At 38.0% G+C, this 51,385-nt stretch overlaps 2 protein-coding genes across 5 annotated transcripts; one reads left to right on the top strand and one right to left on the bottom strand.

Annotated features, from left to right (window-relative positions):
* The first annotated feature begins 5,513 nt into the window (after positions 1-5,513).
* Positions 5,514-7,650, top strand: pierce1 (piercer of microtubule wall 1). Its single transcript, XM_056729648.1, has 3 exons — positions 5,514-6,580; positions 7,178-7,256; positions 7,358-7,650. Exons 1-3 carry the CDS (start codon positions 6,438-6,440, stop codon positions 7,538-7,540), a joined length of 405 nt encoding a protein of 134 aa, XP_056585626.1. The 5' UTR covers positions 5,514-6,437; the 3' UTR covers positions 7,541-7,650.
* A 4-nt stretch (positions 7,651-7,654) lies between these two features.
* On the bottom strand, positions 7,655-50,754 carry LOC130407018 (tight junction protein ZO-2). 4 transcript variants are annotated; one of them, XM_056729644.1, is made up of 23 exons: positions 50,512-50,754; positions 32,403-32,456; positions 30,420-30,544; positions 29,037-29,139; positions 28,202-28,781; positions 27,966-28,069; positions 27,554-27,707; positions 22,639-22,750; positions 22,279-22,403; positions 21,525-21,588; positions 20,359-20,509; positions 19,411-19,519; positions 17,923-18,142; positions 17,644-17,828; positions 15,390-15,485; positions 14,633-14,712; positions 14,219-14,429; positions 12,430-12,530; positions 11,488-11,709; positions 10,296-10,412; positions 9,103-9,447; positions 8,859-8,944; positions 7,655-8,784 (listed from the first exon to the last, which is right to left on the bottom strand). In XM_056729644.1, the coding sequence occupies exons 1-23, from the start codon at positions 50,563-50,565 to the stop codon at positions 8,616-8,618; spliced, it is 3,567 nt and encodes a 1,188-aa protein (XP_056585622.1). In that variant the 5' UTR covers positions 50,566-50,754; the 3' UTR covers positions 7,655-8,615. The 4 variants fall into 4 exon arrangements, 3 of the variants coding, with proteins under 3 accessions (XP_056585622.1, XP_056585623.1, XP_056585624.1); XM_056729645.1 differs by having other exon boundaries at positions 11,503-11,709; XM_056729646.1 differs by lacking the exon at positions 50,512-50,754 and adding an exon at positions 43,745-43,850.
* Between the last annotated feature and the right edge of the window lie 631 nt (positions 50,755-51,385).

The raw sequence follows: 51,385 nt of genomic DNA, 5'->3' as shown, positions 1-51,385 counted from the left end.
ACGGTGTATTCTTCATAAGGGTGTATTGTAAATATCAGGTTTGGACAGAGTTGACTGGATCATTTTTATTACACGCTTTTACATGTTTATCTTGTCATCTTGTTTGCATTTTTTTGTTGGCCAACATTGGTTTGAATGTATTTCTTTTTCATTCGTGCCGTGTGATTCATAACTCTTAATTTAGCTGTAATATCTTTCTGCATTGGTTGAACACATTTCTTGAAATGATGGCTCCTTTTCTCAAACTCTAAACACAAATGCATAACTTCTCACCCAATTCCCCGAAACGTCCTATTTTTGAAGCTCTCCACTTCACACCATTCAAATTTGCTGAAAAGCAAACTTTTCCCTCAAACATGACACTTACGTCCTCAGAAACAATCACACTACAAAATAGTCATAGACACTGGTGAGATCAATTCAAAACACTGTTACTAAAACCTCTTATTGGGATTCAAGAAAATAGTAATTTGACAACTTAGTCTAATACAATCTACAACATAAAAGAGAGCAGAAAGAACCAAATGAGCTTTAGGAAAAATAAATATATTACACTACTGTTACGCTAAATAATCTTGGATGAAAGTATGAAATAGATAAGACAAGAAAAGTTCAAAACCAATATAAATGCAACACAATGCAAATACAATTGCATTAATGGTCACACTTTATTTTAAGGTCCCGTTCTCGGTTTTTGTAAGATGTTAATTTCGATGTTTGCTTAGTTAACTCTTAATTTGTAGCTTATTAAAAGTTAATAAAGTAGTTGTTAGGTTGAGGTTTTAGGTAGGATTAGGGATGTAGAATATGGTCGTGCAGAATATAAGCTTTATAAGAGCATATATAGTTCACAGGGAGAATTGGTCCTTATACTAAAGTGTTACCATATTTTTCTGTACGTTTCCGTCTCTGAGTTCTGCAAAAAAAAAGCTAAAATTGACAATCACAGATTTGAGGGTGTACACGTGCTATTCAGTTAACTGGATACAGAATAGAGACATTTCTCTCATATAAAGTGTGTCCTGTAATTATACTGTATGTTTACAGTATGTAGAATAAAGCCCTGTAGATGTTTCTATTATGCACATGACCTGTGCTCCTATTGATATTATCCTGAGATTCTGATTAGTGTTTCATCAGTTTTGCTACAGAATGTTTACTGATGGATAAATGTGTGCTATTTGAGTTGACATCTTGACACTACAGTTCATTATATTGTGTGTTTGTGTTCTCTGAATGAGAGCATGGATAAACCTTTGCAAAATGAGGACGTTTTTGTGTGGGGTTTGTGCAAGTTGATGTATTGTTCTGAGAATGTGTTTATAGTTGTGAGAAAATGGTGAATTGTTTCATGAATTGTGTGTTAGCAATCTAGAAAAACTGTAATAGCAGGTTATCACTGTGACAGCTTACCCCACATACAATATTAACTTGTATATTTCTCTTTCATTATATGTTCCATTACATCAACAACAAATAATTTGGTCATTTTTATCTGTTATCTAGGTCTCTTCCATGATCTTTGCAACATACTCTACAGGTTGAGCTACACAGTCAATACCTCCTGTGACGTTATTTTGGTTTTATAAAACAGTCAGTTCTGGTCCTTGATTCTGATTGGCTGAGAGGAGTTCTAAGCCGTTATAAAATACCCCGATATAAAATGGCTGAACGCACCTCATAGCCTAAATATAATTTTATTTACTTCATTTTATGAAACCTTGCTTAGCATATGGAGTAACCGTTTAATAAAAACAATAAGCCCCACGAAGCAGTGGGTTACAGTTCATTTTATAACAGCTAAGGGCGTTGTGGCACGACGCGAAGTGGAGTGCCTAAAACCCTGTAGCTGTTATAAAATGCACTGTAACCCACTGCTTCTTGAGACTTATTGCTTTAATATAATCAATCACCATTATATATATTATACATATATCTTCTAAACCCTTTATCAGAACTCTCAAGAAAACATCATGCATTGTTAAAAAGGTCACATCCTCAATTGTCTCGTATGTGGAATGTGAACGCCACGCTGTGTTATTCCTGTGTGTTCTTAAAGGAAACCAGACCTTCAGATGAATGGCTTCCTCCTGCATATAATAAGGTACCCAGCGGTCTGCAGCTCAAAGCTGACGAGAGGAAAGGGGGTGTGATTGGTTCAGCAGGTGAGGACTGGGAATGCCAGATAAAGAAAATACTTTCTTACATCACTTCCGCCGTTTGTTCTTCTCTTTATTTTCAAGCCGTGGAATGCTTTCGCCATTCAGAAAGCCAGGAATTCAAAACAAGTTCATTAAGTTTGAATAGCGTCTTCTTTTTAAAGCCACGTTCGAGCGCCGCACCCTAATTTCACAAAGGCCTTTCCACAACACACGTCTCATAGTCTCCAAGAATTTCTTTCCCGTCCGGAGCCTTGTTCACTTGAACATATCTCTCGTCCCCTATCTAGGTTGCTCAGCGTGCCGACCGTGATACTTTCACTGCCTCTGTGAATGGGTGGGGGGTGTTTACAGGAAGTGGCACTGCCAACTGCATTTGCTAGTCATGGGCACAGATGCCGAGCCCCCTGCTGACATGGAGGAATAAGGATAATAGTTTCCTCGGGTTGGAGATGGTAACATGGCTAACTACATACAGTATTGTAGAAATTTGTTTTTTATTGACTTGGCTTTTAAGTTTTAAAAGGATTTTACACACGGTAGTGGTCACACGTAATATTAGGATTGCTATAAAAATGAGAGGTAAAGTTGGTTACACAAAGAATGTAAGTTTTGCATCATAGCTGTTGTATGGTGTTGTAGACTATCCGTAACAAATTTTTGAAAAAAATATAACAATCCCATGGAAATAAATGGAAAACATTTTTTAACCATAGGCCTAAAGAGTCACATTAGCACAGAGAAATGCAGCATTTCCACTATTGCAGGAAACAGGAAGCTGCTGGAGGATGGAGATAACCGCTCCTGCTTTATCCGAACAATAAAAATCTCACCCGTTCAGGAAAAAGGATCTGCGTCAGCAGAGAGTGACAGATTTTAGAAAGACGAAATGGTGCCAAAATCAAGTGTGATGAGAAATCACAGTTTCATTACAAAACCTCAAGCACGATGCGGTGTTCCTCAGTCGATAAATACTTATGAAACTCTTGCTTGGGTGAAACATACACCTTTTGAACTAGAACTCGTTTTTTACCCCAATTTGAGCTACAGGATAAAACTTAAACAATGTATCTGTAGAAGTTTTGAGTGGACCGCATTACATCAGAAATCAGAATATTCTTAACAAACATGTTGGGTGTTTCTGCAACCACTGCGCTTTTAAGTCCCAGCAGTAAAATCTTTGATTATGTAAAAATATGTCATTCGTCGCTTTATAAATATAGTCAAAGTGTCATTACACACCTTTCAAAAATATAATTAACGATTAATGTGATTTCATATAAATGAAGAAGCATTTATAGGTCCAAACATCATTTTTTTCATGTCCGACAACTCTGGTCACAATGTAAAAATAAATAAATTGAATGACAATTGGACCTTATTTTAAAAGGAGTTCTTTAATATACATATTCATTTACAGCAGCTTCCATTTGTATGTATTATTTATGAATCTCTTTTATGATTTGTTTTTCAAGTAAATGTGCCAGTCCCAACACTTTTGAGTCTTTTCAACAATGAAAAATATATTTTATTAAGACAAACAAATCTAGTTTCTATAGAAACAGAAATGACCACATGAGCACATTGCTGACAGATTAGGCAACCTCACTCACAACAATCCCAAAAATATAAGGTTAATATCATCTTATCAGTGTCAGTATTTATTGTGTGTCCTTACCATACAGCTAAGTAAGTCTGTACTTTGAACTACATTTGAGAAATAAATGATAATACTGTTCAACTCGCAAATATTAAGATGCAAAGAATCCAAACTCATGTAGACCTTGCTAGCTGCCAGTTAGCTACAATATTAGCAGCATGTCTTTTGCCGCAGGACATTTTAAATGTTTACTGTATATTAGATTACAAACATTGACATCTTAATGACTCCATGCAATTTTGTTGCCCGTTTTATAAGTATTAAAGACTTCAGAGTCAAAAGTGGCCGTATTTATAGAAACACCCATGAACTGTTTTATAAAAACCACAACACTATTGTAAAAAGCCTGACCGAACTGTTTTAAGAACTATTTTTTTAACAGGAAAGACACTAGGGACCATGTTATATTGTGAGTACTCACCTGAACATTGTGCCTAAAATACATTGAAACTAGTTGCTGTTGACTACAAGAATCACTGTGTGTGTTGTACATTTACATTTATGCATTTGGCAGATACTTTAATCCAAAGCCACTTAAAGTGCATTCAAGATTTTGAATCATTTTTAACCAGTATGTGTGTTCTCTTGGAGGCGATCCCACAACCTTTGCATTGCTACCTCAATCTCTCCAGTTGAGTTGTGTGTAAATAAGTTTCATAAAACTCCCAGTTTGTTAGGCTACTTATAATAAAGACAGCAATCCTACGAAACTCCAAGACCTTTGGTTTTCCTTTCTACCTGTTTCTTCCTAAATTTAACAAGTAGCTATAACTTCAAAGAAACCGTACGTCTTTAGAAACTTTCTTCTCAAAGTTGACAAACTTCAGCAGGAGGATGTAGTTTGTTCTTTACATCAGTTTTATCAGTCCAAAACACACAGAGGAATTCCGGTTTGGGGAATGACCATCCTGATTCCTCACTTGCACAGGAAGGTGCAATAAAAAGAACCGCTTTCATGACAAAGGCATTTCAATTCTTACATGTCCAGCTACAGACTACGCTGATCTGACCACATTTAAAGCAAAGTCCAGGTTCTGGAGCTCAAACGTGTTTCTATGGACCTCCTCAAGAACCAGATGTACTCTCTGGACCAGCACACATTTGGAGACTGAGGCATATTTTCAGGTAGAATTTCAAAACATTTTCCATGAATTCTGGGTTACCCTACACTGTGTAATATCTGGGAATTATCTTTTTTTAATATATATTTTGTGTTTGAATTATTATTTTGTTCATAGCATGTAATAGGTATAACATGGAGAAATCATTTGCTATTTATAGTACCACGTGATACGTATAACACAGAGACTTAAGTTTTACAGCATTTCGCATGTATAGGAAAATCTTTTAAAAGAGAATTGGTCACCAAAATAAACCTTTATTACATTCTAGGATTTTATTGAAAATAATTATCAAATACATTTATTTAAAGACGTTACATTGACATCTCCTGTTATTTACTCATATATATAATAAAAAGCTTTCCTTTAGCTCAGTGGTAAGAGCATTGCGTTAACAACGCGAGGTTGTGGGTTCGATCCCAGGGGATTGCAAATACCTATGTAAAATGTATAGGATAAATCATTGTAAGTCGCTTTGGATAAAAGCGTCTGCCTAAATGTAAATGTAAAAAGAGAAATAGCGCCCTCTGTTGACCAGTGTAATATTAATAAAGGCACTGAACTAGGATGCGTGCATTTAGTGTGTATAGTGTATTACTGTAAATGCAATTTAAATTATTATTCGTTCATTTAGATCAATGTACTTTAGAAAAGCTTTATTGTCATTATTCAGAATCTATAACGTTTGATATGTTTCTATGACACGACTGGAGCCATGGATGGATTTATTATTTCACTTGAATAATGGACTGACATCTGTGATTTGGAGCACCAGAACTTCATATGAACGGAGTTATTTTTTGTCAAATGCATTGAAGAAGAATGGAGTCCTTTGAACCTGTTTCACGGTGCATTATTACTTTTGGTACGCGCTAGGCCAGACTCAAACTCGTACCGTGAGTAATAATGCACTGTGGCAGTGTGTGTATCTGCATGAAGAAACAGCTTTGGACACAATAATGAAGATAAAATACTTGAATGTTTAGCCCCACACATAATATATTCACCTCTGTGACCGGAACTGATGATGGGAGCCACTGATAATCCTATAACTTTTTTATAATGTGTACTTTTAAAACTTTTAAAAGCACGTTAGCCACATACGATTATCAAGTTAGATATAAAACTGAACCCTGAATTATTTGCAATATTGCAGCGAATCTTGCCAATACAACTTATATTATTGTGTGTGAATCATTAAAAATGTACATTTGTAATGTGTTTTTGTTTGTTTTGTATTACACCTTGACTATCAATGTCTTATTTCGCGATCCGAAAGACATAATTCAATCGTATTGTCTACAGACAGCTATAAATAATGTTATAAACGTATAAAGCCTTTTTTGTAAATGAGTAGATTTGTGGTAGGAAAGGCGTGTGACGTAACCAAACATTTACGGAGAGGAGAACTCATGACGTCACCTAGTAACGGTGTTGTTAGCAGCGGACATTAAGAGCTGCTAAAGTTTACTGTTAGCGTTTGTCCAAAACTTAAATATGGAGCATTTAGCGAACAATGAGATCCAAACCGAGACTGAAGTGTTAGCAAACACCCAAGAAATTAAGACGAGCGATGTTTATAATGTGGATAAGAACATACCAAATCGCTTTAATAATCCGGAGTGCTTCAAAGGATACAGGTGAGTAGCTTTATCCGTGATTTAGCCCCGGTGCATGATGGGATCACACGACGCATTTTACGCATTAACAGTTTAAACTGTAAATTAAAATGTTTTATTTTTTATACACGTCATTAATTAAACATTAATATAGACGAATGGTGATTTAGCCCCGGTGCATGATGGGATCATGCAACGCATTTTACGCATTAACATTTTAAACTGTAAATTAAAATCTTTTATGTATACACGTCATTAATTAAACATTAATATAGACACATATGAAATACTATTTAAAATATATGCACACACTGTTCATTCCCTTCCGAAAACAAATATTTGTAACTGTGCCTGTGAACACTTTTTTTTGTGATTTACTGTCTTCTAAATAAATACAAAGGTAAAAAACACCCTGTGGAATATAACATTAATATCTATATTTACTAAAACCGTGTCAAAATGGGATATCAATAGTTAAAATTAAACAAAGATTATGAGGATTTCACAGGCCGGGTCACATGTGTTTTCCCTGAAAAGCTTTGAATACATTATTATTACTTATAAGCAACTCAAATTATTATTCACGACTATCCTAATAAACAGGTATTGTATTTTCAGAAAAAAGATCATTAACCCTCTTTATCAAACAACAAATCAAACATACGGAAGCAAAAAGCCTACAGTTCATGAGATGCCGGTAAGTGATACGGTGTTATTAAAAAGCAAAAACACTGACCTTGTGGATTTATAAGATTATTTTGCCGTAAATATTTTCACACATACTATGAATGATTTTAGACGAGCTTTAAAGGAAGCAGCCGGAAGTTTTCAGAGCCTCATCTCAAGAGCGGGATGTACAGGGATAACGGTTTCAACACCACACTGGACAAGAGCAGACTCACCGGACCCAACACAACCGACGTGCTTCACAACAGAATCACTTTCCATCACTTATACCACACAGATGGCGAATCTCAGTAAAATCCAGAGTTCATGATGTGTGTATAATGTTATAGTGTGTATTTTCAGTATCACCACAATTAAATGTAGGTAAAACAAGTCACTTGGATTAATAAAACACAAACAAACCAAATCAACAATGTCAATATAGTTCATTTTATTTGGTGTAGTACAGTGAAATTCCATAGCCGACCCGAGCACAAACGTCCGGGCAGGTTCTCTCAGTGTGTGACCGTCACACGAAGCGGAAGCCATCAAAATATAATCCACGAGTTTTAGAAGCACTTTGAACTGATACGTGGAGGTACAGCAGACCAATGTACAATCAAGCGTGTTAAATCATAACGCAGTGGGGTTAAAACTCGAGTTTGTTATTACTCAAACCAACCTGATTGGTGAAGTGTCCTTTTGGAAACACAATTCATCTCTCTTGCTGTTGCTACACTGAGGTTTCACGTGAGTGGCGCACGGCATTAAGGGTTTTGGTGTCGACTTCGTCCCTGTTTTTCCTTGAAGCTGTAAGCAGCAAAATATTGTCCAGAGGGCTGGATTGTAAAGTCCACAAACCTCCAACGTTATTCATGAAGTAAAAGGCACTTCAAAACATTGTAACAAAATCCAGTGTATTGTCTTACATCATATACACACATGATCATAAATGAAGGAATGCAAAGACAGTATAAACCTCAAAGAGTGACTTTTTTTAAAAGAGTCTGAGACGTTTCATCAGGCTTATAAAAAGAATGTTAAAGAGTAACAAAAAGCTGGTCTGTAGCACACGACGCATTTAAGGTTTCATGGGGCGAATAAACTCGTGGCGAGTAGTTTCTGTTTTGCGTCGCAGAAACTGAAATGTTTGCATAGGCAAGAAAACATGGATCACGCAGAAGATGCAAATAAAAAAACAAAATCATGAGGAATTCAATCAAATCCTATCCACACGGACAGAATGTTGAAACTTCTTTGAAGTGAAAAAGAAAAATGAACGCGCGGGAAACTTAAAAGCAAAAGGTCTTAAAAGTCAGCAGCAGTTTTGGTGCGGGGCGGCGCCCCGGTGGAATGGTGAAGCTGTGCGGTGAGCTGAAGCAGAGAAACTCTAAAGCTCGGTGTCCTGATACTGTTGTGTGTTGGCATAATAACCACGCTTGGTCTTCTCAGACATCTGCCGTCGGAGATCATTGGTGGGCTCCTCGCCGGGGCCGAGCGGTCCTCTCTCTGTGTATTGAAGCTTGGAAGGTGTCTGGGGCTCCGGTCGGGCGCTGGAGCTGGAATAAAACAAACAGTCTGATTTTTAAACAACACACTTTGTACCTTGAAAGAAAATAAAACAAGCTCTTACCCAATAGGTTGTGGCCTGCTGTGGTCCAGTTTCTGAGATTTCATTGGGACGGCATAGATGTCAGGATGTTTCTGAGCTATTTCTACCTGGAAAAAAAAGACAAGCATCACAACATATGAAACACCCTGTGATTTATATGCATTTATTTACAAGTGTTGACATATTTGCTATACAAACATAAGGTTGGTGCAGGACATGTCAAGGGTGGCTTAAAGAAAGCAGTAATAATAATGTAATGACTTACCCGTGCAATTTGGGCCTCTTGGAGTTCCAAAACCCTTTGTGAGCGAGCGATGTGATCCATCTGTTCGAAGGCCTTTACTTTGCCCATAAAAGATCTCCGAGATGGATCGTCGGGACTCTTTTCCACCGCCTCCTTGTTTTTCATCGGGGGGCTGTTGAGACCTTTGGATGCGCGGGATTTAAGGGAGGGTTTTAGGGGAGTGGGCGGAGGTTGGGGCTTGGTTTTTCCCGGAGACTCTTGGCTGCGGGGGTGATCGCTGCTCGCCGGACTGCTTGACCGCGAGTCGTAGTTTCGACAGGGGTCGTACTGCCCCCGCGGCGCCTCGCCTTGAGACAGCATTTTCACCTGCAGGACAGGTAAAACATCACCATTACAAAAAACATAACTACAGACCTTGTCTGACTATACTTAACCTCGTTTTTATTTTCATATAAGGGTCAGATTAAACCCACAGAGCAGGATTAGCCCAGTTTTGTGGCAAATGTGTTAACTGGAATGATGAATTCCAGCATGTTTTGGTACATTTCATAAGACTTAAGTAACTGTGTAAAAAAACACAACAGGAATTAGAAATCATAACCAGCACTGGAATAGTAGTTCCTCTTTGCACCATAAAAATAAATGCATTACCCCAAACACAAAACCAAAAGACACAACGCTACCTACTAGTGAAGCTGTCAAACATGAACTAACTGCTACATTTTTCTTCCATAAACACAAATCTGAATAAATGCAGCTAGTTTTAAGCATGAATTCAGCACAACACTGATGATACACTTGCTCTATGGTGAACTGTACCACAGTGTTTCATTGAGCCGCCGCGAGAAGATTCTGAACTGCTGGAAAAAGCATAGCGCCAAATGGAACCGTGCTTCTGCACAAAGCAGAATGAGGTCAGGGAAAGAGTTGTTGGTCATCTTTTTAAAAGTTGTGTTTTACATAAATATATTATAATATATATATTATTTAAAATATCTTTACAGCAAAAGTACTACAATCCATTCTGGTGGTCAGTCATTATACATGTGGGGCTTGCTCTTTGCGGAGTTTTACTTTGAATTGACGCTTTATCTGAATATTTGAGTTACGATTACGATCTGATTCCTTTAAGAAGATTAATAGCAATTGTAGAAAAATATCAATAATTGGTGATTCTTAGTAGGAAGACATCGACGTGGAGGATGTGAGCTCACCCTGGCGGGGTCAGGCAGGAAACTGGACAGTATGGGGGGACTGGCTTCGCTCGTCTTCTCTCTACTGCCCACCCTGCGGATACGACCTCGAATCTCTGGGCTGGACTTCCTGAGGATCTGTAAGGGAACTGCATTCAGATAAAATGGACAACGCAGCACAGGAATGTATTCTTACACACGCACACAGTACTGCAAGCTTTGAGTAAGATATGTGTTTGTCTTCAATCCGTTCAGTACTGAAACTTGGACCTCCTTTTAGTGTATTTCTGATTTAACATGGTTAGTTCTATAGAGACTTTATAACTGAATAAACACTACCTTTCAGGAGTTTTGTGACTTAAATCATCTTTTATTCTTTATATAAATTTCACAATACAAGAAAAATCATCAAAACTATGAAACAACACAATGTGATGTGACGAAAAATGCATAATAAATTAATACTTGTTCTATTTTTAGCATCTCAGTGTAGTCACTTAGAAATGTTGATGCATTTCAAAATCCTTTTTATTAAATGAAAATTTACTTTGAAAGAATGTAATATGTTGAATATGTTTACACAATTAATTCAGACATTTAAGCATAAAAGAAAATGATTAGACTTTATAATAACCATCAAAATGATCAAGATTTTTTGGTGACATTCTTAATCCGTTTAACTTAAAATGTGAAAACTCGCTGAGCTTTCCTGGCCATAGGAACCCTGATAAATATATCTGCAAAAACATTGTTTCTTTTTTTTCTGTTGGGTAAAGATTGATAATCAGGAATAATAGTAGGAATGCTGTAGTTCCAACGCTTAACAGAAGGGGGCAGAAGAGTTCGCATTTCAAATCCTCACATGCACTGAACGGTTTGCACATCATGAATTCTGCATGATTCAGCGTGTAAACTGGAGATCATTCACTTCTCACATTAACAGCATGCAACTAGATGCAGGCGAGAAAGTGCTACATGCTGTATTCCAAGTTGTCTTGACCTCTGCGGTCTCTCCTAACAGACACAGCTGACTTTGTGCTGAGAGATGCCATCGCAGCAAGCATGTTCGTGTGTGTGCATGCTGTTTACCCATCACTGTCGAAGATGCATGTGTGACGCAGTTATTAAGCATGCATGGATGTGCAAGCATGTGCATGTTTTCACGCATATGTGTGTTGACGTGTGTGTGCAGTATGTGTGTGCGTGCTCTGACCTCCTCTGGCATTACCGGCTCAGAGGAGCGGCTAATGGCCGACACCCGTTGGCGGTCCAGCGGCTCGTCCGTTTCATTATCAGTGTAAGCCCCGCCCTCATCCGCCGTGTCGTCGTAGTCGCTGGTCAGCCGGCTGTCCATGCTCAGGTAGTCGGCGCTCATCGCCGAGAGATACGACATGCGGTCGTCGTGGAGATCGAGATCCGCCTCAGTCCCGTCCAGCTAAAAGAGACACATGATGGATCTTGTGTACAGAGAGGAGCGAAAACGAAACGAACACAAAAACAAAAAAAGAACGAAAGCTGTAGAGAACCACTGAAGAATGATGAACAGTAAAAGCAGAAACACACACGAGGAATGACTTTTAGAAAAGACGACATGCATTCATTAATAAACTGAATAGGGATATAGGGAAATGTAGGAAAGATGTAAGAAAATGTGAAAGGACTCTTAAAATATAAAGATGCTGTAAATGTAACATTAAAGTCAACATGAAAGCATGACTGTCTTAAAGAATCAGTTCACCCCAAAATAAAAATTCTCTCATCATTCATTTACTGTCATGACGTTTTAAATCTTTACAAATTTCTGTGGAATACAAAAGAAGATATTTCGAGAAATGTTCAAGTGGTTTTGTACCCATACAATGGAAGTCATTGTTATTTGGTTGCCAACGTTCTTCCAAATATCTTCTTTCGTGTTCTGCAGCAGAACAAAAGTCGAACAGGCTTGTAATGACCAGAAGGTGAGTAAATGATGACACAATTTACATTTTCGTGTAAACTGTCCCATTAATGTCCTCAATTCATGTGAATCTTATTCCAAACATTAAATAAATCTTTAATAAATAATGGAAGCAACATCAGCATTTTATGTTGACTTTAAGATACAGTTTGTAGAGAAAGTGAATAGGAGGAGATTTATATTGTTGATTTGTTTTACCTTCCCTTCAGAGACCCACACGGCCTGAGTCTGCTGCTCTCTTATGGTCTCCTTCAAACTGCCGAACCAGGCATCATTAGCAGAGTTCAGATCAATAACAGCTAACAGACCAGAGAGAGAGAGAGAGAGAGAGAGAGAGAGAGAGACGAATCAAAACATTTCGATCTGGGTCAACAGCTCTCCAGGTTCATTTGATCCAGTTATCTCACTGTTTCCAACAGCCGCTTTAATCAGTTGCTGTTTTCTCCTCGATGTTGAACATGAATCTGTGTCAAAGTCAATTTTCATTGACATCTGCCCACTGCAATGTTTACAAAAAACAGCATCACCATATTAGTCCGAAGCAAGTAGATTCGCACACTTTTTGTATTCCATAATAGTGCCGACCACCAGTTTCAACAGAAAAATATGCTCTGAAGTGAAACAGCACACGTCTCCTAACATGTCAATGTATCCCTTGAGTTTCTTTCTTCCTCAAAACACAAAATGATGTTAACTTGATGTTTACCCTGCTTTACAAATATATTTATTAATTTGCCAAAGGAGCTGTCAGGCTCCAAACATGACACCAAGGCATCATAATGTCATACAACTAATCCATAACCATAACATTATGCAATCAGGGTTTTTCCTGCATAGAAAAATTGCCTCCGTCAAATGTCGTGGCGCCCAGACTCTCGCCAAAATCATGTCGGTCGTCTTCACAAGAAATGCCGCGTGCATTTATCAGACTGTCATTTGTAATTGCAGTTGCGGCATTACACCACACCGGAGGCGCTGTTTCAGCACACTGAGGCAGTAAAAAGAGTTGCAAAACAAGAGCTAGCTGTGGTTCAGAGCACGTTTAATTATTTGAAATTTCGTTAATGAACATGGCGTACATCATTTTAATGTCTTTAGATGTGCAGTTGGATCGTTGAATCCGCGTATACTGTAAACAGCCAGTTCGCCCGTATGAACGAACATTGCGTTTCAAAATGACTCGCACACGAATGACTCATTTGAATCGATTCATTTGAACTATTTAACTTTTCAGTCACTAGCGAATATAAGAGATCATGGAATCATTTAAAGTGAAACACAGAGAATGCAAGTAAGCATTTAGTAAGACTGGTTAATTCAGTTTGGTATTTAGGGCTGAAAAGCTAGTTAAACTGATATAAAAACTTTATTTTATTAAAAAAAATTGTTTGGTTGAATGAAAGTAATGTTTTATATAACTTAATCATTGTAATTTTCATCAAATTTTATTAGATCTTTGAATGTCAAAGTCACTTTGGTTAATTCACTTAAAGATACGGTAGGCCTGAGTGTGTGTGTGTACAAGATCAGGATGGCGCCAATTCCGCCTCATATTGAGCCAGGAAAAAGCCTGCCACTGTATTCCAAATCTACAAGTCTTTGACTTCCCCATCCATCATGTCATGATTATACATTTTCCACATCATAGATTTGCCATGACGCAACAACCTACAGTCCGAAATATTCGTATGCGTTTCTCGTACTTGGTTCTCATTTGTACGGTTTCTAAATTGTTATAAAAAGCTACTCCAAATGCTTGCTACAGATGCGAAAACACCGGTCCAAAGTTTTTTATGACAGACAGAAATATCGGAGGCAGTGTAAATGTGATGCCGTATTTGAGGTCGTTACAACATGAGGTCGTATTTATTTTTTAATGTGGAAATTTCGGACGCAAATTTCGTACTCAATGGGAAATGGGCTTAATGTTCGTAGCTTTTGTGCTGGAATAACATGAGTGGGAGTGGTCTGGAGCCCCAGGACTGACCTGTAAACAGGTGCGAGCAGGTTTTCCTGAGCTTCAGAGCCTGGTCGAAGAGTTTGCGGGCACTGCGGTTTGAGTTGGGGATAACTCGCTGTCTCATGGTCTTCACCCCTTGTTTACTGTCCGGGCTGAACAGGATGACAATGGGGTACCACTGGGTGTAGTTCAGGGTGTCCACAGCTTTAGGGGTGACGTCCAATAGAGCGTGTTTGTCCTGCATCAGTCACAATAACAGTGTTTATCTTACATTTACACATTTGCCCGTTTCTTATAAAAGCAACTTCTAGATATACTTTATCGGTGTGTGTGCTGAGCTACAGAACTCCAAGAATACATATAGTAGATCCCAAATTTAATTTAAGGGAATATTTGCAAGATGTCCCAGATCACATTCATGTGTGTATACTGTATTATTACCTGTTCAATGATCTGCCGAATAGTGTTAAGACGAACAACCCCAGAAGACTTTTCTGACCCGGCGTCTTTGGGTTCGGTTTCTGCCATCAGACAAAAAGAAGGAAGTGAAATTAAGCTACAAATAAACATACACACTAAAAAGTGCCATATATTACACAAAAGACTAAACAATTGATCTAGTATAAGTAACTGCTAGCTGCTAGCTCAAAATTTAGAAAAGCTTAGTTCCAGTTACATTCTCCTCCAGTGGAGATGCGAGCATATGTCTGAAAGTTTGAAAGGGCTGTCAAACTAATAATCGTGATTAATGGCATTCAAAATAAAAGTTTGTATTTACATAATATAGGTTTATGTGCTGTGCATATTGTATTTGTATTTATAAATGCAAAATCATACATATCCATGTATATATTTTAAGAAATGGATGTATATATATATATTTACCGATAATGGAAATTATATATAAATGTTTATTCATTTTTATATTTTTTCTTAAATATATGCATGTATGTGTGTTTATAAATACACAATAAATATGCATAGTGCACAGACGTACATTATGTAAACACAAATTCTGGATGTGATTAATCATTTGACAGCCCTAGTATTTATTTATATTATTTATTAAATGTATTATTTGAATCTTATTTAACATATCCTGTTGCTGCTATATAATATATATTTTGAAAGAACAGTGTCTCTTCCCCGTGTTGAAGTTAGAAATGGTAATGATGTAGTGACTGCGTTTTCAACTCACTGGCAATTACAAACTCATCTGGAAGCTCTGATGCCAACTTCTCACAGGCAGCATCTGCGATCGGTCCAAACAACACAACCGGCCTCCGGAATCCAGCTATAAGACGAGGAAGACACTCAGTATAACCAAATACAGAGATAATACATTCATCTTTTATTAACCTGACAAAATACAAAGCGGCTTACATTATTGGCAGTACACACCCTAACTCAGAATAAAACAAGTATTATAGAGATTTAAATGACAATATAAAACGATTCTTTACTGTGGCTTTTAGAATATAAATGGGATGATTATATTAGGTAATATTGTGGGTATAGTATCATATATCAGGTATATGATACTATATGAGTGTGAGAAGTCTCTTTCTCCAATGCATTACAAATCTTAGCTGTCTTTAAAATAGAGCTGTGAAAGAGAAAAGCAGGTCTGCTCAACGATGTGAAAAATGTTGTGTGCAAGTGCCATTACTCCTTCAGACTGTTACTGTTAGATCAATACAGGCAACTATAAGCACATTAAGATATATTTGCCGGCCACTGTATCCGTTTTCTGTGGTGGAGTTGACTGCGTATATCAGAGCTTCTAACTGCAGGCTAGATAATATGAATGAAAATACTCTTTAATGTGTTATATTGAAAAACAAACCAAAATGTTTCACACAAGCTAAGAATTGTCAGTTTAGATGTCGATGTGTGTCGGCAGTTTCTTGCTACGAGGTCCTTAGAAGGTGTTCCTAGCTTTGGTTGCTCAAGTAACAGTTATAAACAAACCCTGCATTAACAGATGAGAGACGGATGACATGAGCTCCACTGCTTTACTTCTATTGGTAGTCGCTCTCGAAAGTCGGCCATCATTTGCATAAAGTTGAGCAATTTTCAACTCTGTCGCATCGACAGACTGTCGCCAACTGTCACTGTCGCTTATGTGGAATGATGTCACTATGACTATCGCTGCGTCCCAATTCGCATACTTTCCATCCTAAATAGTATTCCAAAAAATTATTAGTAGGTCCCAAATCATAGTATGCTGAAATGAGTATTCTCAAAGTACCCGGATGGTCTACTCTATCAGGTGAAAATTCAAAATATGAATCCATGGACACTTATCGTCTGATATTACCCACAACTCACCTCGATAGTACACCGCATTAAAAAATATAATAAAAGATGCTTCGCTTAATTAATAAATGTAAGTTAACAGTAAACATTATATGCAAAAGATTAAATACTTTAACGCAAGAAAAAAGCTGTATTTTGACGTTTGTGACAGTTAAGGATCAAATTGGCAACAAGGGCCTAGCCTAAAGCGCTTTGAGAAGCTCTTTGAAAAGCGCTATAGAAAATAAGTTATTATTCTATCTAAGGTTTGACACTTACAAATTGACATCAATGCTATCAAACTGGAAAGCAGCCAAAACAACTGCATCACATGACGAAAAATATTTATAAACCCCTCCGTTTTCCTCATCCAAACAACAACGCGAAAACGCCGTTTTCAAATTTATCCATTTCCGAGTACGTTTTCGAAAAGCTCAGTTGTGTTGACAAAAACGCCATCTCAGGCCAAAACTGAGAGAAAAGATACAAACAAAAAACGCACTAGTGTAGACAGGTCACAAGTTACCATGGAAATGAATGAGATCATGTCGCTTTATCACTGTCAGTCGACGGCGGTGTGAACAGGGCGTCAAGATGATTCAACATTATTTTTCCCACTTTCTCAAAAGGAGCTGTTTTGGACATACAAGGTTTCCGCCCTGCATCATGGATACTGTATATAATATAAAGCCACACAAGACATTCAGATCATTTGACATAAATAACCCCTTAAACCTAAACAAAGAAAAAACGATTCTTCTTCTTTAATAGCCTTCGTTAAGCCTTCTCTAATACAAACGATAACACAAATGGGGATCAGTACGATTCTATGACGTTTAAGCTCTGAATAAACTTATTTTGGTGATGTTCAGGGTTGAGTGTGTTGACTAAGCTGCAAACACTGATTCATGTAAGTATGCATGGTTAGCACAGCTACATCACGTGGCATCACTGTTCATGAGCGCAAATAAACAAACATCAGTTTAACTACAAGCATTTGTCTTCCATTTGTCATTGTGTGCTTATTTCCCTAAATTACTATTTTAAGTCTAAATATTGTCTGGTTTCTCTTTACCTGAACATGATTTGTGTTGCATAAAGGATTGGATAAATACGAAAAGGAAAAGGTTAACCAAGCTCAGAAGTGTCCCCACCTTCTCGGAGCACCACCCTCTCATAGGCGGGGAAGCGGGTGGAGACGGCAGCAGAACTTTCCTCTCGACTCTTCCGAAGATCTTTCTTCTTCGCCGCCCTCTGACCGCGTAGTCTCCAGAAGTCTGCTCGGTCGCTTCCTGAACCTTTATTATGAGAGTTCTGGACGTTTGCCATCTGCTCCGCTCTGATCGGCAGATAGAGATCATTACAGATATACACCAAGTAAACATCCCCCCCAAAGTAATTCATCTCAATCCAACATAGACTGCTGTTCTCACCTGCACTTATTCGGAACGATGCCCTTCTCCTGCAGCTGGCTGTCTTTGCCAAGTCGGACGGCCAGCCAGTTTCCCAGTTTGCCGTCATATAAGGTGTCCACCACCTTGAACATCTCCCCTCGGGAGAAAGCCAGACACTGCGGAAGCTCTTTTTCGTACTCGAAGTGGGTCCGAATGAAAAACGAGTCCCCTCGACCGGACACCATGATGTCTTCATAAACTAGGGTACGACACGGAGAGCTTACATTTACATTTATGCATATGGAAATGACACACATTTACTGATAAAATGTGTATTTTGAATGAAGGAGAGACACATAGGCATCCTTAGTTTGCGTTTCTCCCATAATCTGACCCAGAATTCACAGAGGCATTTTGGGATAAAAGTGTAAGCGTCAGATTTCCTGTAGCCTCACTCTCCTGAATAAAGCTCTGACATCACATCTGTCTCCGCTTAGACCAAATGAGCTTCAACCCCCCCACAGTGCCAATCCTCCGTCTCCCGTGAGACAACATCCACCACTCCACACTGACATAAGATGGTGAGAGATAGAAAGAGAGAGAGACAGAAAGGGAGAGAGAGAGCAAGAGAGAGAGAGGGCAAACAGCCTATTGCTGACAACTCGATGTCTTGGGCTGGGGCTGTGGATGAGGGCATTCGGAGAGCTGCTGGACTATAAACCAATAAACATTCAGCTCTCCATTTTTAGACAATAGACTTCAGAAAGTATGTATGAGTTTAATTTAGATTTAAGAGATTGGATTTTAAATCCTAGCTTTTAAATATGTACTTTGGAAGCCAACTGCATATTGATCAACCATTAGCCACCTGCTGTCCAGTATTATCAATTGAAAAAACGACTACCAACTACTGATTTTACAGCAAATAAAAGCATGGCTCTGTTTGTGCATGAATACATTTGGCATGAGACAAAACTGGCTACAACTGGTTTGTACTGATGAGCAACAACCCGTGACCTCTTTACAGGCCACTGTATGTGTGTGTGTAGACAGAGAGAGCATTAAATTAGAGCTCAAATAATATCTCTATTAAAACAAACAAAACCTGTACTGCATTCATACACGACACAGCATTTTGTGATTCCAAATTAAACCCTGTCTATACCAGACACTACTTGGAATGACGCGACACGACACAACAAAAGACGATAGAACCCATTAGAACCATTGTAATGTTTCCAAACTGGATGAAGCTCGATGAGATGCGAGAAACCCATTAAGAACAAGGCATTTGTCGTGTTGGACCGCTAGCGGCTGGTGTAGACAGGATGTTAGAAAGCTGGTATCTATGTGGACAGTACAAAAAGCTTTGCACTACAGTAGTGTTTAAAACACAGCCACAGACTTTTACACAACCTGACCCTATTATTAACCATATCTGTTGATATGAAGGGTAGGGGGGGTCCTTCCCTCAGCTGAAGCGAGGAGTGCAGTGTATATAATGTGTGTGGATTCTCTTGCTCTCACCCTCTGATTTATTCTGTGCCAGGATGGTCACGACCTCCCCTCGCGGGATCTCCAGCAGGAACAGAACAGCCTCCTCTCGCACGATGCCCCGAAAGTCAACATGATTCACCTGTGAGAGACAGACACACAGTGACTAATGCATATAACTCTAAAATGTCCTGTGCAATTTGTCCAAATTCCCATGTTTAATGGGTGTAAAAATGTGAAAAACGACATTTCGGAAAATACTCGAAAGAGAGCTACTGTTTAATTTTCAACATCATAAATTTACTATAATCAGATTTTTCTTTAAAGAAAACATTTAATGCTAAACAAAGGAAAAAACGTTAACATTATAAACAGACTATAAACAGAAAAGTTTATAGTAAATGTAACTTTTAGCATCATAAACTTACTATAAACAAAAACAATGTAATGCTAAAAAAATGATAAAAAAGAAATAAAATGTAAAGCTTAACAAAGGAAAAAAAGAAAAAAAAAAGAGCAAAAAAAAGAGCAAAAATTAAACACTAAAAAGAAAAAACCTTTAGTATCATAAATTTACCACAAACAGAAAAAAGAAATGCTAAAAAAGTAATACATATTTATGCTAAACAAAGAAAAAGGTTTAGCATTATAAATTTAACAGAAACAGAAGAAAACTGAATGCTAATAAATTTACTACAAAGAGAAAAAAAACAAATGCTAAAGAAGTGCTTTCTTATATTTCAAAATTTATATTATATTTAAAAAGTAAAAAAAAAACAAAGCCACAGTATTAAAAACTTTGCATGCATTATTTAGGTTTGAGAACCCTTATTGCCCAACATTATTGGCAGTCTTCATGGAAAAAAAATCTTAAATATGGCACATTTGTATATTGTTTAATGTGCGCAATTTACTATTTCATACGGAGACAATATTAAAAAAGCACACAGACAATCCGACCTATTGCTGTTTGTACTGTACCTTCATGATCTGATCTCCCACACGGAGACCCTCCTCTTCAGCTGGACTGCCCTCCTGAACTCCTGCTATAAATATCCCCACATCATTTCCTCCAGCCAGCCTCAGTCCCACACTTTCTCCTTTCTGGAAGCTCACCATCACTGTATTGGGCCTGAGAGAGAGGGGGGGGGGGGGGAGCGTGAGGTATTTATCTATCTGCTCTGTAATAAGAGACGGTTTTCCCTGGTGACATCACTTCAGAAAGGCATTATAAACCGTCTGGCAGGAATACACTTTAACACACATGCCTCTTACTAAAACCACCACGAAGAAGATCCTGATGGCTGAGGATCAATAGGGCAGATGAAACAATATTAACTTTTCAAGAGTACTGAAATAGTACAATTTACCATTTGACATCCGATACTATCACAGTACTTCACAGCCATGATATTTTATGAATCTAAAGCAGAATACTGACAGCTTTTGAATATACTGCATAGTAAATGTAGTCGCCAGTCAGATGTAAATTTAAAATGATAGTTCACCCAAAATTAAAGTCTGTCATCATTTATTTACCCTTGTGTTATAAAAACCTGTATCACTCTTTCTTCTGTAAAACACAAAAGAAGATATTTTGAAAAATGTCTCTGTGGTTTTGTGTCTATACATCGAAGTCAATGATGGCCGGTGTTGTTTGGTTACCAACATTCTTCAAAATAAAAATTCAACATTACATGATGAGTAAATGATGAACAGTTCACACGGAGTACATTAATGACAACATTTTTTTTTCTCTGTCATCAAGTTTTATTCAGTCTGACTTACATTCATATGGTAATTTACTCATTATTTCTGTCGTTATTTTTATATTGTTTTTATTGTGCTTTTAGGACCTTCTATAAAATTATGACAGCATAGGGTTCAACATAAGAGTGAATAAACTGAATTTGTCTTCAGGAAAGTGTTTCTAAAGAGCAGATGGAGACAGAGGAACAGGTGCGTGGATGCTTTGAAGCGGTTATGAAAGGCAGTATGTGTTAGGGGAGCGTGTGGTGACTGAACTGCAGGTCTTTAGCTCTTAAACAGTCCTCAGGTTCAGTTAGTGGATATGATTTTAGTTCAGTGAATAAGATGATGATGTGTGAGGAGATTAAACCCGGAGGTTGTTCACGGAAGTCACTCACCCGTATATGGCCTCGTCCTCTGGGCTGGGTCTCAGCAGGATTTTGGGGGTTGTCTTTATTGATGCTATAACATTGAAAATGAAAGAATTTCGCTTTAGCTTCATTTTGACGACTGTCCAAAATTAACTGTTTGCAACAGCTGAAAGATTCCTAAATTAAATGTAGTTTTGCCATTGTATGTATCATGTAGTTAAATATAATTATAGCAATATGTAATGTATTAATCTTATAATATTATGTCAATAGAATATTACAATATAATAATTTAATATTTTATCTTTTCTGACAATGAGATTTTTATCTGTCTGTTTGGCTGGAAAAAGGTTGTAAAAAAAGTTAGCAGCCAAATATTTTAATTACGTGTATTTGGTGCTTGGTGAGTGTTGATTTTGGACCCTGCACACAGAGCAGCAGTATACTCCAGGGGCGGAATGGCCATCCGGTGTTCCGTTTTCCGGGTGGGTCGCTATCGTTTGGGGCCGGAGCGGATGCTTTGGGCACTCAGATGGATGTATTATAAATTCGAAAAATGTGCCATCCACCCCGTCGTCAGAAAAGGTGGAGGGCCGATGTTGAGTAAAAATGCAAGGGACGATTTTTCTTTCCAGTCTAGCCCTGGTATAATCAATGTTATGTTTGATCTCACCTCACGTGTAAACAGTAAATATCCGTCAGTTGACATCAAACGATAATGCCTTTACAAACCAAAAATGTAGGTTCTTGTTAAAATATTAAACTAGAATTATTTTCTTACGTGGTGGCTCTGCCTCGCGTGGCTCCTCTTTCTCCTCATGAGGTGGCGGTGGAGGCGGAGCCTCTGGAATTTTGTAGGGCGATGACGTCACAGGCACCTTGACCAATCGGCTTTGAGGATCCTCCCTGAAAAACACCATTTAAAAAAATATTATGTTTTTGTTTTGAATATATTTGTATGCCCTTCTATACATATCGTATGTTTTTAATATGTGTTCTGTATGTGTAACTAATGAAAACAGTTTTTCAAATTTGCTATTGCAATAACAATCAGGGTAATCTATTCTATTCTAGGTGTTTCAGTAATCATAATTCATGAACATAAATGATGAAACTGAAGGTCACAGGAATGGATGTTCACCTGGCGTTCTCTCGTGCCACGTCATTAGATGAGTGTGATGAGAGGTCAGATTGCCGTGACCTTTGGTCATCTTGAGGTGAGTAGGAATGATATGACTCCATCTCAGAAATATCTGCGGGCCAACAAACAAGCAAAATGAGAAGCCATGGATTAAACTTTTATTTTCTAAATATGAAAGAGACGAGGCCCAGTTGAGACAGAATTAAACGGACCCACAACCACAGAATACAAACCACCATGTTACAGTCGACTTTGTGTTAATTTGTCAAAATCTGCCCCGTTATAACATCTTTTGCTTAGATACCCTGCAATTTTGACCACAGAATGTGTCAGGGGAGTTACGCAAAGGTACAACCCAGAAAATTGTGCTTATCGACACCAACAAGATTCAAATAGACTATCATAAAGCTGCCGTGAAGCGACCAATAGCGGTGTTATAGAGAGGCAGAAGGTGTGTCGGACAGTCGAGATTAATCATAAAGACAGATCACCCTGAGGAAGCCAGAGAAAGACAGACAGGAAGTGACATCTACTGCAAACTGGCTCGGAGAGCAGAGCCATTTGTAAAAGCAGAAAGTCCCCAAATACATAAAGCTACACGGAAGTTAAAGGGACAGCAAAACATGTTCTGTTATTATTAACGTTGAACTCACCCTCATGTTTCTCAAATCCTGCATGATGTTCTTTTACCTATGAAGTCTTAAAGGAATAGTTCACCCCAAAACAAAAATGCAGTCTTTATTTATTCACCCTTACTCAACATTTGAATACAACTCTTTCTTGTGTGGTAAGACAAAAGAAGATATTTGGAAAAATGTTGAAGTGTTTTTTTGTCCACATAATGGAAGTCAACGGGTTTCACTGTTGTTTGCGTACCAACATTCTTCAAAATATCTTGTGTTCCGCAGAAGAAAGAAACTCATACAGGTTTGAAATGATATGAGGGTGAGTAAAAATGAATTTAGAGCAAACTGTTTCTTTAAGATATTATAAAGAATCGTTTCCATACAATGCCACTACGGCTGGTAAACTCACGACCATATATCACTGTATAAATTCTAGAATACATCAGTGTTTCAAAAATCACTTTCAGACCAATGTGGACTGACATGGGTAAGAGTAAACACTGACATTTTCTCAAACAAATTGAGTGAACTGTCCCTTCAAGTTCTCATTCTAAAGCTCTACTTTGTCCAGTAGGGTTACGAGTCATTTAATAATGAGTAAAACCAACAAGATGCAGAACAGAGAGAAGAACAACAAGGTTTCGCCTTGAAAGAGAAAGCGAGACGGGAAGTCGACCGGGGGAAGAAGGAAAAAGTTACTGTATGCTCTGCTGGTGAATGTAAGTGCACGTCCAGTGAAATAACAGAGCTCCACTGTTCTTCCGAGCACTGCCGGTGGGCGGAACAGCGTGACTGTTCTCCAAATATAAAACCATCCATAAAAAAATTCTGCCGTCCAGCTGCTTCAGAGCAAGCGGGGGTGAACACGTGCTGCATGGAGCTAACACAGGTGACTAAGACAAAGATTCTATATGAAACACATCATTTCTTGACCTTGTTTTTCACGTAAGAAAATGATGTATGTAATGCATTAAAGTTGTTTACACACAAGTTTGTCAATTTACATTAAAGGGGCATTGAGGAGATTCTAGGGGCATCTAGTGGTGAGGTCATGATATGCAACCAATGGCTCCACTCCCCCCTTCCCTTTGAAGCACTACGGTGAACTAAAATGTCGTCACGTTTTTGCTTCTTTGCTGAAATAATGTATTAATGTGCCCTGTAGAAACAATATGATGAACTCCATGGGGGACCTGCAGTGTATGAAGATAGAAATATACATCTTTGAAGACATAGTTATGCTCCGAAAAATACACAGCACCTTCAAATTTTATTAAACTGCATTTAAGAATCAGTGCATATAAAAATCTCCAGAGCATGACATTTATTTGTAAAATTTGATAATTTTTATCGGATTGTGAATGAAGTTGGATCTACTTTTAATCTTTTGTTACTTAAGGCTATTTAAGGTATATACAAGGTATGTATTAAGTTGGATATAAATATAATTTGAATGCAATCTGTATGATCTTTTTTTTCTTTTCTGAATGGGTCATCGGTCATGTTATTAATGGAAGATTATGCTTCACGCAAACATAGCTACAGATGAATAACAGGGAAGAGATGGGAGTGGGTGCTTTTTCCAGACGGAGGCATGTTTGCATCTGTTGGGTGTGGATAAAATTACAGTCTGCGTCTTATGAGGAGGAGGCTTAACCACAGAGACGAGACAGCTGCATGTTTCAATCCCTGACTACAACCCGAAACAGCAAAGCCACGACCTCAGCTTCAGTTCAAACCACACTCATCCATTCTGCACAAACACACGCTCCTAGAGGAAAATCGTATTGCTGAGAGGTTGAAGTTCTCAGTTGTGTGTTCATTTAGGTATTAATGTTATTTTATGACATTGTTGAGATCTCTTCTGAAATTAATTTGTGAGATCTCTGGAAGAATACAATCCCAGGAGAAATATATGTGAGCAGGAGACTTCAACAAAACTTTTCATTTGCTCTCTATTTAATGTCGTTGACATCTAGGAGAAATAATTACGATTCGACAGAGGTCTCATCCAGTTTATATTATTATACCTGTATAACAATACACATTTATAAGAATATATAAGATAAATACTACCGCTCATGTTGAAAATACAATCATATCATATCACACACAATAAAGTCCCACCCTACTTAAATTTCTCACTTATTTTCAATCTCGCACTGAAATACGTCATTTTCTGAAAGAGAAATCATTGTGAAAGAGGTTGTGTGTTGTCAAAGTACAAATATCTGAATTTACACATAAAAGCAAATTAACATTCTGGCGTGACACTCACTTGCATGGAAAACTATCCGTATCAGGAAAAACACACATAGTGCAGAACTGATGGATCACATTAAATCTTTTGCTTCCTACATCAACCATAAAGTCACAGCTTTTCGCATAGAATGCAAAATGAAAATGAGGAACCAGCCGAAGGGCGGCCATCGCATCATGTAGTCAAAATGAAAAGTAGATCAAGCTAGTACGTGAGAGGCAATAAACAGTAAGCGATGCTTTTCTGCAGCGGCGTGTAAATCAAACCTTGTTTTTACATCACTAAACAGTGGGGAACAACATATTCCATGCCCACGATGAGTCATTTTCCATCGCTGTTGACTCTAAACAGTGAAAGCATTTTCTCCAGCACCCTGCATCTCCACCTACATTTAATAACTCAAGGATGTTATGTCTGTATAAGCGATACGATACGCAGCTGTCCCGCCCTTACAACAGCTGAAGAGTATGAAATAGCATCCGTGATATGTGTTATCCTTCCCAAAATTGACGGCAACGGTTTTCCTTACAGGTACATGATCAAATAAATACTTTATCTTTAACATGATCAAATAAGTCACCACAACACAAACGTAACAGTGAATAGTTATATTTATTGATTAAGAAGGGTATTAAAAAGAAGGTTAGAATAAAAATATAAGAGCACAGTGTGAAAGTTGTACAGGTTTTTTTTGAGGCACAATCACGATTACAGAATAAAGGCAACCAGACTTTATGTTGCGTCTCTGCGGTCCATCAGTTAAAAGTAAGACATATCTGTATTATCTGAAAAAAAGAACACAGAAATAGAATTTCTATTTTAAGCATGCAGTTCTCTTTTCTCTGCGCATCTTTCTGCTGTCAGAAACATTTAATGTGTTTGATAGCAATTCTGAGACACCAGGGATTAATGTCTCTCTTGTAAAATGGGAATGAACAGTTTTTTTCTTACATCACTTTTTTTAATCTGACGGTTGTTACATGTTTGCGACCCATCAAGACAAATTATTATTTAAACAAATTAAGGGTGAAATACTGGCCAAACTGTTATTTTGGTTGTGTATGTATGTGAACAAATAGATCAGTGTGCTAAATTTAAATATGGCAGCATGTCAATGACTTAAAATCCAATTGGTTCTTGCTATTTTTTGGGATGAAACATGCATAAGACAACTAGTCGACAAACCGTGAGAACCAATGGGACAACATTAATACAAAATTAATACACAACCTATTGAATGAATAAAAATCCCGCAAAAAAAGTAATTTTCTGTAATGTGACGTGTCAAGATATCAAAAATAAATAAATAAATATTTGTACAGTGTTAGTTAAAAATATGGAATGTCTCACACATTTTGCTTAAAAAAACATCTATTAAATTAATTATTTGTGTTGAACTGCAGAAAATAAGTCATGAAGTACACATCCGGGATGTCATAATGATGAATAAATTGTGAGAATTTTTATATTTGGGTAAATTACTCTTTTAATGCCAGATGTACATGGAGCCAATATATTTCAAAGCTTTACTAAATAGTCTAATAAGAGAAACAGTGTGTATCTGAATATACAAGCTTGTCATTTGCAATAACTAAGTGTTCCTGTTTAAAATACGTTCTATCTATAACTGTATGGCTAGAACATGTTTTATAACCCGTTTCCAGCTATATGACAAAGATTGACCTCTGCAGAAGACAAATTCATTAAATCAATTGCATACAGAAAATTATGCCATTGAATGATAACTCGTACTGACACCGTGAGCGACAAATTACTCTCCACCATCCTCTCATTTCCAGTCCATTAATAGTCACTTGCATAATTAAGAGTCATTTATTACAGCCTCTGCTCCTGGCGAATGTGTACATGATATAACTAATCTGATTTATTTGAGCCAATTGGTTCTATCTGCATTTAATTAAAGTGTGGTGTTGGAGAACACCCCAGCAGAGGGGAACATCATCACTCAGGAACCGCCTCAACAAAGACTTATTTATGATCAAATACTATATCAAAGTAAACAGCTTACCGTCAGGCTCCGAGTCGCTGTCCGCCAGGGCGGGAATTCGCACCAGGATCTGTTTGTGGTCCCGTTGGACCACCAGTTGAAGTTTGCCACGTGATTTTTCGATCAGCTTGCCCGCATCGCTCAGAGAGAGGTTCTCTGTGACAGTCCCGTTGATCTGAAGAAACATCAAATAAAAACAGTTCTAGTAGCTCAATAGGGAGAGCATCGGGTTAACATCACAAAGTGTACGTGTTTAATCCTAAGGAGACACACATAATGCTTAAAAATTGAGAAGGAAGTAGGAAGGAGGGGCTTAGTGATTTAGTATATCATCAGAAAATACAGTAGGATTTTTTTGATAGAATAAACACATCTGGCAAATGCATTAATGTAAATTAAGCATGTCTCTTGTTGTGTTAATCCAATAAATTACCTTGAGAATGATGTCGCCTTCCTGAAGATTTCCATCTCTGGAAGCCAATCCAGTGCTGGTCATCTCTTTGATAAAGATCTGGCTGCCCAATCGGAGGCCGTACTCTATAACGAATCGGTATCAAGCGTTGGTTTTGTGCTAATAAAATGATTCTTACTCAAATCTGTATTTTATCATAATTCATGTATCTGGGAATGTATAAAGAACCAGTAAACCAGTCATGACTGCACAATCACCTTCATTGGGCCTGTTTTTCACCAGCATTACGTCGATTGGTGGCTCTAGAGGCTCAAAGTTATGACGGTCTTTTCCTCTATCTCTATCCCTATCCCTGCTGGGTGATGGCGAGTTATCCAGCCGGTCCCTGCTTTTACTCCTGAGCATCCTGTCGTCCGATCGAGAGTCATACCTCCGCGTCTCGTAACTCCCGGCCGGGCTGGTCCCGCGGCCCCTGCTGTGCTGCCTCTTAGAGCGAGGCTCCGGACTGGCTTCACGTTCCAGCGTCCGTCCCCGGCTCCCGTCCCTGCGGTAGGCGACGTCTGAGCTCGGCGATCTCTCCGTGCTCCTGCCTCTGCTCCGGGAGTCATAGTCGCGTCCTCTGTAATCCGGTTCCAGGTAGTCTATCCGCCTCTTGTCGAGACTGCGGTCGCGGGGGTAGCCCAGGCCGCCATTTCCCCGGTGGTAATCGGAGTCAGGGTCGCTATGAACGCTGTGGCTTTCCTCAGGGTAGTAGCTAGACATGTTGTAATCGCGGCTGTCCACGCTCGGGGACGGAGGGTGCTTGAGGATGGCCACCTTGCGAGGCCTTTTTACAGTCTATGGGGGTAAATTAATCAAAATGATCCTTTATTTAGTCATTTGATCTATTATATTGTTACCAAATGTTTTAAATTAATATGACCTAATCCAATGTTTAAAAATAAAGATTTTTATCCATTACAATTGTATATTATACATTATTGTGGAAGTAGAAATCCACTTTGTTTAATAAAGCAGGATTTATATTAGGTCACTGGTCAGTTCCAGGCTTCAAACAAGGCTTCTCTTACAGTTCAACTACACAATACTCACTATTTTGGCCACCTTCCCACATTTTCGAAGTTGCTGCACAGCAAAAGAATGAGGCACATTATCCATGGGGATGGAGTTGACCAATATAACACGATCGTTCTCACTGTCCGCGAGCAAAACAAAAGAGAATTAAAACCATGAAACTACTGCACAACAAGAGCTTCAGTAAAACAGCATTTATGTGTGTGAATATTTACACCATTTAATTTACCACTTAAAGGTACAGTTCACAAAAATTATTTAATACTCACTCCATTCCAAACCTGTATGAGTTTCTTTCTGCAGAACACAAAAGAAGATATTTTGAAGAACGTTGGTAACCAAACAGCATTACCATTGAGTTTCATTGTACGGACACAAACCACAGAAACACCTTTTAATGATCCGGTCCTTATAGCCTAGAGAATTCTGTTTTGTGGACTGGGTCGTGACAGAACCATGTCCTCATGCTTGGTATGTTATTTGTGGTAGCACATGGCCTTTGTTTTGTTTGCCTTGTGCCATGTTCTCTTCTGTCCCGAGTCTTAGCCCCGCCCCCTCGCTTCCCCATCTAGCTTCCTGCCAGTGTTTCATTCCCCTCACCTGCCCTTTGTAAATATCCTTTGTTAGTTCTCCTATTTAATGCCCCTGTGTTTTCAGTCCTGCACTGGTTCGTTTTGGATATAACCAAAGTCTGGTTGTCCTGCTCCTGCGTTGCCCTTATTATTTCAAGATTCCAAGTTTTGTCTTCCTTTTTTCTCCCCTCGTGGGAAGTCTTAATTTTGAGTTTGAACTGTGAGTTTTGTTTTTATGGGTTTGACCAATCGTGTGTTTTTGTTTATCATTAAAACAAGTTTTTGAGCTCATCTGCTGTCTGTGACTGGGTCCTGTCCGTGTGATTCATGACACATTTCTCAAAATATCATCCTTTGTGTTCCACAGAAGAAAGAATCCTATACAGGTTTTGAACAACATAAGCGTGAATCAATTATGACAAAAATGTTATTTTTGGGTAAACTATCCCTTGAAATAATGTGTGAGAGCAAAGTTTGCTTTCAAGGAAAGAAAGTTTCAATTCTTATTCTTATAAAAACAATAAAAAATTGCATTTTTATTGCATTGAACTATCATAAGGTTACGTAAACTGCATTCAGCTTTGGGATACGAGTTTATTTTAGTCACCTGAATTAGATTAGATATAATTGGTTAGTAATATTTAACACCGCCTTCACATCACTTACAGACTTTATGACTGTTATGAACTAAAGTCATTTTCTAAGGATCTATTTCTATGTCAAGTGGAAATAAACAACTTAATACTTGTTACCGTGACTATACTGGGGTAAAATAATAGTGTACTTATACTCTAAACACGTTTGCATTAGCAAGGTGAGTGAAGCGTACAAGAGTAGTCCATCGGCCGGTCCTCCTGGCAGCACGTCTGACACAATGATGGACGCTTCTCCGCTTTCCACATTAGGATTGTCCCGGCCCCCGGACACAGCGATTCCAAAGCCCATCTTAGCGTCCTGGGAGAAGCGTGTTAGAAAGAAAGAAATTGCTCTCAGTAAAAAAGCCCCACTAATGCATTTCCTCATGTATAACCAAGTCATACATCACAGCTAGCGTGAGAGCCGGCCTGCCCCGGGGCGCTGGAGGACTTGTGTGTGATATTGCCTGATAAAGAAGCAAAAACGGACGGCGGTGTTATGCAATCGGGCCCGATGCATCTCTGTTATAATACTGGAACGTCGACTGCGTGGCACCACAGTACATCCGGGCTAATAGAGACATGGTTCCACCTCATTTCCTGGCCAAATAACAACCTGCTGCACCTGCCTCTGAGGAACGCTGAATAAATACAGTCTAATGACCGCCTATTGCTGGCTTGATGTGATCTGCCTCACATATTTTTAGAAGCAATTAAAGGCGGATATAAAACCTGACAGGGTGTGAGGTTACTGTGACTCGCCATCTCTGCTTTGCCCTGAAAGATAATGATCCGATCTAGAAGCACTTTATCATACCCAAATCCAAACCACAGCCCTGATAAGAGACGCTGTAAAATGGGTTACATCAGACCATGGGGTGGACATAAAATATTGATTCGTAAATAAATAAAATGTTTATTAAAAAATATTTCAAGTATCCTCCCTCTGTCTTCCCCTTACATAGACAAGACAAGATCATTCTTATCTGACATCCCAAAGCGATGAGATGTTTCCTGGACATCTCTGACAGAGAGATGGTGGAGAGAGTAGAGTGGCAGTGTGTGTTTAACGTGGAGATAGAAGATGCACATCCTGTTGTGCTTGATTTTGGAAGGATGGAGGAAGTCTCGGAGGGAAAGAAGGTAAGTATGAAAAGTGAGCGAGGGAAGGTCAAAAATGTCTGAAGCACCAGCACAAAAAAAAGCAGCCATGAAGTTGTTTAAGTAACAATGACCATGTTTAGATGCACAATTTCATTTAAAGGTCCAGTCTATAAAATGTAGCGGCATCTAGCGGTGAGGTTGGGAATTGCAGCCAATGACTCCACCCCTCCGCCACCCTTCCGAAGCACTACAGTGGCTATTATATTGCATTTCCTTCAATATATCCTCCAAAAAATACACATTGGACCTTTAATTAAGGTTTAAAGTTTACATGCTTAATAACTTTTGTAATATTCCTATATAGATAATAATCAGCCAATTTAAATAAACCGGGACAAGCAAATTAATTTCGTTCTATTCTCTTGTGTAAACACTGGAGATGCATACAACTGTCACGTTTTGGTCATTTTAAGCAAACAAAAACAAAGAAAGAACAGTAACACAGATGAAACACAAAAGTATCTTTTCCATTGTAATCCACCGTCCATCGTCTTGTGTCATATATTGAATAATAAACATATTTAGGTTATTTAGCTAGTAATGCAAGAGTGATTATGACAAATGAGTTGAGAGGCTAGGTCTAATTGGATGTTGAAATGGGGGGATTGGGAATCGAAAATCAATTCCAATTCTGGAATTGGAATCAAAAAGGTAAGATACTTCAGATCCTTAATATAAAATTAAAATGTATATATATTTATAAAGTATGTTTTGACTTAGGCCATAATTACCAAAAAAATACAGCTCACCTACACAATAAAATATAATAAAAACTATGATTTTTGAATTCCTATAAATATAGACATATATATTATTTATAAGCATGTTAAATTACCATACATGTTGATATCTAAATGTTTTACTTATTTTTTATAACTTTGGAGAAATAAGAATTTCAATAAGAATCAGAATCAATAATCAGAATGGGAATTCAAACGATAGCCAACCCTATACAAGGGGGAGAGTTGTTTAGGATGCAGGATAAGTGGGCGAGTTACTGAAGAGTTTCATACCCGCTGTAAAGTCACAGTGTACTGCTCCCAAACCGTCTCCTCCATTCCTGAGCTCTGCATAAAGAGAAAGAAACAACAATTAATCATCTGTCAGGAGTCACTGATGTCAGGAGGCTGTGGGTTTGTGTTTGCAACAAAAAGTGGACAGTACACAAACTCTTCAGATCGTGTCTAACGCAAATGTCCTGCTACTAGACACAAACACACTATTATAAAAGAATATTCTGGGTCAGATGCAAGTTCAGATCTGTCAAAACCCCCATTTTTTTCAATGCTTTTACAAAAACAAGACCTTCTTTTCTGCTTCTAAACATCAGGTTCTAGACCACATTTCTACAGATACATTTTTTTTTGCTGACTTATTTACATGTCAAAAATTACATCTGTATACAGCTTGCAAATATTAAATAACCCAGTATATTCCTTTAAATGAAATGATGAAAATGAACAATAGGTCAACCCCAGCCCGAGCCACATGGTCTCTTCTAGCAATTCCTGTGAATGGCCAGTAAACCCCCAGCTATTTGGCATGACCCAAAACTCCCCCAGCCCTCCACTTCTTCATAATGATGCTCTGACCGTGTTCAGAACAAAATCTTGCCATCTTTAACCACAATGAAGTGTTACGCACACATGTTACGCAAACATAAACTTGCCAGACAAACCCACACACTGCTCGAGGGTGTGTTCGTTCCAAAAAACACAGACGCACACATCAATATAGATGATTAACTGGAACGCTGGAAAGCAGTTATAGTACAACCCAACCTTGACTGAAGTACAAGTAGGACCCAAGGTTAACCCGACAAAACTTTGATGGTGGGTCACATCCATCTGCTTAAAACAACAGCATTTTCTTATTTAAAGGTAAAAAATTGCTGTTGTTTTGATCATGCGCCCTCTGGCGGCAATGTTTTACAAACTGCACCTTTAACTGTCAATAAATAAGATATCAGTTAAAAAAATGGTATCTTCATTGTCCCCCGCAAATCTTATTGGAACATTCTCTGCCTGCAGATATCTGCCCTCAGTCTGCTACAGGATTGCAATTACTGTGGACATGTACATTGGTTTGGCTGCTCAGATTCAGATAGTGTGCTATGCAGCAAACGAAACCGATCCACAGAGATAAACTAAATAAAGGGTCTGATGCTGATAGGTAAAGACATCTCTCTGCGTGTCCTCCTGTGCTGGTCTGTTTCTGTGGATGGGTAGTGGAGATATTGTTCATAGGACAGTGCAGAGAACAAGAGAGCGAGAGAGAGATAAAGATGCTGCATCATTTGAAGGCGATGCAGAATTTCTACAGCCTCCGCAAATCACTTCCTTGTTCTGAAAAGTGATGGGAACTTTTCATAGCTAATGGGAAACTGCACAGCTGTTTAATTTGACATATCAAGTATTTGTGACAAGGATTATAAAATTATAAAATGATTACACACAAAAATTGTACCTAAGACATCTATTTCTCTATCTTTTCCTATTCTATGAAATCCTCATAACAAGGTCAAGATTTTCTGAAAAGCTGAAAAGGTGTCAGCAATGTGATTTCCTTTCAACAGGCCTGTCAGCGTGAAACTGTCTACACCACAAACTCCCTGGAGAGTATGCCTGCTGGGAGATCACATAAACCTGCCCTGTAGATTGCGGGCCGCCATGTTAACATCTGAACACCCTGCCTACACTACATTATTCAACAGGTCAGACAAATGTCACACATGCTAAAGCCATGTATACTGTAGCTACTACTAGAACAACAACAACCCAGCCATTATAAAAACACCGGAGCATAAATGTACGATAAAAAAGGTAATGACGTTTGATGTTATTCCATACTAACATTACACATCATTTTAAAAATTCAATAAAAAGTAAAACTTGCCTACAAATATATTTATATATATTTTATGCTCAAGATTCTATATAAAAAAACCTAAAGAGATGCTTTTAAAACACAGAGTGCGCAAGTTCATGTAAACGCGTAAAAACTTTTTATCTTATCATGGAAAGGTCATTAAAAACGCTCAGCAGAGGTAGTTGTTTGCACATTATTCCGATTTTGCGTTGCATGTAAAAGACCTTTACCATTTTCTTTATGCGTCTCAAACAGATGTAACAGTAAAATAATGCACGAAAGTCCGCTCTCGAATCATGCAGTTGATGTAGAAACGGCAAAAAGAAAAACTACTTTTGCATATGCAGGTACTGTGGACATGAGAGATATATAAAAATAAAGCTTCTGACCGTTTTCCTGCTGCATTTTTAATTACTTAACCGACACGCGAGAAACCCGACAAGTCTCAAACTTCCGTGTAAACACGGTTTTCTGCATAGCTGGTTTACGATGCATGTAAACGCGCTAAATCAGGTCATTTTATACCCTGATTTTTGATAGATCTTCGTTTATTTTGTGCATGTTAATGCACTCATTGACATCTATTACATAGATACATAGTAGAACTAATCTAATATCACAATGCTTAAAATTACAAAAAAAGCAACATGAAAATTCACTATACAAACAGGACACAGTACAAAACAATGCCTACATTTACAATAGCAGTGGAAATATATAAAATCTTGTATTAAAAATAGCGGTGCAAAAAAAAGTTCTTCAGAGCGTTCCCACAAAATAATCATTTAAAAAAAACTGTTTACCTTTCTATAGTCTAAAGAACCTTTTTGCACTACAAAGAGCCTTTTGTGCACAAGAATGTTAAAGGTTCTTTACTGAACTATACAGCCGGAAAAAAAAATCTATGGCTTCGCACCTTTATTTGTTAAGAAAGCGTGCACATCGAAACTGTGACCTAGGAGACCAGAGTTCGAGTCCTAGCTTGGCATCCTTTACTGATCCTACTACCCTCTCTCATCAAAATCACTTCTTGTCTCTCTCCACTATCTAATTAATAAAAAAAGGCAAAAAGCCTCAAGAAAACAATTAGAAGAAAAAAGCGTGCACATCATTTTGCCGGTTGCACTTTATGCATCACACCTGAGGGATAGAGAAACCCAAACAGCTGTTGGCGTCTGCCTCTTACTGTAACGCCCACAGCAGACAGTCAGACTGTTTAAACAGTACAGCAGATGGTTCAGAGGCAGTGCGGCGGCTGCCAGCTAAAGCCACGCTATGCGACAGGAGCCGCTGAAGCACACACCTGCACCTGCATCACCTCCTCAATATTAAACACATGCATCAAGAGCTTGTTTGAGTTAAACAATCTATCAACTATTTAACGCTGCACGTCATAATTTGTTTGTGAAGTGTCATTTCAGCGAGATAAGTGGGATGTCAGCTGAACACCAGAACTTTTCCATGCACGAGCAAGCCACGGACTCAAACGTGGTCGAGGTACTCAGCTAACATACGAAAAGCCACACGTCACGTTACTCGCATCAAAACTTCACACACGGGCTCCAAACACGCCCACTACCACCGCACAAAGCAACTCCACGCAAATCAAGCCACGAGATCACTACAGAGAGGAGGGCAAAGACAATCTTCTCTAATGCGGGAGCTCAGGGAAAGGTTTATCCCAGGAGGATCAAGCCCTGGGAGCGTCTTTTTTTCCCATCCCCACCAGCAGTCTGAGCAGGCAAGACGCACGGCTGAGTGAGAAGAGGATGATAAAGCTGTTCCTCAGCTCCTCGGTCTCCCCCCGCACCTCGAATCGAGCCCGTCCGCGCTGCCTCCATCTCTGGGCTCTCCGCAGGCGTATGCAGCAACCAAAAGGAAGGCAGTTCACATTCATCTCTCCCCATGGCCACCCGACCTCCAATCTAATTAAGCTCTGAGGCGGAGAAGATTAGGAACCCGGTGAGAGCGAGAGAGTGCAAGAGAGAGAGAGAGAGTGAGAGAGACTATAAATAAGACTCACAAAGACGCGCCGAGTCCTGAACGACTGCACAGCGCGCGCCCACTTTCGGCACAGCACCGTTTTCATGTCTGCGCTCCCTCTCTTTCTCATTCTCTCTCGGTGCTTCGCCGAGCTCCTCTTCTTATGTAATCCTAATACACAACTGGCCTACATTCACAAACACAAACTTGCTTACTCACACCCACAGATCAATACTTATTTATGTGAGTATTTCCGTGAGTATATACTACATGTGCACACACACACATGCTCGGAGTTCCCAAGAGACTGCAGCGGTCGGCAGGCCAGCGGGGCTTACTTTAATATTTCAACATTGCGCACTGCTAAGGGAACTTTGCAACCATTTTTAAAGGGTTTGGCAGAATAGCACCCACTATCTGTATTAACATCTACAGTATGTACTGCAACTCTATAAGTGATATTAGCCATGCTTTCAGACAAACTATAGATAACAGTATTTATTAGCTTATGTCTACAGACTGTAGTAACAAAAGCATGACCTAGAAATATTGTTATAATATCAGCCATTATGTTATGACATAAATTTAGAGTAGGGATGTTAACAATTAATCAACGATACATTGATTATTATAATGCATTTAAACAAGCTTATTAATTGTTGAAATGCATTTAGTTATTATGTGTGCAAATGTTGGAAAAATATATGCATACTCTTCCTTACAGTAAAATACAATTTGTTCATTTGACAAATGGAACTGAGAGATTAATTACTTCCTCATTTATGACTGAATCACCCACCTATGGAGGCAGAGATGAGACGGACTAAATAAGGAAATAGCGGAAACGTCCCTTGATCTGATCTCATCTATTTCCCAGCATCCCAATAATGAGATCATGATAGTGATGTAGTGTTGATGTCACTCACGAGCACAGACGGCTAAAACAATCTACTACAGTCACGGCTGCCAACACTGTGTGTCATGTGAGCATCTACGTATGCTGGACAATCCAGGTAAGACAATAAAACATCATGGACCATGAACCAGACATAGAAGACCGTCTCTGTTAAAAGTGAAAAGAAGATTACAGGGTTTGTTTTACATACTAACACTCCCCATTTTAACCTTAAAGTCCTTATCCCATCCAGCAGGAAACGCATACTACATCTACCTTTGACCTGACCCATGAGACATTCAATACAACCCCTTAAAAGCACACACAGACACACGTTCGCTTCTTTCTTAAATGTATTCAGGCTGTAAGGCCTCCGCATTTTAAACATTAATAAGCATAGAAAAGTAAAAGCAAAAGAATACGTGTTAAAAACGAAACAATTAAGCTAATAAACAAAAATGTGACTAACATTTATTGTTGAGTTGAATTGTGTAAGTACAGTAAGTGTTCACATTCTCATATAAAACAGAACAGTGTTGGACATTCACAGATAAAATAAAGCACTAGCTGTCCCACATAACAACTGTTAATGACCAAACCGGGAATGAATGAAGATCTTTGTAATTAAACTACTTTGAGAGTGACACTGACGTAATGAAGAAATCATACAGGGCGCCTTTAAAAAAATAAATGTGTTATGTGTTCAACTCCCAGGAAAAATGCATAAAGATGAAAAAATAAAACCAGAATGCACTCTTTCACTTAGGATAAAGGGATTTGTCAATTGCATGAGTGCAAATGAGGTGCAAAGTGTAAATTTGTGCAGAAATTATCACACAAGGAAAGCCTTTACAGTTACATTATACAATAGACAACAAGATCATCTGATTAGTTATCAAAGTTCCTTATGATACTGAATATAATGGAAATGTATAAAAATCATTATAAAATCACAAATGTGCAAACTCTTGCAATAAGTGAATTATTTTAACAGGGCTTCCTCTTAAAAATAAAGGTGCTTCAAAAGCTTTTCAATGCCATAGAAGAACCTTTTTATCTAAATGGTTCCATAAAGAACCTTTAACATCGGAAAAAACGTTCTGTTTCACAAAAAGTTCCTAAGATAATGAAAAGTTAAGAAAGAGATGGTTCTTTAAAGAACCTTTGACTGAATGGTTCTTTGTGGAACAAAAACTGGTTCTTCCATGGCATCGCTGTGAAGAACCTTTACGCACCTTTATTTTTAAGAGTGTACTTCAAAAGTTATGTAAAGTATAGTATGTTTTTACATAAATATACGTTCTGCTCAAAAAATATTTTTAAATACTTCCAATTGATTTCACAAACTTAAGGAACACTCAGCTTTTTTTGGAAATAGGCTCATTCTCCAACTCCTCCTGTTTTGGAATCTATTCAGCCTATTTCCCAAAAAAGTGGAGTGGTCCTTTATTACCGGATATCACATTATTTAGCAAATTGTCAGCATACATGCATCATATCTACATACTACAAAATCCTCATCCCCAAAGACCTGCCAGCCAACCCAATGTAAGCCAAAGCAAAGGATGAGAAATCATTTCTTTTCAGCTATTTTAAATATAAATCACCTTTAACTAAAAAAAGATCTGTGGGCCACAAATGCCCTTCACAATCCCACAATGCAATTCAAACACAGTGACAGTACACACGTACACAGACGTCTCTGCTTATTCAGTGACTCTTAATAACCTGAGAGGTTCCACTGTGAATTCAAAGCATTTCAGCTGAGACTGTGCGCTGACTCTTTAACACATGATTAAGAGTCTCCTTGAATCTCACTGTCATTCTCCATATGTTCCTCCTGTAAAAAAACATTTCCCTCTTTTATGCCTGTGTTTCCTTAAACAATTAGAAATGTTCCATTTTAGCATCACAGTATAAAATAAATGGGCTAAAAAATACATACTAACAGTGTGATGAATGCATGTGATTAAATGTATTCATCTGAAGGCTAAAACCTGCCCGTTTATAAAATCACAAACCAATATTTACTTTCTTAGAGGCATACTGTGCACATTATTCAGAATAAGTCATCTTCCAACAACATTGAATAACAATGTGTTTTTCATGTTGCCAACCTTGCCAGACCTGTTCACTGAATTAGACCACCCCCTCAAAAATGACCTCCCAATCAGATTCTTCTTATCTGTTTAAAGAGTTTAAGACAGGCTAACTGTAATGTAACTGTGCTTTTGTTTAAAGAATCAAATATTCTAGCCAACAACTGATAATATCACTTTAAACAACATTGGGAGTTGGAATCTTTCGAAATGAGTCACTCAGCACTGAATGTAAAGTGTTCTTAGAAAGCAGCACATTAAGGCTAGGCCTATGCCCCTTCACCCTCCCGTCTTATTAAAAGTCGTCTCATACCACATTAAAATATTCAACGTACGATCTGTTCCCTGTAAAGTAAAAATCATTCATATTATGTCAGAAACTTCAGACTTGAAGTGTCAGCATTCTAACTTTAAGATCATCAGAATAAAACATAAATTATAGATAAAAAGATGGATTTGCACTTCCTAAAGAACATACAAATGCTTTCAGGGCACCAAAAGAATTATAAAGTTTACAGTGAGATGGAAGATGTTAGGTCTGTGCAGCATCAAAACCACATTGCTGTTGTCATGATGGTCAGTTCCTATTATTGTACAGTGTAATGGCAGCAGAAAAAAGTATATATGTATATACATAAATAATATATTATAATTTTTTTAACTGTACAATAGGTACTGACCATCATGATTACAGCAACGTGGCTTTTGATGCATTTAAGACAAGGAAGGTAGACAAGACCATTCATTCACAATTCAAGATGCAAATATAAAAAGTATTTCATTTTTAAGACTTTAAAAGTAACAAACAGCAAATTAGAAATGATCCAAAGAAAGTTTGAACTGTCCACACACTGAGCAGAGATTTAAAATAATGTTCAAACCTAAACCAGAATGCTCAAGGAATATCAAGACACTTCTGTTTTGCGAGCCCTCTGGTAATACTTTAGAAACACACTCCAGAAACACCAAATCCACAACGACACATCTATTAGACAGTGAATCAAGATCAAAGCCCAGAAAACAAGCACATTACCCAAGTCCACATCCACTCCCCGCGTCCTAAATCAGATGACCCTGTTCTGTTCCGACTCATTTCAAGTGCCGTTTCATCTTCAAAGAGAAACAAATTCTGCCGCCTCGGTGCGCAGCCTGCGTAGTTTCCACTGTTATAACCTACAGAGCTGAACGATGCCTAACCATTTACCATCCCATTATGAGATCTTCAACAGTAACAGTGTGGACAACATCTAATTGACAGCCGTAAAGAGGGTCAGCGTACACCCGTGACAGTATCCGCCGCTCTGTAGAAGGGAACGAGGCGGCTGACACATTTAATCTGCGGAGTGGGATGAATCTTTATTTGGAGGTGTGGATGAACCAGACTCAGCACTGAATCTCTGCAGACGGATTTCTTCATGGGAAGTGAAGGGTGGACATTAAAACATATGACAGACGAGCCAAATACATTTAAGTATTCTTCTTCTGCTAATAATACAACGTTACGCCATATCATTACGGAAGGGATGACACCTCAATTAGCCAAGTACATTTAAGCAATGTGATCTAAACGATACCATGGACAGGTTTCTGGCACTGGTTATTGAAATGCTAGACGTAGCATCTTAGAATAGCAATGCCACTACGGGTGATAATTGTCTACTATGCGGGCAGTGGTATGTTAAGGGAGAGAGAAGCAGTCTTTGACAAAAGAACAAGAATCTGAACAGTTATGGGGCGTCAAAGTGAGGTCTGGAAACTGGGCCGAATGCCTATCGCGAGTGTGCTGGTTATCTATGCTGGCTCTCCTCTCGATGTGCCCTACAAGTGCACTTGTACAACTCTGAAGGGCCAAAAGCAAGATGTCTAAATCATGGTCAAGTCTTGTTACTTTTATTCAGTCATAACTTAACAAAGGTCAAGTTTTGACAGAAAGCTGTAACAACATTGAGCGATCCAGTTTCCAGGAATTAAAGGGACGGTTCACCCCAAAATGAAAAATCTTACAGTTTTTACAAACCTTTACATTGTTTAAAAGCTGTATTACTTTTTTCCCCCTGGGGCACAATAGTATTTTAGTGGTTTTGTGTCCTTAGCATGGAACTCAATGGTGGCCGGTGTTGTTTGGTTACAAACATTCTACAAAATATCTTCTTTTGTGTTCTGCAGAAGAAAGTCATACAGGTTTAAAATAAGGGTGAGTAAGGCGTGTCCTATCCGATTAATCTTGCATTCTGGGAAATGACAGAACTCATACAAATGACCATTTTAATATTATTACTATAATTAAAAGCAAGCTCCTCTGACCAATCAGACATTGAATAAATAGCTCTGAACTTCAGCCTCATTGGCTGGGTCAACACCCAACAGGTGCAAAATTCAGGAGGACACAGGAGTGAAGAATTTTGTAAGAACAGAGATGCACAGAGGGCATGAAGCTGAAGAAGTGATGGTATTTTTAGGGCATTCCAGAAAAGGTCAGGACTACGATGAAGGCTGCTTGTGCCACAATCTGTGACCCTGCATGACTTTCCCATGACACCCTTGCATACCAAATGTGCAAAACCCATAAACATCAAAAGCATTCCGACACTGAAGTACATGTTGTAAGGAGTTATGAAGGTCACAGTGTTGCCTAAACGCAACACATGTGGGCTAAATGTACCCAATTTCTTTTGTCCAATGTAAAGCTTTCTCTTACAATTTCTAATGAGTATGTCTAGACAAATGCGGAACTTTGCATCTGTTCTTCTGCCGCAATGATTTTACACCAATGTAATGAGGATGACCAAATGTTTCCCATGATCTGAATTCACAACGTGAGATTGGAAAGTTCTGATTAACCATCATCACATGACCTTATTATGTTAGGTTTTACAGTAATGCATAATTTTGTTGAGGCTCATACTAAAATAGCTTGCAGCAGTGAGAAAGAGGTCATGTTTTTACCGTAAACAATAGCAGTGAAACAATAGTCGTCTAAAGAAACAATAAAAAGAGGATGTTGTGCATTGCCTCTTCATTAAAATAACTGATCATTAGGAAGTCACGCTTGACACAGACACAAACATCTATTCACACATACAACCTCCCAGGCATGTGTACAGCAGGGACTTATTTTACCCCGTTTCTATCTGACCTGACCCAACATTGCACAAGTACACTACCAGACATCTGGAGACACCCTTGTTACATGTCCTTCTGAAGTATGTAGAAAACAGAAAAGCAACAAAATATTGTTTCATCATTTAAAAACAATGTAAATGTAAAGGTGCATGCTGAAGAAGTTGTCATGTATGGCAAATTGGCATACATGAGAACATGAGTACAACTGGTGTTTCATTCAAAATTTGATCCAAATCAACTATTCAAAAAATAATAAAAATGTAAGATTACAATTTTAATTCTGTAAAGAAATTCATACTTAACACAAATGTATATGGTACTGAAAAGCTGATTCCAAGCTTTCAAACACAAGCCTTAAAAGGAGTGGTTCTGTCATCATTTACACGTCCTCTTTTCATTTCAAACCTGTATGACTTTCTATCTTCTGCAGAACACAAAAGAAGATATTTTGCAAAATGTTGGTCACAGAACAGCACAGCCCCCACATTTACTTCTATTGTAGCCAATGCTTGTGAATGTGGGGCTGTTAACAACATACTTCAAATTATCTTCTTTTTAGTTCTGCGGAAGAAAGTCATACAGGTTTGAAATGACAAGAGGACGTGTAAATGATGACAGAACTTTCATTATGAAGGTGAACTACTCCTTTAATGTTTACGAAAAAATAATTTAAACAAATTCACTATGAAAATTTAAAATAGTTTATTTTTAAAATATTAATCCTGTTGGATTAAATCAAATTTCCACGGATACAGTCGGTTAAAGTTACTGCATCACACCGATAGCGTTCAGTACATCCGGGTCAGTGCACTTCATGACATTTATCCATTTTAAATGGCATTGCTTGAGTCTGAGACAATTCACTGGAATTTAATCTTCGTATTAACAGCTAGTTCAGCACATTCTGATGTGCCAACACATCCAGCGCGGTCTAAAGAAACCTTACTTCAAAACAACAAAAACAGCATAGTTTGCCAAAATATTTACTGATTGTGGTTCTGTGTGTTTGGTAAACAAATGCATGCAGTTGTTGTATAGAAAGCTAAACATTACACAGATACAGTTGTTGTGAGATATTATCTAGTCAATCTTTACCTACATTTTTATTTAAAATTGTCTGCCTCAAGGTATTTGTAGACAGGAACATGTCAGCATACCAAAAGCAAAAAAAAATAACTGGGTATTAAACATCAATTTAGGGTGCCCATAGTTTACACGGTGTCAAAAAACCAAGTGTCAACTGTCAAGCCAAAAGCTCAAATATAAAAAAACACTACTTCAATGTGCACTTCAATCGGCTGTGATCCGATTACCCAGTGTGTACTTTCCGTCACGTATCAGGTGGACACCTATAGCGGTTACGGTAACGGCCCTGGAGAGAGGTTACCTGATGCAGAAACCTGACAGACATCCTGCGTAATGTTGCTTAAGTTGAGCAGATGAAAGAAGCTGTGCAAGTCATCTATCCACATTCCTTTGATTTGCTGATAATCATATTTAAAACAACAAGCAGACAAAGAAGCATAAAACGGTTGAATATTGTACCTGTATTCCTCCCACAATGCTTTGCATAGCAAAAAAAAACTGAGCTTCCCTAATGGACAAATAAGGGCACAGGGCTCTGCCCTCACTGCAGTGCCTGGGCCAATCAGGACAGTGCTCTCCACGACGAACTGAAAGGTAATACGATGAAAACAAGCACCTCGCACCAGACAACACAAACTTGCCGGTTCAGAAATAAGATGACCTAGTGTTCTGTGTTTCCATAGGGGCGTTCGTTCAAAGGACATCAAGATGTTTCCAAATGATCGCGCAAAGCCCCAGAGGGAATTTAAGAGCAGTCACTGAATACAAGAAACCTCACAACCAAAGTGTCTTATGTCAATAAGCTGCAGGCAGGTTAGCAGGAAGTATAGGTGGTGAAATTTATAGGTGCCATGCAATCTTTGTGGTATTTCAAACCTTGTGGTCTTATTCTGATAAAAGATAAAGCTGTTTTCTCTCAGCTGAAGTGCTGACAGATCAAAACATAAACATTGTATATTCCACAGACAGTGTTTTCGCCCGCACAAGATGGGCACACATTCTGTGAAAAGAGATAAAGTTGGCCCAAAAATTTTGAAAGAGACTAAAAAAACGAAATAACAGACAATAATTTGAACTTGACCAACCAAAGCCGAGTGAAAGCGTTATTCAACCAGGCTAAATAAATTGTTTTTAATGAGCACAAGTTCTGGCACCTATGGTCTCGGATGGTCTCAATATTATTTTATAACACAGGCATGGTACATTTCTAGTACTCAAACTCTCCTTGTATTATAAGGAGCTCTCCAGAATGAGAACTTCATTGTTCTAGAAAGCATTTATTGAGGAACAATGACTGGCTTTGACCAACTACGCTTCTGAGTGCTGGTGTAAACATCTCTTTTATTCGCCCTCCTCCCCACGCTCTCGTCCACTCCCCTCTAATGCCGTCTTTTCTGTGGTCTCATCTGTCACACACACTAATTGGTTAAATAATTAGATTTGTGCAAATGTTTGTAATTCCCAAAGCATTGTGTTTTTACAAAGACACACACAAAGCCTTCTGTTGGTAGATTATTTTAAGATCTATCAAAATAAGTTTAAATGCATAGAAGATAAATATAACAATGATTTAATTTAATTTACTACGAAAGACAGCCAGTTTAATAATTGTTCCTATTCATCTATTTACGGTTAAAGAACGGCCTAGTCTGGAAATAATTATAGCTAAAAATAGTTTAGATTTAGAAGAGTAATAGACTTATTTACGTTAATTTTTTTTTATTTGACCTAAAAGCTGAAATCAATAACGTTTGCCTCTACGTCGCCATGTCTGTTTGAAACAAAAATTGCAGATTAGGGTGCATGCACATCTTTATGTGGGTTAAAGTTTAATTAAGTCAGACTAGTGTATCTCACGGAATTGCCCAAGACAACAATTATTAAGTAAATAATTGCAGCTTTATGATTATAAAAAGTTTTCATAATCAAAATTGTTGGTTAAATTGTGCAATGAAAACACTGGCATGCACGGTTTAGTTTAGGAGCAAAGAATTAAAGCTTAGCACCTATTTCCCTCACCAAACATAACTACACTGTCACAGAATGCAAATACAGGACTAAAAAAATTCTTAGACTCCACATTAAAGGCTGTACAGTTTTATTTTTTCTAAAGCAATTTTGTTTCAATCAGTCTCCTCTTCACTAATCAAATCTGTCCTCTGGGGAAATCTAAGTAGTTTACAGCAATTTTGGTGCTGTGCAAACAAATGAACCCTCCAGCTAAAATAAGCAACTTTTCATTGCCGAGTAATTGCATAAACATGAAACAAAATGAATACAGCGTGCTTCAAATGGACACTACTTTAAATTCAATTAAACCTTAAATTAAAAACGCTGTGTGGATCACACCCCAAACCCTTAATGAGGAAAAACAAGGTTATGAACCTAAATTAAAGCAAACTCAACCCAGAATTCAACTACACGTTATGTGTATCCACAATGCATGACTCATGTGAAATATGATGGAAAAGAAGATAGATGCTCTTCCCAGAAATTTCTGTCATCAACTGGTAATTATGTTGAGAGTTGTAGGGTCAGAGGAATGTAATGAGTTTTTTCTGCAATCCTTATTCGTGTCCAGGCCCAGTGATCTTTAGGGGTGTGGTACGGTTCAAGAAGTAAAGCAAAGCACCAGAGGAAGCTAACTGTAAACTGTTCCCATCCTGTATGCTCCTAGATAAGACAAATCTTACTTCTTATGGGCAGAGAGGAAATAACAAGTTTGGGAACGTAATAGGATTTTGTCTAACAAGTCAATCTGAAAGAAAACTGTCTTAATTTTTTCCTTTAAACTCCCACAATATAAACTAATGAGATGACAGGAAGTCACAGTACATGAGAATAGATCTAAGATCATCTTAACATCACAACGTGAGTCCTGCTAAGATCAAATGATCAAACCGCTGCTATGAACTGGACCACTGGTGCAATGTTCATGTACAGGAAGAGAGAGGCAAAAGTTAAGATTATCCAGCAGAGAGGTTACAACCGTTATGTGATTTACAACAGTACTGACAAGCATTATCCTGCCACAAACGCTTCCTTATATTGGACCGAAAAACTATTTTTGGCTAAACTGTTGACAGTGAAGCACCATTGCTCCACCAAAAGATAAGCAATGTTGTTAAGTCGAGCTATTCGTGACGCACAAACAAACAATGATGATTTAATAGTGTTGTTGTGTTTTGGTAGAATCATCTTATGAAATCAACTTGGTGCTACATACATTTTTATCTCTTTCACCGCCATTGACAAGTTATCTGGTCAATTAAAAAAAACGCTTCCCCGCCAAAGACGAGATTTTACGGCAATCAGTGTTTGCACTGTTGTACAGCAGATGGCGCTATTGCACACCTTTGGGAAAAAGTACAGAATCCCAGAACATAGAATGCATTTGTTAAAGCGGTTTTTAATGATTGTTCTGAGTGCAATCTGGGCGGAATCTTTGACAAACAACGTAAATGATCCCAGCTGTTTAATCAAAATGAGGCATTTTTAAAGAAACTTACCCTCATATACAGAGAGATAAAAAACGAAAAAATGAAGATAGTAGGATACAGTTGCTTTAGTTTAAAAGCTGAGACTCTGTTCTTTCATTTGACATATTGTATGTCCATATATTCTTTACAGAAAATGTACTGTGAGCCATTAAAGTTGTGTGAAAATGTTAAAAAACGCTGGCGTAGGCTGGCAACTTTTTTTAAATAAGGCTGGCAGCGAATGAGTTAACGGATCCTTCTCCTAAAAAAAAACGTTCTCTCATAATTTATTCACCGTTCATAAGTCGTGCGACATACTTTCTTCTGTACAAAAAATATTTTGAGAACATCCAATAGGGCTTTTTATCTCTGTGTTCTCCAGAATATATTTATACAGAATTTTAGAACATATTAATTTCGACATAAATATATTCATGACATTTACATTTACATTTAGTCATTTGGCAGACGCTTTTATCCAAAGCGACTTACAGTGCACTTATTACAGGGACAATCCCCCTGGACAGCTTTCACCCTCCGAGTGTCAAAACACAAACTAACAGCTTGATTCATTTAATCCTTTGGAAGGGAATATTAAAGGCAGGTGGAACTGAGTATAACCAATACAGAAGCGGACTGTGCAGAAGGAATGTAAACCGAATGCCCTCGTGCCTGACACAAAGCGTGTGTAATAAACCAGTGCTGATAAGCAAGGACCCTAGTATAAATATGTACAGTAATGGAAGTAAACAATTATTTGATCCCCTGCTGATTTTTAAAGTTTGTCTGCTTAAAAAGAAATTAAGGGTCTATAATTTTTATGGTAGGTTTTGTTTTAACTGATAGAGACAGAATAAGGGGCTGCTAGATTACGACAAAAATCATAATCACGATTATTTTACACGGTTACTCATTACCTTTAAGAAAATATAGAAAACTGAAAAAACTTGTCTTTTAAACTGTGAATTCAACTGAAAATATATATATAAATGAAAAATAGCACAGCTGAACCACGTGGAAAGATGTGTGGTTTATATGCGGTTGGATAACATTTATAAATATATAATACAATAGGTTTCAAGCCCTTCGGGCTCGAACCCTAATAATCCAGTAGATTTATACCACAAGAAAAGAGAGGATCCATGCAAAATTGAACGCGGCACAATAATTGTTTTGCTTTCATTATTTTGTTTTTGTAAATGTTGAACGCCTAAGTTGACGATTACGATTAATTTTTAATTATTTGCACAGCCCTAGACAGAATATTAGAAAAAATATTATATAAAGGTTATAAATTGATTTGCATTTCAGTCAGTGAAATAAGTATTTGATCCCCGATCAAAACTAACTTTGTACTTGGTTGAGAAACCCTTGTTGGCAAGCACAGACATAAGAGATTTCTGATAGTTGGTCACCAGGTTTGCACATGTGTTAAGATACATTTTAGTCCACTCCTCTGTAAATTTTTAAGGTTTCTTGGCTGTCGCTCAGCGCATCGGAGTTTTAGCCTCCTTCACAGATTTTCTATAGGACTAGGGTCTAGAGACTGCCTAAGACATTTAAAGGTGTCATGAACTGGGCTTGTTTATTGATTTACACTGTTGTGTGAGGTCTACTTATGACGTTCGCTTGGTTTTTACATTCAAAAACATAAAAATCAATAAGCAATAGGCTATTTTCTACCCGGGTTTTGAGGCCGCCTTGACAAACTCTTCATTTCTTGGTAAGCAGGTAAATTTACAAAATCAGCAGGGATTCAAACAATTATTTTCCTCACTGTATACTTAACACTGTTTATAAATACATTTCCGACATTTTCAAAACGCTGAAAACACACTGATTGGATGTTATTTTTGTCCCCGCTTAGGACGTGTGTGTCTATTATAAAAAGGAACTTATGTCAGAATATGAATCTACAAATAGAGAATCCTAATTAATGATACGACTGGAGCGGAAACCAATGCCAAGCTGCCCCCAGGAGGGATTAAAACAACTGGCCGGAATTAAAAGCCTTCTAGTGGATTACCGCTGATTCAAGAGTCCCACATGTTTGGTTATGGGGGTCTAAAGAGCAAGCAGACCCTAGAGGCGCATGGGTGCTTTAATGGCAAAAAATAAAAACAATTCTAGAAGAAATTGTGAGATACTGCTAGAGTGAGAAAATTGATTCTGGGTGTGATTATAAGAGCTTGTCTCAACGTGAAATCAGAATTTTTCTCTTATCTCCTAAATAATGAGGTCTGGTAAACTCAAGCTTCTTTAGCTGATGGCCCTTAAAAACGCTATCTAGAAAGCCAGCTCATTGATGATCATATAGCACAGCCACCCATAGTTTGACATGTTCCTACAGAGAACACTGAGAAAAACTCTGGGAAAAGTTTCTATACCAGTAACAGGTTAATGTACATATTTTTACAAAGCTCAATATTAAAACCAAAAAGAATAATAATAATAGATGAAACGGATGTAATTTTAAAAAAAATAAATAGATTATTTTAATAAATGAATATAGATGCAAATGTTGCCTCCTTTATAAAATAGGTAAAATAAGTACATTCAAATAATTATTAACATTTAATATCACTACATAATTTCCATAATTCTAGTGTTGCAGTTCAACTAGATGTCAAAAAATGGAAAGTTAAAAAACAATAAACAAAGAAATTTTAAGCTATTTCTAAACAGAAAATCAATCACTTAAGTACACATCATAACTGATCATGTAGTTCCTGAAGCTCAATCGGTAGAGCAAATGTTATGGGTTCGAATCCCTGGTAACATGCATACATACTTATACTAAAATATATAAATTGAACTAACTATATAAAACAACAGAACCACAAACGTTACACCAAATGTATACAAAAGCAGGACTTCAAAAGATAAAACAACAGCTGTGACAATTCAATAATATATCCAGTATATCCTACAGTAAGTCCCTACTCGAGAACAAGGTTGAAAGTCCATGTCACTCAAAACTCCAGTCCTGAAACTCCAGTTTTGCATATTCCAGCCAAACATGTAAACACGCATGTAAAGTGAAACAACATCAATTCCCAGTTCTCGTTTTACAAAACCTCGTTCACCGTATGCGTCACTAACAGCGTCCAAATATAATTTATGTTCATTAAAAACACAAATGTTGTGAAAAAGGGTCAATTGGACGAGAGAGAGTTGGTAGAGTAGCGCCCAGCCGCCACCTTAGGAAAACTCAACAGGTGTCGAACTTCATGCTAAGTTGCGCATGTTGATCGGCGACTGACATCAAAGTGCCGCGGGAGCCACTCAAAACCATGTACTTTCTGATCGCTCTCGCGGTAGGTTGATGTCATAGGCAGATCCGTCTGCGCATAGCTGCAGAAGTCGAACACGTATCAGGTTGAAATATACGACGCAACATTCTATTAGCACAACTCAAACTCTGTTTGATAACCTTTGTTTATACCACTGTTTAAATAATAGCACGGTTAATCAAAAGTCCACATATATTTAAGTTTGTTATTTATTTCTCAAACGGTAAAAAAACTAACGTTACTTCAAAGCATCCAGTGGTTGAAACTGTAAATGACGTTCCGTCGGGATTACTTACAACATTCTCGCTTTTACTCGGGTTCACGACTCTTCCTCCGCCTTTCACGGGCATCCTGTTCTTTGTTTCAAACTATTTCAAGCGCGATTATTTCGGACTTCTAGTTTTCTTTAGCCTCTTTGATTCACCATGGTTTGTAGCGAGTGCTCCTTGTGAAATCGTTCCCTGTGAAGCGATCACCGCTCGAGTACGCGCACGCAGCGCCTGGGAAACATTTTTGCTGCGAGCGATTTCCAGCCCAAGCCAACCGACTTCACGACTGTACCAACTGCAAAACGGGGGTGACAGGTGCTGGCTTATACGTACGTAAGACGTGAATTATAGCAAAATAGATAAGTAAATATAATGTGTTAACATGCAATAATATGCAAGCTTTGGATTCGGTTTGCCTTAAATAATCTTTCAATCATTTGTTTTTTCCTCATCACCCTCCCCCGACATTCAAATGGATCCGTCCAGCGGGCAAACATTGATTTAACTGTTCCCAGAAAGTTACATGATAACTAAATAATGTTTACTGTCTGTCTAGTGAACCTAAAAAGTGCTTTTGTCACTAAGGGAGACTTTAGTCTAAGTTACACTCTCATACGTTAGTTAGTATTTGACCAGAAACTTGTTTTATTACAAAAACGAACACTTGAATGGGCATTTAAGAGTTAAGAGGCCGCCTGTTTCTGATATAATATTTATTTGTTACAGTGTATTTTAAGTCAAGGCAGAATTTGATGAGGTCGTCATACTAATTATAAAAATGAGAGACAAATCTGCAGAAAGCTGTCGATAAGAAACAATGAACAAAAGTAACCAAAATAATTCTGATGATTTATTCAAGAGAATAAAAATTAAAAAACAAATTAAAATTGATACAAATCTT

The sequence above is a fragment of the Triplophysa dalaica genome, chromosome 18, assembly GCF_015846415.1.
Source record: "Triplophysa dalaica isolate WHDGS20190420 chromosome 18, ASM1584641v1, whole genome shotgun sequence".
In the NCBI taxonomy this organism is placed as follows: Eukaryota; Metazoa; Chordata; class Actinopteri; order Cypriniformes; family Nemacheilidae; genus Triplophysa; species Triplophysa dalaica.
This window is presented reverse-complemented; position numbering and strand designations above follow the sequence as displayed.

Excerpts from the sequence above, each read along its gene's own strand:
- pierce1 (XM_056729648.1), top strand. The coding sequence starts at position 6,438 with ATGGAGCATTTAGCGAACAATGAGATCCAAACCGAGACTGAAGTGTTA. Across the intron at positions 6,581-7,177 it reads GAGTGCTTCAAAGGATACAG|AAAAAAGATCATTAACCCTC; the intron begins GTGAGTAGCTTT and ends TTGTATTTTCAG. Across the intron at positions 7,257-7,357 it reads CTACAGTTCATGAGATGCCG|ACGAGCTTTAAAGGAAGCAG; the intron begins GTAAGTGATACG and ends GAATGATTTTAG.
- LOC130407018 (XM_056729644.1), bottom strand. The coding sequence starts at position 50,565 with ATGCCCGTGAAAGGCGGAGGAAGAGTCGTGAACCCGAGTAAAAGCGAG. Across the intron at positions 22,751-27,553 it reads CAGCGACTCGGAGCCTGACG|ATATTTCTGAGATGGAGTCA; the intron begins GTAAGCTGTTTA and ends GTTGGCCCGCAG. Across the intron at positions 9,448-10,295 it reads TCCTGCCTGACCCCGCCAGG|GTGAAAATGCTGTCTCAAGG; the intron begins GTGAGCTCACAT and ends CCTGTCCTGCAG.